Genomic DNA, 72,089 nt, shown 5'->3' with positions numbered 1-72,089 from the left:
TGAGCCGACTGTGTTGTGTGTCAGGGAAAATAAGATTTAAAATGGATGAGCGGTATTGAATTTTCTTCATGGAAGACAGCAGTATTTCAGTATTAACCCACCTATCTCAGAAAGAAATGCTGTGCCACTCATCTTGTTCTTTCCCCAGAGACACATTCTATAAGGGGAAATGCATTTGTTTATATCCTTTCATTGATTATGAAAGAGGGGAATGAAAACAAATTTGCATACCAGGTGATCTGTCAGTTGTTGGTTTGCTGCAGTTATTTCACTTGAGATAGAGAGTGGCATTTGCTGGGGTACCACAGACTGACAGCCCTGGCTACTGGAATTCCAGTCATATCTCTTAACATGCCAGGGTCTAAATGTGGGAAGCAGTGTGTGAGAAAGACCCCAAAAGAGGGGCCGCATCAACAGCATTTTGCTTCTCTCAGGGACATATCTGGCCCGATTACTCTAATATCTAAGCACCTCAAAGTTTGTAATGAAGTTAGCCTGTGATTTAGGGGATTGCTATTGTCCCCATTATACAGATGGGAAAGGAAAGGCCAGAGAGGCTAAGTAATATGCCCAAGAAAGTCTGTAACAGAATAGGGACTTAAATCCAGGTCTCCCAAATCCTAGGCTGGTGCCCTAAGCACTGGGTCATCCCTCCTCTCTGTGTAGTTGTGCCCTCCTCATTCATGCTGGGAACTTAGAATACCAGGGGATTCTTTCCCTTGGTGTAAGTCATGTGTTCTATCACCTCAGTGTCATGATTCTTTATTTCTGAGGTAAATAATTTGTAACAATTAAAGTGGGAGGGCATCAAATTGGGACGGGAGGTCTGCAACTTTGGGAATTAAATGAATGACATCCCCTGAGAAAGGAGGAGGTGGGAGAGACACATCTTCAGGGCAAGTGAAGGGATAGCCGTGCTCCCTCACCCTGCCCCCTGACTGGAGGGACCATGACAAGAGAGAAGGAGCTTCATTTGCTCTCCATGCCACCTCAGTCCTGAGCTTCTGTCCTGAAAGTGGAGACAGCGCTGCCCCTTTTGATGATCGTGTTTGCTCTAGGGACCCATTTGTCCCCTTAGGTGTGCTGGTGGTGGATATAATGTGTGGGTTAGCATCAGTTTTGGTTGGGGGGTAGCTAACAGATCGTAGGGTGGGCTCTCTAGTGAATTTGTTGGTATTAATTCCGGGAAAACGATTGCATACAATGGTGTGTTGGTGTCTGTATCAGAGAGTTGGCCAACAAATACACTTGCTGCAGTTTCCTGGCAGCTGTGGCAGGAAGCTCCCTCCATTCACAGATGGCGCAGGAGATCAGTGCAGTCTGGGTTGGAGATAACAACAAGAACGGTAGCGGCAAACGTCCTCTGTGTGGATCAGGTGAGGAATATGGGGGCGGTGTTTGGAGGCACAATCCCATCTGAGTTCTCCTTTCACTGGTTGGCTCTGAGAGCGCTCAGGGTGATGGACTGTCAGCACAAGGCGGGCGGTGCACTGGTGTCGGAAGATGAAGGATCATTATTCGTATTACAGGAGCATCTAGAGGTCTCAGCTGAGATCACAGCCCCATTGGGCTAATCCCTGTCCATACACAGTGCGTGGCCCTCCCCCAAAGAGCTTATGCTCTACACGGAGAAAGGGGGCAAGAGGGAAAGAGAAGAGCCTGCTGGGGCTACCCCCTCTCTGCAGCATGCTCGCAGTCCCAAAATTGTGCGGGGGAGACGTCCCCTTTGACGCCATCTGGTCTCATGTAGTCTTACCCATCCCTCCACTCAGGGCCGCTTGGGTAAGGGAAACACGCCAAGTAGGAGTCGCACAGGCATGGGAGCCGATAGGAGCAGCTGGCATCAGAAGTCACAAATTCCCCTAAAAAAAGTGCCTTTATACTGCTTCTGCCAGACCTAAATTTTGATTTCGTGCCTCTGTTTCTCCATCTGTCAATCTGGGAAATAATATTTACTTTCTTTTCTGGCACCACGTGGCTGTTGACATCTTTGTTCCCGTATATTGTGGTGGAAACACGGTGGTCATGACTGCTGGGCTAGGTGCTGGGATCGTCAATTTGGCCTCTGACGGTCTAGAAAATTGCTGGGTGCAGGGCTGTCGTAGCCGTGTAGATCCCGGATATTAAAGAGACAAAGTGGGTGAGGTCATATTGTGTAGTGGACCAACTTCTGTTGGTGAGTGAGAGAGACAAGCTTTCAAGCTGCACAGACCTGAAGGAGAGCTCTGTGTGGCTCGAAAGCTGGTCTCTCTCACCCACAGAATTTGGTCCAATAAAAGATATGACCTCCCCCACCTTGTCCGTCTAGAATGTTATCAGCCATGTGCCTGCTGTGAATGACTCTGAGGGCAGGGCGTGCTCCATGCAGCTCTGCAAGAGACACAATTAACAAATATTGTGGAGATCCCCTGGCTGGAAAGGAAGGGCTGGATGTGCCCCACTCTACAAGGGCTCAGGGTGGTGGCTCTTACAGCTCCCAGAGTGAAGTCCTGGGACTGGAGTAGTACCTTACACACAGAAATCAATAGGACTATGCCTATAGTGCGTTAAAGAGGAAAGATGGGCTAGTCATTAAGGACTAGGTCAGCACATGGAAAACTCAAGTTTAAGTCCTTGTTCGGCCACAGACTTGTGTGATTTTAGATAAGTCACGTGGTCTCTCTGGCCCAGATCCACAAAGGGGTTCAGGCTCCCAACTTGCACTGAAATTAATGGAAATTTGTGGCTCTGGGCCTCTGGGCTTCAGTAGTCAGAGACTATGGCTACACTAGACAACTCACTAGCAGTGCAGCTTCGCTGAAGCAGCTGCTCCTCCTTAAGCTCTCGAGGTAGCCCGTTCTAAGCCGACAGGAGAGAGCTCGCCCATCAGCCCTGGCAAGTGGCGCTAGCTATGTCAGCAGGAGACGCTCTCCCCCTGACCCAGCGCTATCCACAACGGTGCTTAAGTCGGCATGAATTATGTCTCTTGGGGGCATAGCTAATTCACATCCCTGAGCGACATAACTGATGTCGACTTAAGCTGCAGTGTAGCTATAGCAATAGGATTTACCACCATAGAATATCAGGGTTGGAAGGGACCTCAGGAGGTCATCTAGTCCAACCCCCTGCCCAAAGCAGGACCAATCCCCAATTTTTTCCCCAGATCCCTAAATGGCCCCCTCAAGGATTGAACTCACAACCCTGGGTTTAGCAGGCCAATGCTCAAACCACTGAGCTATCCCTCCCCCCTCAGAGTGTTGGGAAGATACATTGTGAGGCGTGAGACAGATGCATATCCTTGCCTCAGAGTCCTTAGGAGCTGGATGTCAGGTTCAATAGTATAACCCATATCTCTGTCATTGTATCATGGACCGGTGCAGAAGTAACCCAAGGGTTAATTGGTTGGCTTATATCATGGTAACGAAAAAATAAAATAAGCTGATATAAGAAGTCATTTATTGAAAGGTCTAATCATATCAGGTGCAAGACACATTTTAAGTGGTCACAGATAATGTAAGAAACATTAAAATAAGGGCTATGCAGCAGCTCTGTACTAAGCCTTGTGTTGACATTATCTCTGATCCGGGAGTTAAATGCAATAATAAACTACTCGTTTTACTTTTTAAGGATGCAATCACTAGACAGCGGAACAGCAAAAGAAATGCATTTTTAATGAACTCTTCCCTACAGAGCGAAATACGGCAGAGAGCGGAACCCAACATAACGAACAGTGCTAGCAGGAATCAATGATTCGGTTTAATGAAAAGGCAGTTGTGCAAAAGCTCGTTTGGACGTACTGGGAAAATTGCCGTGTTTTGTTTTCTTTTCATATGAGTTCTACAAAGTAAGGGTAAACAATGCCATGCTTCAAAGCTGGCCATGCAAAGAGTCAAGAAGAAAATACCCCATACATAGTACTGAAAACTTGGCAATGTGCATTAAGGAGCAAGAACACCGTCCTCTGAATTTTCTATTGCAGTTACGGTGCCTGATCCTGCTTCGCTGAGCTTTACCACGCACTTCAAAGGGTACAGGACCTGCCCATTATAATCATTCACTTGACAATAGTATTTATATTATAGCAGCACATAGAAATCTCCTCCAAGATGTTCTTGTCTAGCTGTACATATAAATAATACCTGGCTCTTACCAGTAGATGTCAAAGCACTTTACAAAGGAGGTAGATTCACTATCCCCATTTTAAATAGCAGGAGACCGACCCTACCTCAAAGAGGTGACAGTCTAAATAGATGAGAGGTAGAAGGCAAAGAGAGGGGAGGTGTCTTGTCCAATGTGACAAAGCAGGTCAGCAACAACACCAGCAATAGAACCCAGACTGCTAATCCAGCACATTAGTCATTGGACCAAGAGCCGTCAGTGTGATGGACAAATGGTCTGATCTAATACGGCAAATCTCATACTCCCATTTGTTTGAAAAAGGCATTCTATTTTCTTCCCATCACCCCCAACTTCCCATCTCTTGCTATCATGATCCCCCACAAACAATAGCATTGGATAAATCATGCAAAGAAAAATATGCACCAATATGCATTCGCATTTTTTAGATCATAAGAACATAAGAACGGCCATACTGGGTCAGACCAAAGGTCCATCTAGCCCAGTGTCCTGTCTTCTGACAGTGGCCAATGCCAGGTGCTTCAGAGGGAATGAACAGAACAGGTAATCATCAAGTGATCCATCCCCTGTCATCCACTCCCATCTTCTGGCAAACAGAGGCTAGGGACACTTCAGAGCATGGTTTTACATTGGTGCCCATCCTGGCTAATAGCCACTGATGGACCTATCCTCCATGAACTTATCTAGCTCTATTTTGAACCCTGTTATAGTCTTGGCCTTCACAGCATTCTCTGGCAAAGAGTTCCACAGACTGACTGTGAGTTGTGTGAAGAAATACTTCCTTTTGTTTGTTTTAAACCTGCTGCCTATTAATTTCATTTGGTGACCCCTAGTTCTTATGCTATGAGAAGGACTAAATAACACTTTCTTATTCATTGTCTCCACACCAGTCACGATTTTACAGACCTCTATCATATCCCCCCTTAGTTGTCTCTTTTTTCAAACGGAAAAGTCCCAGTCTTATTAATCTCTCCTCATACGGAAGCTGTTCCATACTCCTAATCATTTTTGTTGCCCTTTTCTGTACCTTTTCCAATTCCAGTATATCTTTTTTGAGATGGGGCGACCACATCTGCACACAGTATTCAAGATGTGGGTGTACCATGGATTTATACAGAGGCAATATGATATTTTCTGTCTTATTTCCTATCCTTTTCCTAATGATTCCCATCCTTCTCTCTGCTTTTTTGACTGCCGCTGCGCAATGAATGGATGGATTTGTTTTTTCTATATTCAGCTCCCTTTCATGTGTGCTTTCTGAAAACATTTGAATGATTGAGTTTTACTGGCAAAGATATTCATCGTAACCAAGTTGTAAATTCATACAAACCAGCATTCACATGAGATGCATTTGTGCACTTAACCAATCAGGAAGCAGAGACAATACAAAGTGACTTTTCTGACCAGTCACCACAAAGCTCCATAGTCTGGATTTAGTTATGATTCCATGGAATCAAATAATAAAAAAGTGAACATTCATCACATACATCTAAATAACAAATCAGATTATGGAACTCTTTGCAAGCAGAGAAAGGCTAAACTCCTTGAATAAATTATTTATTGCAAATTATTCATTCAGCTCTAATAAATAGGTGTCTCTTTCTGGCTGAAAATGTTCTGTAATGTTCCTCAAAAGCCAAAAGGAAATTCAGGAATACGATTGTGAGTTGCACTCCATATGCTTTATGAAAATATGCTTGTGAATGTGAATATGCTGTAACTGGAATATGTTTTATACAAAAGGTCTCTTGTAAGGTCTCATTACAAAGCTTATGATCTACTGAGTGTATGCATGGATTATTTCTATGTCTGGAGTTAGGAGAATCAGATATAAACTTGTACTACTGATGTAAACATATTAAGTGGAAGGCATTAAGGGTGCTTCAGAATCAATGACCTGTCAATGGCTCTGTTTACTTGCAAACATTCCGGGTACATTTTAGAGTAACAGCCGTGTTAGTCTGTATTCGCAAAAAGAAAAGGAGTACTTGTGGCACCTTAGAGACTAACCAATTTATTTGAGCATAAGCTTTCGTGAGCTACAGCTCACTTCATCGGATGCATCTCATGAAAGCTTATGCTCAAATAAATTAGTTAGTCTCTAAGGTGCCACAAGTACTCCTTTTCTTATTCCAGGTACGTGTGGGCCAGCCCAGGAAGAATGGAGACTAGGGGTCTCACAGGACATGTGATCATGTCACCCGATGCTGGAATCCTTCTTAAATCTGGTACTTTTCCATTTAGAAGGAGGGGTGGGGACCCAGAGAGACAAAAGATTCCCACCTTGTGCCAAAGCTATAAAAAGAGGTGGAGCAGGACAAAGAGGAAGGCCAGTCATGAGAAAGCCTCTGCTTACCACCTAAGGTGTCTGCTGGAACTAACAAGGACTGTACCAGGGGAAAGGAGTGGGCCCAGACTAGGAAGGAGTCTAGTCTGTGAAAAAAGCTTATCGGAACATCTCTGAAGGTGAGATATTACCTATAATCAGTTTCTTAACGTTTTAGGCTTAGACTTGCGTGTTTTGTTTTATTTTGCTTGGTGACTTACTTTCTTTTGTCTGTTATTACTTGAAACCACTTAAATTCTACTTTTTATACTTAATAAAATCACTTTGGTTTATTAATTAACCCAGAGTACATGATTAATACCTGGGGGAGCAAACAGCTGTGCATATCTCTCTATCAGTGTTAGAGAGAGCGGACAATTTATGAGTTTACCTTGTATCAGCTTTATGCAGAGTAAAACGGATTTGTTTGGGGTTTGGATCCCATTGGGAGCTGGGTGTCTGGGTGCTGGAGATAGGTAATCTGCTGAGCAGTTTTCCGTTAAAGTCTGAAGCTTTGGGGCATGGTCCAGACCCTGGGTCGCTGTTGCAGCAGGCTAATGTGTCTGGCTCAACAAGGCAGGGTTCTGGAGTTCCAAGCTGGCAGGGAAAACGAGTTCAGAGGTAATTTCAGGGGCTCTCTGTGACCGAACCCATCACAACGATTTACACTGAGGAACAGTAAGGATTATTCACAGGATGCTCAAAACAACCTATGCAACTGACAAAGGACGCATTGTGCTTTTGAACAGCCAGATTCTCAAAAAGGCTTAGCACCCAGTAGCCACTGAGGGCAATGGAAGCTGCCAGGTTCCTGAGCTGTTTTGAAAACCGAGCGTCTTCTCTGAGGTGCCTCAATGGAGCTGAGCACCTTTGAAAATTTGCCCTTGGGGTCTTTGCTTATGCACTATAGATTTCACACTTCACCTGAAGCGCTGCTATCCACTGACTCATAGCATGATGGGATCTTTGCTTGGAGTGTCATTAATGGGTGTGGGGGAAAGGCAACCTGGAGTATAGTCAAATGCAGTGCTCTGTGGACTGTGAAAGAAGAAACCTCCTGCATCCTTTCTGCCTCTCCACCTGCCTTTCCAGGTTCCCCAACCGGAGCCAAGCAGTCCTCATCAGACAGGTCCGAGTGCCTGGTCGGGATGAAATAGCAAGGCCCAGCCGTACACTCTATGCTTTAATAAAGCTGTCAGGGTTGACATGCCAGTATCCACCGCTTCTCCCTTTTCCCTCCCTCTCAAGCAGGATGGAGGGATTATGCAGATGAGCCGCTACATTGTGTCTGGCTGGGAAACACTGTCCTGAATGCTTGGCATATTCTGAATTCGTTTCTATACCCCTGAATGCCCACAGCTATGAACCGTCTTGAAGGGATAAACACCTTAACAAAGCTGTTTAGCAGATCCACTAAATGGCTCTGGCAGGCACAGACGTTTCCCTGGATGGGAGAATGTGTGCTCGCTCTTTTTTCACCCCCTCCGCCTTCAAACCTTTGAAGTTTTATTCATGCTGTGTGCAAAAATAAGATGCTTGATTAGAGCTCATGGTCTCTTAAAGCTACCCTGCTCCTTTCATGCAAGCAACCGATTTCAGGCCTTGGAAAGCCAAATCTCCCATTTGCAATGACATAATGAACCATTGCGCTTGACGCCTCTCGTTTGTCTCAGTGTGAGCGTGTAGGAAAATGGAAAAATAGACGTGCTTTGTCGCCGGGTTCAGCATGGAAGTTCCGTTCTGCAGTGTGGAGGCCTCATCTGGCCCTCCCTGAAAAATCCCTTGAATTTAGCTCTCTCTCTTAGTGCATTGTGCCAGGGCCCATCATTCGAGTGGGGCTGGCTGACACCAGCATAACCCAACACAGGGAGAGGAAAAAATCTCATTCACTGGACGCAACAGGTCAGTTTCTTGTTTGAGATGGTCTGAACATCGGTCCACCAGTAGGAACCTGCAGATTGGGGCCTTTCTCTCAACTGAGTTCTGATCAGGCCAATGGACAAAAAGGCTCACGCCAGGCATGTTAACAGAGGAGGGTGGCACCAGAGAGCCGATGGTATTTCCCCTGTCTGAATAATGAGTGCAGATTGGGCCCTTTAAATAGTAATAGTCCTTAGCACTTACCCAGATCTGTCAATCTCAAAGCAAGTCAAATGTCATTATTCCCATTTTACAGATGGGGAAACTGAGGCACAGAGTGGCAAATGGGGCCAGGTTGTCTTTTGTTGATGGCACTTAGCCTTTGGTGACAGCAGCTGCAGTTAGTTTTCCAGAATCTTTACCTTAAACACTAGAGGACAAATTCTGCTTCCAGCCCTGTTACCTATGGGCCACTCCAGCAGTGTACAGCGACTGACACTGTGCCATAGACAGGTGGGCTAGAACTGCCCTAGTGAAGGCACAGCAAAGTGCTGAGGTAAGCAGCCCTCAGCAGGCCCCCTTGGAAGCCTCAGTGCCAGGGGCTTGCTGGAGGTGGGGCTGAGAACAGGAGAGGATGTGTTAGGCTGGGTTGGGGAGTCTCCCTTACCCTGTGCTGGGTGGAGATTCTGGACTGCTCCCAACAGTGAAGCAGCCCTTAGACAGCCATTGGGAAGCTGCCATAAATCAGAGCAATCCCAAGGCTGCTCTAATTGACACTGGGGGCTGTTTTAGCCCCAAGAATATCCCCCAGAATACTGAGAGCTCAACTTAGGGCTTCCAAAGAGTGACACAAACTGTCCTTTACTCATCTGAGACAGTTACCTTGAGATGATTCCAAGAGTTGTCAGGGGAAAGTCTGCAAATCCATACCAACAGTTCTTCCACCTGTGAGTAGCCTTTCTTCAGGTGAGAAGTCTCTTTGAGTAGGGGCTGGGCTGTGACCAAGAGGTGGTGTGTCAGTCACTCTAGCGCAGTGATGATTTCTGCAACACTTGCTAAGTTTTACTGAACTATTTTTTGGAATTATTAAACAAACGACAAAGTCAGGGCATATCTGTACATATTTTGTGATAAAGTGACAACAGCACAGTACAAATTGTCGTCTAAATACGGGTCACGCAGGAACATGATGGCCCGGATTCTGGAAACGTTTACACATCTGAGGAGCTTTACCCTGCTGAACAGGTCCATTGGACACAACAGGACAGCATTACTCTGGTGCAGAAGTAGATAAGTGTTTATCAGATCTGGGTCTTAAACTACTGCAGGTTGTCTCCATTTAAATAGGCCTAGCCTTGCCATCAACTGAGTAATAAAATGCAGCAGGAAATAAATCAAATCTCTAAATTATCACCAACAAACAGCCATCATCAGGCAGTGCGGTCACGTGCCCCAAGCACTGGCTTGGGATGCGGGAGACTTGGGGCCTAGTCCCAGCTCTGCCAATGACCTACTGGGTTACCTTGGGCAAGTCACTTCATCTCAGTTTCCCCTCCTATCTTTTGTGTGTCTGGGCTACTTAGACTGTAGGTTCTTCAGGACAGATACTTATTCTCACTATGTATTTCCATGGTCCCTAGCACAATGGAGCCCTGATCTCACTTGGGTTTCACTAGAGAATTACGCATCATTATGCGTGGAAGGATTCGATTTGTATCAATAAATGTTGGTGAACGACAGTGTCACTGTACTCACACAAACCGATGAAAAAAATATTTCCATGGATAATCATCAAAATTCACAGATAGGCAAGGGAAGGAAAATATTGCTGGAAAACTTCTTAGAGTTTGATTTAAGGATATTAATTTTGCATATTTTGATGTGTGACGATGACAAAGTGTTTTAACAGCTACAGAGCTTTAATTTTGAAACTCAGCATCTACTGCCATTAAATAATGATTGATCCCCCCACCCATATTGTCTGACTCATTGGAACAAACTGATAAATTAAACAATATTAAATCACCAGGGCCAGATGGCATTCACCCAACAGTTCTGAAGGAACTCAAATATGAAATTGCAGAACTACTAAGTGTGGTAGGTAACCTATCACTTAAATCAGCTTCTGTGCCAGATGACTGGAGAATAGCTAATGCGACACCAATTTTTGAAAAAAGGCTCCAGAGGCGATCCTGGCAATAATGGGCCAGTAAGCCTCACTTCAGTACCAGGCAAATTGGTTGAAATGATAGTAAAGAACAGAATTATCAGACACATAGATGAACACAATTTGTTGGGGAAGAGTCAAAGATGGCTTTTCTAAAGGGGACTCATGCCTCACCAATCTATTAGAATTCTTTGAGGGGGTCAACAAACATGTGGACAAAGGTTATCCAGTGGATAAAGTGTACTTGGACTTTCAGAAAGTTTTTGAAAAGGTCCCTCATCAAAGGCTCTTAAGCAAAGTAAGCAGTAAATGGAATAAAAGAAAAGGTCCTCTCATGGATCAGTAACTGGTTAAAAGACAGGAAACAAAGGGTAGGAATAAACAGTTTTCAGAATGGAGAGGATTTAATAGTGGTGTCCTCCAGGGATCTGAATTGGGGCCAGTGCTGTTCAACATATGCATAAATGATCTGGAAAAAGGGGTAAACAGTGAAATGGGAAAACTTGCAGAGGATATAAGACTACTCAAGACAGTTAAGTCCAAAGCAAAGTTACAAAGGGATCTCACAAAATTGGGTGACAGGGCAACAAAATGGCTGATAAAATTCAATGTTGATAAATACAAAGTAATGCATATTGGAAAACATAATCCCAACTATACATGCAAAATGATGGGGTCTAATTTAGCTGTTACCACTCAAGAAAGATCTTGGCGTCATCATGGATAGTTGAACATGCAGCAGCAGTAAAAACAAACAAACAGAATATTAAGAACCATTAGGAAAGGGATAGATAATAAGGCAGAAAATATCATAGTGCCACTATACAAACCCATGGTATGACCACCCCTTGAATACTGTATGCATTTCTGGTCACTCCTTCTAAAAATATATATATTAAGCTTGAAAAAGGTACAGAGAAGGGTACCAAAAATGATTAAGAGTATAGAATGGCTTCCACATGAGGAAAGATTAAAAGAACTGGGACTTTTCAGCTTGGAAAAGAGACGACTAAGGGGTGATACAATAGAGGGCTATAAAATCATGAATGGTGTGGAGAACGTGAATAAGGAAATGTTATTTTCTCCTTCACATAACACAAGAACCGTGGGTCTCCTAATGAAATCAATAGGCAGCAAATTTAAAAACAAACAAAAGGAAGTATTTCTTCACACAACCCACAGTCAACTTGTGGAGTTCATTGCCATGAGATGTTATGAAGGCCAAAACTATAACTGGGTTCAAAAAAGAATTAAGTAAATTCCTGGAGGACAGGTCCATCAAGAGCTATTAGCTAAGATGGACAGGGATGCAACCCCATGCTCTGGGTTTCCCTAGCCTCTGACTGCCAGAAGCTGAGAGTAGACCAGTGGTTCTCGACTAGGGGTACACTTACCCCTGGGGGTACACAGAGAGTACATCAACTCATCTAGATATTTGCCTAGTTTTACAACACGCTACATAAAAAGCACTAGTGAAGCCAGTACAATCTAAAATTTCATATCGAATGACTTGTTTACGCTGCTCTACATACTATACACTGAAATGTAAGTACAATATTTATATTCCAATTGATTTATTGTATAATTATATGGTGGAAATGAGAAAGTCAGCAATTTTTCAGTAATTGTGTGCTGTGACACTTCTGTATTTTTATGTCTGATTTTGTAAGCAAGCAGTTTTTAAATGAGATAAAACGGGGTACACGAGACAAATCAGACTTGTGAAAGGGGTACAGCGCTCTGGAAAGTTTGAGAGCCACTGGAGTAGATGGCAGGGGATGAATCATGAGATAATTGCCTGTACTGTTCATTCCCTTTGAAGCACATGGTGTTGGCCACTGTCAGAAGACAGGATGCTGGCCTGGATGGACCATTGGTCTGACCCAGTATGGCTGTTCTTCTTAAGATCTTCCCCCATAAATTCTCACAACTGAAAAAATGTAAAATAAAAATAGAAAAACAGATGCTTAAAATCCATAATTTTGCACAACTGTGAAAATTTAAACAAGTAAAAAATTTAAAATGCTTAAAATTAAACATGGATATTATCGGTCGAAATTAAACTCCCCGAATTCTGCTGATCCTACACATAAATAATAATAAAGTATAAATATATGTGATAACTATTATATCTGCTTAGCTTAGTTTCCTTTTTTCTGTACTACTTTAAGATCAGAAAAAGAATATGTTCTGCCCTGGTGTCCAAATTAAGCTGGTTCCTTGTAATTTAATTTCAACCCCCTTGTATGGAACAGTTATAGAGAAAGAAATGGCACTGATTTACCTACAGTAATTGTTACTGTGAAACTGTACAATCAATTCTATATTCTCCACCTTCTTTATAAGTCAAGTTTTGCCACTGCCAATGGCAAACTATAGTTTGCAGGGATGTATATGTTTCTTACGCAGCCCCAGGCTTTGTCTGTACCATATTTAGTACAATGTGGGGTTTTGAGAAGCTGAGGTTTGGTGCATTGTAATTTCACTGCAGCTAATAAGGGACTGCCAAGGAAACACATCTTCTACTGATCTTTGTAAAGCAAGCAGGGACCTATTGTACCTGAACTGTTAACTAAGTAGCCATGATATCAGAAAAGCTAGGGCAAGATCATGCTGGACTAGACATGCCAGATTGAATTTGTATCAATGTGCCTTGATTTCTCTTCTGCATTAGGAATATTCATGTTGATTACAAAGAATACAGATTATATGGATCACTTAAAAAAAAAGTTTTTGCAGCTCTGATTGCAGGTCTGGCATCTGTATTCTCTCTCTTTTGAATGTATTTGCAGAAAGAAGAATATGAAGTCATAATACATCTAACCACAGACAGCTTTAAATAGCACACTAAATGCACTACCTTGTCCTCTATCTATTGTTAGTGTTTTGCGGATGAATAGGTAGATATGACAAGACAAATATAAAAAGAATTTGAAACCGTATCAGAGCCACAGCATCTAATCAAGACAGATTATACCACCAGCTTGGGAGAGGTTAAAGGCTGTGCATAGGCAGGTGGTCTGAATACCAACACTCAAAAGGAAGGGGTATAGCGTAAGGTCTTACAGCTGTTTTTAGAGAAAGTGTTTCATCGTATGACTCAGCCTACCAAAAATACAGAAAAGTGCCTTCTCCCAGGCTTAGCTTTCCTTTTTTAGGAAGGCCCCTGTCTTGATTAGGGTCTATAGCCCTGGGTTTAAACAGGCACACAGCTGTGACTGATGGCACGGCTTTGTCATGCTAGGCATGAAGGCAAAAGGCCAATCTCTGCAATACATCTGCAGCAACAATGACTATTCGCAGTACACTGCCTTGACTCCAATTAGAAAATCGCCTGGGATCTGTTTTTACTTAGCTTTGCTTGATGACTCGTTAGCTTACTTAATTTAGTTTATTACACAAACAAAAGCGCAAGCATGGGGAGGTGCAGAGGTTTCTGAGTCAGTAGCCTGTTTCTTGTAAGGGTGCCTTAGAAGTGCCAAAGACGCGGTGCTGTGGTCAGTGGTGTTTCCAAATAAATCTCTCCTTGTTTCTTGGTGTGCTTGGTTTTATTCTTGATTTACTCCAGGGAGCATAGCGAGGAAAGGAAAGGGGGGAGAGAGAGAAGGCCACTGGCTCAGTTTCTGATGGGCTGCTCCTGGGTTAGTAAATGGAGATCATCAGCTCATGCACAAGTGGGCAGAGAGGTGATCCCAGTTCTTAATGGTCAATAAATAAAGCATGACTCACACCTGATCTATCTAGGCGTCGCGTTGGATAGAACTCTCACATAGCGTGACCATCTCACAGAGACAGCAACTAAGGTCAAACAGGGCAGCAACCGGCTCGGAGAACCGGCTGGAAGGACATGGGGCGCCAATGCCCAATTGTTACACCACGTCAGCCTTGGCACTCTGTCATTCAGCAGTGGAGTATTGCGTTCCAGTGTGGATTCACTTCTCTCCACATAGATGATCTACATACGACTTAATTGCACCATGAGTATTATTTCAGGCACACTTAAGTCTACTCCTCTACCATGGTTACCGGTTCTCTGCAATATTGCTCCACGCAGTGGTTACAGAGAGGAAAATGTAGCATAGCTCATGAAAAATTACACGATATGCCCCATCTACCATTAATTAAAGACCTGTTTAATCTACCACATGGTCACCTGCCCTCACGTTGCCCATTGTGGATAAGTTTACCATGTGAGGGATTTACAGTAGAGGATGCTTCATGGTCTGCAGGGAAAGTGACAAATAATGATCTTGTCTCAGAGCCCACTCAGCATCAACCTGTGTCTGATTTATGACGAAGGCAGCGGGACCTTCTGACCCAGTTTCGTACCGGACATGGAATTTGTGCTGCAGCGGAATTTCAGTGGCGTTTCAGAGACAATGTCAATCTGGGCAGCCACAAACTATGGCTCATATTGCTGAGGACTGCAAAATGACTCAACTTCCTGGAGGCCTGAGTCTTGAACATCATTGAGGAGAACGCTGTGGCTGGGCTTGTCCGGATTGCATACGCCAAATAAATAATAATAATAATAATAATACCCAACAACCATCCTTCACGCCATTGGTTAAAAGCTGATGTAAAGAGCTGTGCAGACAAAGCTATTTCCCCATCACAAGTGTTATTGATCCTACAGACCCCAGGAACTATGCCATATGTTCTTGAGCACCATCTACGAGCACCTTACCTATTAACATATGCACAGACATAGAGCAGTCTTGCAGCACTTCCCTCCCCTCCACAACACTCCTCATGCACCTCACATCCGGGCCTTCACTGACATACTCATGCATGTGTCTGAGGGGAATCCTTGGGCTGCATGGCGAGGCCCTGTGGGCACGAGAAGTGGGGGAGGAGGAGTCAGGCTGCAGGATGCCACACAGCTACTTCTTGTGTGCTTTGAAATATTTTCAGTCACAATGACTTTTGAAATGAAGAGAACGATGACATTGAAGTCTTCTTGAGAGAGCACAGTGTGTATTTCTGCCTGTGACACCAATCCTCTCAGAACAAAATGGCCACCATCTTTGCACACAAGCAGAGGTCTCAGTCCCACCTCGCCTCCCAGAACACAACCCACCGGAAGGGGGTGTTCTAGGCCAATGGCAGCTCAGACCCCAGCTGCCTCCACCGGCACTGTGAAAAGACAGTTGGCTGGTCACAGCTTTTTGACTCCTGTTCAGCTCGACTGCCTTGACTTCCTGTGTCCGCAGTCTACATATCTGGAGCCATAAAGCTTCATCCGGACATTCAGGGGTGGAATTAGGCGTGGCCTTATCTCTGCTGAATCCGTTCAATTTTGGAAGCCAGGAGCCCCCTACAAGATCTGACAAGGAGTTAGTGACGAGGGTGGGCATCAGTAGGGGAGGACAGAAAAGTTCACAAAAGGGAAAAGTGCCTCTGAACCGCTCATTCCCCTTCAGTCCTTTCATAAGATGTTTAGACTGAAGTTTTATATAAACTCTGCCCCAATGGGAATCCCATCCAAAGCTCTGGGGGACCTTCACCTACATTAGAGAGATATAAAGGGGGTGAGGTGGGGGAGGAGAATGACCAAAGTAGCAGCACTGCTACCATCCATGCTACCAATCATCATCTGAGCCCCAGTCATGTGATCAATACTGCTTAAAACCCCCACCACACGTTCGAACCAGGAAAACTGACTTAACTGTTTTTAGCCACACATCTGAGTCCAATATGTACAGAATCTTAGAGGTGTAGGGCTGGAAGAGACCTCGAGAGGCCATCTAGTCCAGCCCCCCTTGCTAAGGCAGGACCAAGTCAACCTAGACCATCCCTGACAGGTGTTTGTCCAACCTGTTCCTAAAAGCCTCCAATGAAAAGGATCCTCTAGGGCTACCCAGGATCCAAGAAGGGAGAGGCCAACCCCAAAGAGAAAAAAGATGTGCCCTTTAAGTAAGGCTCCAAACCAACACCCAGCCAGCAGAGTGACTAGGGTCCTTAATGTTCTAGGAGGCAAGCAGATTTTCTCCCTTAGGCGTCAGATCAGGGGAGGACCCACTTTACTGAGTTCATAAGGCCCTTAACTTAAAGCCCTGAGTCAGAACAACCCTTCTTCCCGTTAGAAAAAACAGACTCTCTAAGGCCCAGGTTAGGCTAGCAACCTGGGGCCTGCAACCTGTAGCAGCCAACATGGGTTCTGGTCCCCCTTGCTCAGTCAGCTTTCTTTTCCCATTTCTATAGCCCAGCCCAACGGTGTGGCACGGCTCCCAGGCTGTTACGGTCATAAGCTCCAAACTACCCCTTAAAAGGACACTTCAGGCTAGGATGGAGTCCAGTTTCATCTGGACTAGGGCATAGTCTATGTTCAACTCTCCTAACTGCTTGGCTGTCTTTTTATTGTTACTCTTTTTTAGTCTCCATGCAGGTTAATAATATGCCAAATGACGAGGGTTTAATTGGAAGGTCATTCAGAAACATTACATATGCTAAACACTTACTACAAGATTGCATCTGACTAAGCAGAATTCAGGACTTGTTACCTGCCTAGCACTTTAACATGTAATTTAGCTCTAAGTGCATAGAAAATTATTCCTTCAGGCAGATTAGTCCTTAAACAAGCATTTATTTCAGCAGGATTCACAGCCTACTTCTAAACCTGAAGATATTAGTGTTTGACTGAGGGATATATTCTTTACTATAATCCCACAAGGTGGTCTTTATTTCAGTGTGCTTCACTGTATGTGGGACTGGAAAGCAGGTTTTACAGCTTAGCAGTATTCAACTCTGACAGTATTGGCAAAAATCCATTATTTCACATTTAGGGAACATTGCTTAAAAGTCAGAAACCCTCTCCCAGCTTTCTCCTGAGGCTGGATTTACCCATCTCCAAATAGTTGATTGAAGCTGGGTTGATATTTTTCACATCGTCTTTCAGTTATTTCTGCCATTGCAGCATGCGGGAGTTGAATCCGGAAGCAGAGATGCCTATCAAAAGGAGTTGCAATTGGCATCTGTGAGCTAAACATGCTGTTTGCTTTGCGCTCCCATGTCCCTCCTCTTGATTTCCATAAAATCCCTATGGGCACTTCTGCGTGTGATAGCTTGTTCAACAAACACTCAGTGGATTCAGATTATCATTATCCAAGCAAGAGTCCAAATAGCACTGGTTGAAGGAAGCTATGCCCCCTCTGCGGTGCATTTACTGTGTCTAGAAGCAATGATGGGTAACCAGTTCTTTAGCTATATCGTATTCTTGATGGTCTACATTCCTTTTTCCAGAAAAGGGCAGGTCCTTTCCAACGTGTGTTACATTGTTAAAGCTTTGGAAGCGTTTCAAAATGAAAAACAAGTGAGTGGGCACAGACAGAAGCAGCAGCAGATAAAAATGAAAAGATCTAGAGATAGGTATCTATTTTAAGCATAGGAGAAATTTCATCTTATTTGTTGCTTGCAGGGGTGATAAAGGACACATTTACATTTATTATAAGCATCTACTCCATTTCAACCCCTTTAGCTCCCAACTTCATTCTGCAATGACATTTGCCTCATAAAATAATTACTACAGGATGCTGCATTAGTGTCCCCACAGCACTACAGGCCAAATTCTGTTAATTTACACTGGGATATATTTGGCATCACTAGTGGACTTTCCTTAACTGTCTAGTGCTGTAAATGAGATTGGAATCTGGCCTGATACATTACAGAGCATCATGGCAACTTTCTGGGTTATTTCTGTACCCAGGACTTGGTAGTGTGTGTTTTTCAAGAAGGGTGGATGATGCCCTGATCCTCCAAGGTAGATATGTGTGTAGCTCCCAATGAAATCAATAGGAATTAGGTACCTGTAAAGGGCTCCACTCACTGCAGGTGAACCTCCTTGTGGCTAGGTTTGGAAATTAGTTTTCCCCCCCATCTGGCGCCCCCTGTCATCGGAGGCTCACACTGCAGTCCCTCTCTCTTTTAACGACTCACAGTGTTCCCTCTTTGTGACTCAGCCCTCTGGCCAAGTTACTATACAGTCCCCCCTTGTGGGGTATCAAAGTCCCACCAGACAAGCTGTCCGGAGGCTGTCTTACATGGTCTGTTCCACCTCTGGGTCCTGTGCCACTTCCCAGGGGCTGGTAGGGGAAACTGGTCCCACCCAGAACTCATGGTTCCAGCCCAGGGCCCCTATGACTAGCAAACCACATCTGCTCAGTCTCAATCCCTGTTTCCCTCATCTCCTTCCTGCCCCACCTCTCTATCTCCTGGTCCATCTCTGGGTTCATCACCAGAGCTTCCTCTGCTCCCCACGGCTACTTCACCCCTCTCGGCCACTTGCCAGACTCCCTAGTCCAGGGCAGGATCCCTGGACTTACTTTCCTCCTAGGCTTCCCCCTTGTCCCTGACCTACTCCCTTTTCCTCTGGAGAGTGACTCCAGGCCCCTTCCCTGCAGCCTCCTTCTGCTCTCACTTCCTATCTTTATAATCCTATTCCAGCCCCTCCACCAGCTGGGCTTCATCTGCAGCTAGGTTTTATCAATCCCTGGCTTCCTTCCAGCTATGGCATAGGAGGTTAATTGGCTCCTTCTGGCCCATATTAACCCCCTCTGAACTTGTGTGGAGTGAACACCCCATCACAGTGTCTAAACATCATTGTGGATCCTATTTCTCCATTGCCCTGCACCTTGTATAGTAGTGGGTATAACCATATCTCCAAATCAGAAAGGAGAGTTTTCCACCTACTTTGCTCTCAGTTTGCACAGGTGAAAATGACTACACAAGGTGCAAAACAATGGAGAATTAGGCACCTAATATTTGAGGGGGAGGGATAGCTCAGTGGTTTGAGCATTGGCCTGCTAAACCCAGGGTTGTGAGTTCAATCCTTGAGGAGGCCATTTAGGGATCTGGGGCAAAAATTGGGGATTGGTCCTGCTTTGAGCAGGGGGTTGGACTAGATGACCTCCTGAGGTCCCTTCCAACCCTGATATTCTATGATTCTATGAATGAGGGGCCCTAAGGGCATGTCTACACTTACTTCCGGAGCGACCTATCCAACGGGGGTTGATTTATCGCATCTAGTGAAGACGTGATAAATCGACTGCCAAGCGCTTTCCCATCGACTTCAGTACTCCACTGGAGTGAGAAGCGCAGGAAAAGTCGACGGGGGGAGTGTCAGCAGTCGACCTACCGCAGTGAAGACACTGCGGTAAGTAGATCTAAGTACCTTGACGTCAGCTACGTTATTCACGTAGCTGAAGTTCCATAACTTCGGTCGATCCTCCCTCCCCCCGCCCCGCAGTGTAGACCAGGCCTAAGTTGCAAACCAAATATTTGACCTTGCATCAATAAAGAACCTTATTTGCACAATAAATGGATAATTAGCATATTTTGTCAAAATTTCATAAATTTTCAAAAATGTTTTGTAACAAAAAAGTCCCTCTTGATTTTAGGGCCTAAACAGGAGCTGAGCTCTGTTAAGGTTGTCCATAGAATATTTCAAAATTAATCAAAACAAAGATTTTTGTTTTGAGGTGACATTTCTAAATGAAAAATCAATTTGACTCAAAATACGGGTTTGATTTTTGGAAAACCAAAACATTTTGATTTCTCCTGGAATTTTCCCCTTTCTCTACCTTTCTTTTACTCCAACCCCCTTTTTACCCTCCTGGAAATAGTTGGAAAATAGGGAGAATGGGGCATCTGCACCCCCATTTTTAAGTCAAAATGAACATTTAAGTTCACCTTGAATTTTCCTGTTGGAAAATTGAAAGCTTTCATTGAAACTGATATTTTCACATGGAAAATTTCAACAAAACTACATTTTCCAACAAGACATTTTTTTCTTTGAAATATTTCAATGACTTCTGAAGCATAGCCCCAACTATGGGTGCTAACCACTAGGAACCACTGGCTCTACATTACAGGGAATAGTTCTCTAACCAGTAAATTCTTTCAGTGCTTTAGATTTGCAAATTTGGGTGGTGAAATGTAGATGACATCACTTGAATTTTGGCCTTTGAGTACTAAAGAAACCATCTGAAATGTGGACTCTTGTTTTGTCCAGCAGCTCTTTTACCAATTTTACCAGTAAACTGGCAAGCTCTGAGTGATCAGAAAGGGAACTTCACATGGTTTAAATGCACTTCTATCTTTTCTCTACAAAACATTGTGACCTAAGACTGACTCAGAAGATTGGACAATGAATAAAACCAAATTGAGCCTCCCCACCCCCAAACAAAACAAGCAAGAATTGGTACGGCAAAATCTTGGCCCCCATTGAAGTCAATAACAAAAGTTCCCATTGCCTCCATTGACCACAAAAGCAGAAAGTAAGTAGTTAGATTGGGATTTTCAAAGGGGCATCCGTCTCGCACTGAATTTCAGTTCCTTTGAAAATCCCAGCCACAATGGTTGTAACTCACAACTTCCATCCCTGCTCCGGTATTGATCTTAGCAGAATTCCAAATCCACTTTTTCTTTAAGTATTCTACCCACCAACGGCTAGTCTGGATCCAGTTAGTATGGGTAACTACTGCAGTTAAAACAATGCCATGTGGGTGAATGAGGGTCCAAACTGGGCTTGTATTATCCACGCTGAAGCCCATGCTGTGCTGTCTTCATTGTTATTGTTACCTGCACTAGCTGGTTTCAAGCTAGTGTAGGTATGCTAGTTTAGGTATGCTCCCCCTTGACCATCTTTTTGCTGTATAGACATACCCTATAATACTGGTTCTAGTTTGCATTTTGCTGGGTCGGAGGAGAAAATATTGACATATGTTTGCTAATATTTGCCAGTGTTTGCTCATACAGCTGTTTTTTTTATTCCCCCTTCCTCTTGGTAGCCATTTTAGATTATTGCTGCCAGGTTTCTCTGATCCCATTGGGTTGATGACTGAAATTAACAATCTGCCCATCAGCCCTGAGTTTCATACAAAATGTGCATGGAGCACAGAGGCTAATGCAGCGTTGTTTCAGTTGTGGCTGTAAAAATCAGATCTAGATTAAATTTAGCGCTGGACATTTGCTACCTGTAAAATGCCAGCTACAAACACCTACCTGTACTTTCTACAGTCTCCCTGCCGTGAGATTATGCATGAATTCTAATGCGCCACAGGTTGAAAAGTGCAGATATTTTGTTTTTGCCTCACCATTTTAGAAGATAGCAAATAACGTCTCCTTGCCAGTATTTCTTTTCCCATTTGGCAAACATTGCTTATTTCCACCCCACTGTATTTTCATCTGAACCAAAATTAAGATGGCATTGCAACTGTTTGTTTTTGATTACTTTCTTGTTTCTGTATTAGCAGAGTCCATATCAGCAGAGCCCTGGGAACATGGCTAAACTTAAATAGCTATCTGATGGCTCATTGGCGTGACAGCCGCGTAAAAATTGTGTTACACACGGGCAATTTTTGAAATAATTTTTTTGATGAGTGGACGATGTAACTGGGGATGGGCCAACCTTTCTGGTGAAAGTCCAAGACAGATACATCTTAGGTCATAGCACTGAACCCAGAAGTCTGAGAAGTTGGTTTTGGCAGACCAACTAATATTCCAACATTCCATTACAATGGGACTGTCGCCTTGCACTGCACGCAAAGACCCCACCAGCTTAGCTACTGTTTCTACTTTCAATTTCTTTTTCCCAAGCAAACTCATCACATCAAAATGTTGCAACACAACTCTGGGGACTGAATCTAGTCCCTTTGGATCCAAAACCATGAGTCTTCTACAGCTTGAGCGTGAAGATCAGCTCCAAAACGTTCATAGATGGATGGGCTATCCACTAGAGAGGGACAAAGTGTGTCAGCATGGGTTACGGTGTCATGCCGGTGAGATGCAATGTGAAAACATCACAATGGCAATCCCATGTCATGAGGAAGCAGTGTCACAGCTTAGTTATGATGTACAAGCTCTAAATAGTTTTGGGATATTTCCTCAGCTCCACAAGCAGGATGTAGCACCTCCCAGTCACACTTTATAGCACTGGTACATTTATAAGTAGTTTATAAAAAGGTTAATAAATGATTAATAAATGTTTTAATAAATGGTTAGTCACTTATTATAGACAGTTCAAGAGTCCAACAGGCCAAAAGGTTACTTATAACCAGAACTGGTGGGAAAAAACACAATTTTTTTCTTGTGCAAAATTGCAGGGGTGGGGGGAAATGACTTCAAAAATTTTCAGCTGAGATATTTTCACCCAAATTTTCCTATTTCCATGGAAATTTTCATGTAGAAACTAAATGAAAGTTTTCATTTCATCTTCAAATGTCAAAATAAAATGTTATTCCTTGGATTTGAAATGTTATTGCAGTTTTCAGTTTACAATTATTGGAACTTCAGGGTTCTTTTTAGGTTTTTGCTCCCCCCCCCTCTCTACAATCTGGAGAAAAGGAGGGAGGTAAAAAAGGGTGTAACAGTTAGGAAAATCCCACTTTCAGACCTTTCCTTACTTTTTTCCAACTTTGTCAATGGGGAAAAGAAAGGGGGAAGTAAAAATGGGGAGAAAGGGGAACTCCCCTTTTAAAAATCACAAAAATAAAAAAATGGAAACTTTTTCAGCTTCCAAAAAGTCAATTATTGTAAGCCAACATTTTAAAAAATTGCTTGATTTTAGAAATTTCTCATTTCAAATCTTCTGGTTGGTAAATGGAAACATTTAATTGAAATCAACATTTTTCTGAAGGGAAATTTTGATTTAAGTGAAAAAATATTTTATGACAGGGCAAATCTTTGGCTGGAAAATGTAAACACCTCATTGTTAACACTTCCAGGACATATGACTCAGGGGCATAATGTGCATAACAACACCTATCAATCATTGATTTACCCCTTACTAACTGTTTATAAAAACAAAGGTACCTTTAATATAAACTGTGACCTTGGAGTTAATACCTGAATATCTTTGGATTTGCCCTCACCTTGATTTTAACATCCCATCCCTAGTATCAATATTTAGAATCAGAATTCAGCCCTGCCCTACCTGTTAGATCTATTATTTTATCAAGAGTTTGACTGGGGCTTTCACTCCACCTACGAAGCCAGCCTCAATTGCCCTCTTTACCGCTTCCTCCCTGAGCCCCTTTGCCCTTTCTGCAGCCCTCAGGGTTCTGTCCTAGTTCTCAGGTGGTTTAACGTGGAGATGAGCCTTTTGGCCTGTATCTGTCTCTCTCCCTCTCCACCCTGAAGGGATGCTGTTACTGACATATGCATCACAGCTGCCTCATTCTCACACTGGGTAGAGCTAATCCGTATTGGGGTGAGGGGAAAACTTCATTTCTTTGTGTCACCATCAAAGAGCTTCCCACCCACACACCCAGTAGACGAGGCTCAGAGGCAGTTTCGCCCTTTGGGAAAGCCCAGGGCCTGCTCCCTCCACACAAACGCAGGGGCGCAGTCACCACTCGCTTACCCCATACCCCCTGCTCTGGCTGGGAGTGAAGAGGGGGCAGCAGCTCTCAGGGTGAAGTAGCCTGCACCCCACCACCATACACAGAGCGGGAATATGGCCTCAGAAGCCACAATCCCTGTTAGAGCTCCCCCTGGGACAGGGGTCCTCCGCACCATCCTTAAGGTGGGATAGTGACTGAATGCCACAATCTGGCCCTTCCTAAGGGGGCATGTTTGGAAGTAGCGCATTGTCTGCAGAAGCTTTTAAGGGACTTGCCTGCATCCTTCTTGCCTTGACTGAGACCCAGATGCACAAAAGGAGTTAGGCGCCTAAATCCCCAGCTTCAGGACCACTGTGATGCACAACCCTCCGCAGTAGGTGCCTAAGCTTGGCTTCACAGTGAAATCCTTGCTGAGCTTAAACACAAAAAAGAAGCTTACAAGAAGTGGAAGATTGGACAAATGACCAGGGAAGAGTATAAAAATATTGCTCGGGCATGCAGGAGTGAAATCAGGAAGGCCAAATCACACCTGGAGTTGCAGCTAGCAAAAGATGTTAAGAGTAACAAGAAGGGTTTCTTCAGGTGTGTTAGCAACAAGAAGAAAGTCAAGGAAAGTGTGGGCCCCTTACTGAATGAGGGAGGCAACCTAGTGACAGAGGATGTGGAAAAAGCTAATGTACTCAACTATTTTTTTTGCCTCTGTCTTCACGAAGAAGGTCAGCTCCCAGACTACTGCACTGGGCAGCACAGCATGGGGAGGAGGTGACCAGCCCTCTGTGGAGAAAGAAGTGCTTCTGGACTATTTAGAAAAGTTGGATGAGCACAAGTCCATGGGGCCGGATGCGCTGCATCCGAGAGTGCTAAAGAAGTTGGCGGATGTGATTGCAGAGCCATTGGCCATTATCTTTGAAAACTCATGGCGATCAGCGGAGGTTCTGGATGACTGGAAAAAGGCTAATGTAGTGCCCATCTTTAAAAAAGGGAAGAAGGAGGATCCTGGGAACTACAGGCCAGTCAGCCTCATCTCAGTCCCTGGAAAAATCATGGAGCAGGTCCTCGAGGAATCCATTCTGAAGCACTTAGAGGAGAGGAAAGTGATCAGGAACAGTCAGCATCGGTTCACCAAGGGCAAGTCATGCCTGACTAATCTAATTGCCTTCTATGACGAGATAATTGGCTCTGTGGATGAGGGGAAAGCAGTGGACGTGTTGTTCCTTGACTTTAGCAAAGCTTTTGACACGGTCTCCCACAGTATTCTTGCCAGCAAGTTAAAGAAGTATGGGCTGGATGAATGGACTATAAGGTGGATAGAAAGTTGGCTAGATTGTCGGGCTCAATGGGTAGTGATCAGTGGCTCCATGTCTAGTTGGCAGCCGGTATCAAGTGGAGTGCCCCAAGGGTCGGTCCTGGGGCCGGTTTTGTTCAATATCTTCATAAATGATCTGGAGGCTGGTGTGGATTGCACCTTCAGCAAGTTTGCAGATGACACTAAACTGGGAGGAGAGGTAGATACGCTGGAGGGTAGGGATAGGATACAGAGGGCCCTAGACAAATTAGAGGATTGGGCCAAAAGAAATCTGATGAGGTTCAACAAGGAACAGTCAGCATGGGTTCACCAAGGGCAAGTCATGCCTGACTAATCTAATTGCCTTCTATGATGAGATAACTGACACCTGACCAAAGGAACCAACGGGGACAAAAGATACTTTCAAATTTGGGGTCGGGGGGAGGCTTTGTTTTGGGTTCTTTGTTTCTGTGTTCATTTGCTCTTGGGACTAAGAGGGACCGGACATCAATCCATGTCCTCCAAACCCTTCTGAACCAGTCTCTCGTATTACAGAAATTGTAAGTACAACCAGGCAAGGCGTATTAGTTTATCTTTGTTTTCTCAACTTGTGAATTTTCCCTTTGCTGGAGGGAGGTTTATCCCTGTTTTGTTGTAACTTTGAAACTAAGGCTAGAGGGGGTTCCTCTGTGTTTTGGGCATCTTTTGTTACCCTGTAAAGTTATCTTCCAACCTGATTTTACAGAGGGGATTTTTACCTTTTCTTTTTTTTTAATTAAAATTCTTCTTTTAAGAACTGATTGATTTTTTTTTTAGCGTCCAAAGATCCAGGGGTTTGGGCCCGTGTTCACTTTCTAACCAATTGGTTAGGATATTATTCTCAAGCCTCCCCAGGAAAGGGGGTGTAAGGGCTTGGGGATATTTTGGGGGAACAGGAACTCCAAGCGGTCCTTTCCCTGATTCTTTGTCTAAATCACTTGGTGGTGGCAGCGTACTGTTCAAGGACAAGGTGGAATTTGTGCCTTGGGAAAGTTTTTAACTTAAGCTGGTAAAAATAAGCTTAGGGGGTCTTGCAAGCAGGTCCCCACATCTGTACCCCAGAGTTCAGAGCGGGGAAGGAACCCTGACAGGCCCCTCAGGCAGGTTCACACAAAGCAGTGTGAGTGTGAGGGGTAAGGAACAGGCTGGCCTCCCACATGACATTCAGCCCAGTAATTAGGGTGCTCTCCTGGGATATGGGAGACCCTGGGTTCAAGTCCCCCCTCTGCCTGAGGAGTGGGCTATAAGTCAGGAGGCAGAGCTGCCTCCCCCAGCTTCTTACTCACACAGCATCGGCACATAACGCCAAAGAGGGCTCACGACTGAGAATTTCTAGCTGCGCGAGGTGCCTCCCCCAGCCTGGACTTACGCACCTAGCTGTGTCAGAGGAGTGGGGCTTAGTACACCCATCTCTGGTTGGCTAGCTAAGGCAGGAAGCTGCCTAGTGCACTGGTGTTTGGGAATCACAGTCTAAGGCAGCATTTCTGCATGCGGCCGCCATGGGCTTTTCTTGAGGCCACAGCTCCTGTGCAGCGATAGGAGTGGGGCAAAGAAATGGTCCCTCCCTGAGAGCCACCAGCAATGGTTGGACCCTGCCCCCCTCTGGAGAGACAAATGCTGGAGGAGCAGGCAGCTAGTGAGTTCCCCACCTTCCTGGGGATGTAGAGGGTCAGGCTCCAGTCCTTGGGTGGTGGGCAGCAGGCTCTGGCCACAGCACTCCAACCCCTGGCTGCGGGGTTCACCCCCCATCACCCCTGGCTCCCACTGCCTCCGCCAGCCCATCATGCATCCCTCCCCCCATCCCCCACTTTCCCCTACCGACCTCCCCCTCCAAGGCTTAATTTGTCCCCAGGCTTACCAGGACTGATTAAGTCTGCTGCTGTGAAAAGTGATAGTTGTGTGTTTGTTAATATCACTTTTCACAGCAGCAGACTTACTAGCTCACAAGTCTTTTTTACAAAAGCAACCAAAAACAGCAAAAGAAGCAACCACAACAAAAGACAAGACCTTGCAGAGCACCTTATTTGTGTTTCTGTTCTGTTTAGCTCCAGTAAAGAATAGAGACAACTGTACCTTATTTTTATTATCGAGTCTGCAAAAAGATTCAATAAATTACAATGATTTGCACGTGTATGGGCATATTTATTGTTTTTTTCCTAAAGTTAATTAAGTACTAATTAAGTAAGAGTTGGTGGCCGCACTTCGAGGCCACCAAAAAATATGTTGTGAGAACCCCTGCCTGGTCTAAGGCGCCTGGTTCTCCCCAGTCATTGTCCAGGAATCATAGAATATCAGGGTTGGAAGGGACCTCAGGAGGTCATCTAGTCCAACCCCCTGCAGGACCACTCCCCAATTTTTGGCCCAGATCCCTAAATGGCCCCCTCAAAGATTGAACTCACAACCGTGGGTTTAGCGGGCTAATGCTCAAACCACTGAGCTATCCCTCCCTCCTAAGCCTAAGAGCTGAACTCTGACTTTGTGAATCGCAGTGAGGTGCCTACAAGTTGGGTGCTGTGATGCCCAGTATTGCCATGCCTGACTCAGGCCACCCAGGCATCAGTGCCCAGTTTTAGGCACTCTGTCAAGGCCAGCCTAAGCCCCTCCTGCCCCATTGACACCTCCTACTTGGCTTTGTCCGGCTGTTTGTGTAATACTTTTAACTGAATTGGATTTAGAACTGTTATTCAGAGCCCCAACCACCTCACTGAGGTGGGGATGAAGGCAGGATAGGGCGCACCTTATAGATATTAGCGATACAGATTCTTGACCATCAGATCCAATCAAAATCAAGGCACCGATGTTCTGGGCACTGTCCAGCCACATAAGAGAGAGGCCCTGCCCTGTAGCGTTTGCTATGGAAATAGACCAGACTGCTAAAGGAAGTAGTATTATGCCCACTTTACCAATAGGGAACTGAGGCACAGAGCTTTGCCTGCCGTCACACAAGGAGTCTGTAACAGAGCTAAGAATAGAACCCACCACTCTCAGTTTTAATGCCCTGCTCACATGGTCCTATCGGAGTTGGCTGCTTTTAATTCTTCACTGTGCAAATTAGTCACCAATCAGCCAGCACAGAGGAAGAGGGATTGCAATTTCCTTGCAGGTTCCAAGCTATTCTCCTTAAAGATTTGCAAGCAACAGACACCTGTGATTTATCTATTCAGAAACTGCTTATCCAAGTGCTTGGTTAGAAGAAGTGTGTGTTCTCATGAATTCCAGGACTCTCTTATTCAAGTTTCCACTAGGGAGGGAAAGCAATGAAAAATCCTGGAAAACAGTCAATACATCACTCGAGACAACAATAAACCTGCACTGTAATCTATCTCTTGATCTCTCTGCTTTACACACAGGCAGGGAGTAGGATGTCCAGACGTCCCAGATTGACTGTGACAGTAATGGACTTGTAAAGTCTGCAAGGAAACATAAAAACCCCATTACCATTGTAACCCGGCCCAGTGCCCACCAGGTTGTTCAGCTCTAAGTGTGTATTGACCTCAGCATCCTTTGGTTGGAGAATCACTATGTATTTGCCCGCGGCCAAAATTCCCAAGCTGTTATCTCAATCCTACGTCCATCACCTTTAAGATTAAAGGTCCCTTTACCCTTTCTCTCAAGAGTGCCTTCACTCCACCAGTGTTCCCAGCCTTTCAAATCTGCCAGTTAACTACTTCTTCAAACACTTCTTCTTCTTCTGCCCCATATACATTAAAAAAAAAACTCCCGCAACATGGATAAAGCCACCACCTTATCCTCTTTCATATCCTTCAGGGAGACTCACCTCTGCTGTGAAGTTTACCAAATCCTGCAACCTGACCAGAATTAGGCAGGCATTGATCTGTGACTACTACCTACTACGCAAAACTTGCAGTGTTCACCATTGCGTCATGCCCCTTACTTTTCCATGACATGCCTTTGTTTCATCCACTTGTTATGTCTAGTCATGAACCAAGATTGTAAGTTCTTTGCAGGGAGGAGGGGAGGGAAAGAACAGTCTTTGGGCCAGTTTGTCCAAAAGTGCTCAGCACCCTTAACAAGGGGCCAGTTTTCCAAAGAGTTCAGTTCTTATTTAGTCACTTGCATGAAGTGGCTTGATTTTCAAAGTCCCTAGCAGATGCTACAGTTTTCAGTGGGAGCTGGAATTTTTTTTCGTTATCTGTGCCTAAACAGGAGCTGTTGGGTGCTGACCCCTTTTGAAAACCTGGATCTTAAAGTGTTTCCTCCAGTTTTCCCAATGAACAATCTAAAAATGTCTGTAAAATTGTTTTCCCATAGAAAACTTTGATTTTGCAGAAACTGCTTTTTCCAGTCGAAAGTTCCCAACCAGCTCCGCTGGTTTGTGTTAAATAGTATGACCTCATTGGCTGTATCTGGCCATCAGAAACTCACTTGTAAGATCATCCATGTATTGTGTCCCTTTATTCCTCTTGGGAGATAATGATTTGTTAAGAAAGGAATAAAAATATCCCCTTATTTCCAGGCTGTCATACAGAACACAGGGTTGAACTCCTCCAAGATTTATATAGCCAAAAGAGTTCATATAGGGCCTGATCCAAAGCCCAGTGAAGGACATTTTTGTCCCTCCTCCCATACCAAGCAATTCATTAGTATGTTCAAAACCCACCTCATCATTTGGCTGCTTCCAAAGCACAGGGGCAAGGCAGCTAATGCAGCCAGCAATGGGCGGGGTGGGGAGGTGTCGCACAGTCACAGAGTTTAAGGCTAGAAGCGACCGCCCGATCACCCAGTCTGACCCCCTGCATATCACAGGCTACCCATACACTAACAACCAACAACTGCAATGAGACCAAAGTGAAAGAGACCCGCAGGAGACTCGGTTATTATGTGCCACAGGCAGTGAATAAAAGGGACCAAGGTGCACCGGTCCTTGAGGCCCTCATGATGACCGGGAAATGATTAAATGAGATAATCCTGAGGAGTGATCTGCACCCACCCACTGCAGAGAAGGTGAACTCTTCCCCCCGGTCACTGCCAATCTGACCTCCCTCTCTCCATGCTCTGAAAGGACTGTGCTGGGATAGTAAGTGTGGGAAGTCCTGCAGGTGAGCACAGTCCGTCCGTGCCCCCCATGCCCTCACTAGCACTGTCCTTGCCCCATGCAGCTGTAACATGTGGGAAGTCCTCAGCCCTCAGCGTAAGCCTAACCCTGTTCCCATGGAAATTGGTGGGAGTTTTACCGCTGACTCCAACAGCAGCAGAGTTAGGCCCACCCTGAGCACTTTGGAAAATCCTACCCAGTACTTCCAGGCATGTAAACCATGCACCTCCGACCCCCACCCCAGCGCTGATCAGGCTGTAAAAGCCTGGAATTGGCCACAGAGCAATCACTGCAGCAAGCGTGGCCACAGTCGAATTAGTCTCGCTAATCCACATGAAAGTCCTTTTATTAAAACAAAATCAAATCTTGTAATTTTGTTTTGCTCAGCCCCCCCGACTGGCTTCGTTTTAAAGGGGCATGAGTATTCGATCTTAGAATGTTTAGTATTACAAAACAGCCTGGATGAAGGCAACATTCTGGTAGCGGGAGTGGGTCCCAAACCTACATAACGCTCTCCCAGTACAGATAGGACAGATTCCCCAGCTGGTGTAAATCAGCACTGTGTCCTTTAAGTCAATGGGCCAGATCCCTCGCTGCAGTAAATTGCCGCAGTTATTCCATTTTACATCAGCTGTGGCCTGGAAGTTGGAACAACAGAAACAGATTCCCTTTGATTTTTCCAAACAGGCAAATCGCCGAAGGGGATAAAGACCCATATTCCTACTTTGGCCATTAAAATAACATCTAGAGGGTGAGGAGCTGATCCTTCCATCAAATGCTTATTGCTCCTCTGCTACAAATGGGGTTTACCCCACTCAAATAACTGATTCTAAGGCAGATGTTGCAAGAAACCTAGCAAGCTAGCCAGCTATGTATATACTTACATGGTTCCCATCCGTGGGGAATCTGAGCACCTCATTATCCCCAAAATAGCTGTGTTAAGTGATGAAGCTGTGTTGCTCTTGGGAACTACCATTCCATGGCACATCTGCTGTCCACCCTCTTTTATTATAACGTATAAAGATGAAGGATCAGGTTTGCAGAAGAGCTCAGCACCCAGAAGTTCCCCAGTGTTCCTAGCTTGACCTGCCCTCCCCACAGGGGAATGAAAGGGCATGAGATTCTCTACTGTCATGCTAGGGCTGGTCAAAACACATCCACCAACCTTCGTTTTTGACAGGTATTTGGGGTTTCCATTAAACAGAACTGTTCACAGAAAATGTCTGATTTCCTTGGGGGAGTGGAAGGGAAATCAATTTTTTGTTTGAAAACTGAAAATTGAAAATCTTCAGCCAAAACTGGAAGCTCATCAGTTTTGGACCAAACAATGTGTGTGTAGGGCCAGGGGAACATGGGGGAAACCCGGGGGGACGGACGGCAGTTTTTGGCTGAAAATTTACTGGTTTTGGTTGCTGAAAAAAAAAATTGTTTTTTGGTGTGGGGGATTTTAAAAAAAGGGTCAAAGTTTCCCGCTTGGGGGGGGGTGGGGAAGAACTGACCAGTGCTAGGTAACACGGGGGGGAGGGATAGCTCAGTGGTTTGAGCATTGGCCTGCTAAACCCAGGATTGTGAGTTCAATCCTTGAGGAGGCCATTTAGGGATCTGGGGCAAAAATTGGGGATTGGTCCTGCTTTGAGCAGGGGGTTGGACTAGAGGACCTCCTGAGGTCCCTTCCAACCCCGATATTCTAGGATTCTGTGAACACCCTTGCATAGGCTCTTCTAAATTTCTGCCAGGCAGCTACTCCCACAGAGAGAGGTAGGTGGGCAGGGAATGGATGGAGCTTTGATTCCCACCCCCGCCGATGCTGTGGCTCCGAGGGGGAAGCTGCTGCTGCTCGGTGAGGGGACTGTTGGACTAGGCCTCCTGCTCTGTTCCTGGGGCAGTAAAGCTACACAGCACCCTTTGTGCAGCACTAGAAGAAAGGTGACATGCAAGCTTGTGGGGATGGGCAGGGGGAACTGGAGCACCCCCCCGTCTGACTCTCCTCAGCACACGTGCCTATGCATCCCTCTGGCCTTTCCCCAGCCCTCCAAGTGTTTCTTGCAACTCAGCTCCAGGCTGACTCTGCAATTAGCAGTGTTAGTGCAATAATGTGTCACCAAAACACATCATGCAGTGAGCACAGTAATCATAAAGATATTATATTTCGCCTTGCCTTACAAGTGCTATTAAATCTTCACAAGATACATTTCTCTGACTCAGGGTAACCACAAAATACACTATTTAAATTGCAAATTGCACCCTTTTACAGCATTTGAAAGCCTGAACCTTGCACACACTACATTATTTCCATCTAATTGCCAAAGAGATTAAAGTATTTAAAAATAAATTTTCTCGAGAACCTTTCCCATTAGGATTAGCTGGAAATGAACTATCACCAAACGAATAGATCTCCTCTATCATTAAAATGTGAGATCAATACAATGAAGATTAATATCTTACCAGTGTTGAATTATCTTTTTCATGTCTCCCCATTAGAAGCTATTCCAAACAGAGAATATGGATGTTTCCTTCTCACTATACAGAGGACTCCAGAATCGCTAAATGCATTAGGTGAAATCAGAAGGTGATTGTATTTTCCCCTGTCTCTGAATGAAAGGGCTTGTGCAATAAACGGAGGTGAATCATGAGAACGGCTTGGTATGCAGTCAGATAAGGTTGTAGGATTAAAAAAAGGGAGGGAAAATTTCAGTTTTCCCTTGTTTTTTGGCATTCACATTTTTCATCATTTCGAAGAAATGTTGACCAGTTCTGTAATGTCTTGAAAAAACAGAGGAAAAAAATCATGCCAGTTTTGTAAAAACAAATTCACGTTTTCACCCCCAAATTTTGACATTTCTAAAAATATCAAGATATAAAAAAATCCCAAACGGTTCGAGCTGGGAGTTGTCAACTTGTGTACATCCCCTGCCATGAATGAGGCACGAGAGAGAGAGGAGATTGTTGGGCTGCTAAGTGGTGGCCAAAAAGACTACAGCAGATGGAACCAGTTATCAGAGTTCTCTGGCTGGAGCCACCTGTCTGTCTCAAACCGGTTTCATGCTATTGACTTCTACAGAGCTACTCACTCTTGATTCAGAGAGACTGGGCGAGCATCCAGCTCATCACTCCAGGTGGGTCTCAAACTCAGGACTTGTGGTATGTAAAACATACCTAAAGGTCAGTCCCCTCTGGCCCGTCCAAAGGAACCATACTAAGTCTGATACATTGCAGGTCTTACAGGTGAAGAAAGGGTGTTGATCCCATGAATTGCTGGGTATCAAAGAAACTAAGCAGGGAGGTTAACATGAAATTTTCTAAGGCCAAGCTTGCTGAAGAAAAACTTGACCATAGTTAGGCTGCTGGTGTGGAGATACCTCTGCCTATCATGCTGACCAATATTGTCTCATTGTTTGATTGTATTCCCTCATTCCTTTCGTTGTCTCTTGCTTTATACTTAGATTGTGAGCCCTTGGGGCTGGGACCATCTTTTTGTTCTGTGTTTGTACAGCACCTAACACAATGGGGTCCTGGCCCATAGCTAGGGCTCCTAGCTACAATAATACAATACAAATAATAAATCATGGGCATCTAGTCCAAGAAAACACTCAGTAGGGTCCAAGGCAAGTTCATAAAGTGTGCTCTGAAGAGGAGAGATGTCTCAGGACTTTGGATGCCTTGTCCTTCAAACGGGAAGCAGGAACCCAGGACGAATGCTGCTTTGCCACATGCAACTAGAACATTTATAAGGTCCTTTCTGCTTATTTAGGGAGGCCCTGTGACCCTGGCTGAGTATCTGCACAGCAGACTAGAGGGGTGCAAAGCACCCTATTGCTCCCTGGAATGGGTGACTGCCCAGAAGGTGGGTGGGGAGTGGCCAGAGATTTGACTCTGCCCCCCACCCCCACCCCACAACATGCTGGCTACTGAGGCTGGGAACAAAGGAAGGCAATCTGTGCCTATTATAGTCCTGTACCTTGCATAATGACAGGTTTCAGAGTAGCAGCCGTGTTAGTCTGTATTCGCAAAAAGAAAAGGAGGACTTATGGCACCTTAGAGACTAACAAATTTATTTGAGCATAAGCTTTCGTGAGCTACAGCTCACTTCATCGGATGCACCTTAGAGACTAACAAATGTATTTGAGCATAAGCTTTCGTGAGCTACAGCTCACTTCATCGGATGCATACACTGCAACTGAATGCATCCGATGAAGTGAGCTGTAGCTCACGAAAGCTTATGTTCAAATAAATTTGTTAGTCTCTAAGGTGCCACAAGTACTCCTTTTCTTATTATAGTCCTGGTGCACTACGCTTACCCCGGGAGCAAGAGTGGAACAGGGTGTGGTTCCCTGAGTCACAATCTGGTCCCTGCTCTGCTCCTGGGGCAGCTCTGCTATGGACTGCCCCTTAACTCAGGGCTTTTGGCAAAACCACAGTTGAGCCCTTCATGGGCATCCAGTAATATAAGTGCACAGACAGGAAACTGGCTCAGACCTTCTCCCTTGATCCCCCTCCACCTGCCCTCCAGCAAACAAAAAACCTTGATCATTTTCTTATTCTGCAGTCATTCATTACTGGACAGCAGCATAGAAAAAGTCAGGGCATCACTGAATAAAACAGCTCGTTGCTTTTCTATTGGGCAAGTGGGGGTTGGTTCCAAAAGTCGGGCCCTGGGTGCCTGCCTGTTCTTTAGAGAAGGCTTATTATAAAAGCGAGTCACCCGTAAAGAAAATCCACTGTCCAAACACCAGCTGCGCACTTCCTAACCAAAACTGAATCCATGAATCCATGAATTGAACACCTCTCACCTACCTTTTTCCCTTCTCTGACGAAGTCACAACTAATAAGCTTCTTGCTGCGATCCCAACGCCTGGTGAAAGATCAAAGGCAAATCCCTTCAAGAGGATGCAGCTTGGTATAAAGGACCTTCTAATAATGAATTGACACTGAAAATGTAAAGCTTTCGTTCCCTGCAGGGTGACCACTGGAAGGAAGCAGTCATGTGTTCTCTAAATGTTAAAGCCATTCCCTTTTGTTCAGAGACATGGTCTCACCAGAGCGGCGAGGCAACTGGAAAATGAGGTTTCCTCATAGTCCAAATATAACAAACAATGAGGGTGTCCCATTAGCTCGAAAACTCAGCCAGCAGCACAAGATAAGTGATGTTGGAGCACTGGGAAAGTCAGTGGTGTTCAAACAGTCCCCAGAATGCTTAGCGGTCATTATTCCCGAAGTAGGTAGCTGCAACAGCTCCTTTCTATCGCTAATATAATCATGATGCCTCGCATTTATAGAGCTCCTTTCATGTAGAAGGACTGCAGAGCCAGGTGCTTTTCCAGAATGCAACAGAGCCGGCTAAGCCAGGAGATAGCTGGAGAGGTGAGAGAAAGAAATCAAGGGGAAATACAGACAGGTGAATGATTATTGTTATAACAATAAGGAGAAAATCTGGGGAGGCCACATTCTCCTTTTCTTCATGTGCCAGTCTCTCCCCTTCAATGCGGAGGTGAATGTGCGTGGCCGGTCAGAATATCTCCCAACTCAACCGAAATGTGACTCTACCCTAGTCAGGCTGGAGGGAAAAAAATCATTCTGAGCACTTGTTCACACGCATGTTTGCACCAATGTTTGCTGCACTGAGGTAGCCAGGCTGAGGCGAGCCCCGGGGTAGATTCACTGCACTGGTGTAAGATCAGGTTGGTACTGGTGCTGGTTACCGTGGCAAGTCAAGTCACATTTTGCAGCAGTGCAATGTGCCCACATCGGGGCATAGCTCAGATCAGCATAGTTACACCAGTGCACATTTCCCTAGTTTAGAGAGTTCCGGTTGGGTTTTCTGGCAATCAGACCTGGTTGCCTCAATTGTCTGCTATCTCATCCTACCACGTCATTGAAAATGAACTGTTACGGCCGCTGTGATTGTGCGACTGGCATCCGGGACAAAGAGCAGCTGTAACTTGTGCCATCGGTGTAAGATCCCTCAGTGACTTTATGCCATTGGAGGATAAGGGTACCACAACCTGCCGAATCACTTGAACCACCTTGCTTTCCCCATGGAGGTCAGCTAAGCGCTAACGAGCCCTGCCGCTGCTTAATTGTGATCACAGCCCAAGACAGCATAGCTACCAAAATTAGAGTGGCTTAGAATGAATGAGACTTACAAGTCAGGGACTTCCCACTGCAAATGTGTGTTTTTCAACCCGCTCTGCCCTTCTAGCAAGTGACTAGAATCCCTTTTATTTTTAGTATAGGCAATCACAGCACCATGTTGCTCACACGGTTTAAAAAATCCCTCCCCTTAGGTGAGCAAGGCTCTTGTTTCTTTGCATCCCAGCTCCGTATTGCCTGACTGATATGCTCTGTATTGAAGCACAGGGCTGTGAAATTCAGCATGTTTTCTTTGCTTCAGGTTTGCCTTGGGGGGTTGTTTTATTTGTATGATGGAAGGGTTGACCCACCCCTCCACTCGTCCATGAGGTCTGTCCAAATATTGCTTCTCCTTGTGGCTTTCTGAAACCTTGTGGTTTCCTCTTTCAGCGCCTTGCACATAGCAGGGATTGTTCTGTGGTTGTAAAGCACCTAATTTGCAGAAGGAGGCTGTTGTGATTAGTGGTGTGAACTTTGAGCTGGGGCTCAGCAGACTTTGGTTGTAAGCCCAGCTGTGCCACTCGTTTGCTGGGTGACCTGGCATCAATAACTGCTGCAAGCTGGATTCATCCATGTGCCAGGAGAGGGACCGAGGAAAGGTGGCATGTTCCTCTCCTATTTTGGGGGTTGGTTTGATCCACTGCAGCCCTGAGGGCTCCCTTGTTCCTTAGGGGCCTTGAGGAAACCAAGGTGCAGCAATGCCCTGGCTGTGTCTCCTCCTGGCTCAACACAGTCTGTCAGTGGCATGAGTCCTGTCCTGGAGGGTGCAAAGTGGCTGCGGCACAGATGAATTCGCTGAAATCTCTGCAGTTATCTATAAAAGTAGGATAACGGCGCTTTCTTGGGTTTGTAAGGTACATTGAGGTCTATGGATGAAATTGCTACATGCACGTAAAGTCTCACTGATAATACTCTGCTTCAGCAAGGCATCTCAGCTGTTGCTCTGCACCATTCTAAGCGCCACTTTTAGGCTTTGAAGTCCGAAGTAAGAAAGCAGATTGAGGCTATGTCTACACTGCAGTTTATGTGGCATAATTTACGTTGCTCAGGGGTGGGATTAAACCACACCCCAAAGCGACATAAAATGACGCCAGCACAAGTGCTCGTGTCCACGTTGTGGTGGCGGGAGAGCTGCTCCTGCCGATATAGCTTCTGCCACTCACAGAGGTGGTTTTTTATGCCAACGGGAGAGCGCTCTCTCCAGTCGGCGTAGAGCGTCTTCACCACACACACTGCCCCGGCACAGCTGTGCCGCTGCACGTACAGACATGACCTTAGCTGATTTCCTTTGGTGAGCAGGCTGAGCCCATGTGACTCTCACCCTCTCTGAACGAAGCCCTGTCAAATTACTTTCACCCACTACAGGTCATCATCACTAATGAAGCCTCTTATTCCACTAACTGCTCTGTCCACAGGTCACATTTAGCATACATGCCATCATCCCTTGAGTAATGTTACCTACCTATGCCAAATGCATCATGGGGTGGATAGCTCAGTGGTTTGAGCATTGGCCTGCTAAACCCAGGGTTGTGAGTTCAATCCCTGAGGGGGCCATTTAGGAATCTGGGGCAAAAAAAAAAAAAGTGGGGATGGTCCTGCTCTGAGCAGGGGGTTGGACTAGATGACCTCCTGAGGTCCCTTCCAACCCTGGTCTTCTATGATTCTAAAGGGCTCAAAAATGGCTTATTTTCCCCATGAAAAAAATATTGGATGAAAAGCATTTTCTTTTGAACTTTTTATCTTTCACGGCAAAATTTCAAAACAAAATGAATTTTTTCATTATAATTTGTTAGAATTGAAGGGTTTGTTCAGATTTTTTTAAACCCTAACATTTGCCGGGGGTGGGGGGTGGGGGGGGGTTCAAAACCAAACAAGTGGAAAATTGAGTTTGAAACCCAACAAATTTTATTTTGCTTCAAAAATTTCCCGTTGAACAACAACAACAAAAATCAAAACAATTAATTGAAACTGCCTTTTTTTCTTGGACAAAAAATTCATTTTTGCCAAAACCATTTTTCAGTGGGAAAATGTTTCACTTGAAAATTTGTGACCAATTCTAATGCCATGTAAAATACATAGCCCAGAAGGGACCATTGTAATAATCTAGTCTGGTGTCCTGCTTAACACAGGCCGGAGAACTTCCCTGAATTAATTCCTGGGTATGAGCTAGCAAGCTCTCCCTTCCGCGTTCCCACGGCAGGTATTTGGGAATGCTAGGGTTCTGTGACACTGCTTCACTCGTGTAGTGTGTGGATAGTTGGAGAGGAAGAGAGAGTGAGATAGTGGTTATTTAATCATGCTGAGTAGTTGATGTTAAACTGACACATTTCTATGATATAAATATTTTAAATTAAAGTACCATTACTTAATAGTAATGCACATGCCTGAGCACATTCAATTATGTGCTAAACAGCCTTTCCCTCTTCTTCCATACTGGTGCTTAGAGGATTACTGGAGCTATGTATCAAACAGTCATTCATATTTTTGTGCCGGGCTCCAATAACAGGTTATGCTTACAGAACACAAGAGGTGGTAATAGTTTTATTCAGCCAGGTCTGAATACTCTCTTAATAGCTGTGCAATAGGCTTAGCTAGGCTGACAAAGTGGCCCCTTTTCATGTCTGTTCAATTAGAGATAATCGTTGAAGGCATTAATCACACACATTTTCAACAAAACTTTCCTCGGCTAAAGACACCCTGCAAATGATGTGGTCCAATGCACATCCGCCTATTGGCGTTGCTCTGCCTCGGGGGTGCCTGATCTGAAAGACAGGATACAATCAGACCTGAGACAATGAGTGGATTTTCATATTTAATGGGGTGGGTTTTCAGGTTGGCACAGCAAACTCAATGGCACTGACCTTTGTCTGACCTTGCATTTTCCCCTCACCCCTGCAACTGGTGGCGGGGTGGGGGTGGGGGGGTGGTTGAGGGCTTCCTCCCAGGAATCTTGGAAGCATGCCTGACAGTAAAAATAAGAACACAATGGGGCTTTTCTCAGCTGCCCTATTCATTACAAAGTAGATTAGATGGTTATAACTGATGTGGAATCGTCCCTCGCTATTGATTCATCCCTGGCTCTTGGGACTGTATTTTTTTGTACTGTTGAATGAATTTGAACCTGGAGTTTATTTAAGCCAGTCAGCAAAGTTTGGGTGATTAGCACTTGTAAACACATGGGCAACCAAAAGCCAAGGAACAGTTCCACCTTCAAGCTCCAAAAGGGAGGCAATGAGACCTAGACTGTCATTTTCAAATGAGCCTAAGGGAGTTAGGATCCTCAATTTCATTGAATTCCAATGGGATTTGATTTCCTATTTCCCTTAGACTTCTTTGAGAATCCTACCCTAGTGGTTAGATGAGGGGACTGCGAGCCAGGGCAGAAGCCAGAGTTTTGTGTTCGATGCTCACCTTGGGCAGTACACTCAAGCCAAAATTTTCAGAAAAAATTCCCCTCATTGTGACTGCCTCTCCTTTTGGGTGCTCAGCTTTGGGACAGCTTTCAGAAGCACGGAGCAAAATCAGCCAGAGGTGTCTCATGTTGGGCATCCAAGAATACAGGGAGCGGACAGATTAAAAATTCAAGCCATAGCCTTTCAACCACTCCGTTTACCCCACTGATAAAGCGAAGAGTATTATAATACAGGGGAGAAATTATAATGTACTTTGATGTGCTGAATAAGACCCTGATCCAAAGCCAGTGTAAGCAATCCTATTGACTTCAACCTGTTTTGGATCAGGCCCTAACTGCAAGGCATTACAAGTCTTCAGCAGATGACCATCACTATCCTGAAAGCCATGATTGTTACAGTGTCACACTAGCTATTGGTACTTCTGTGAGTGGTCAAAAAATACACGGGTAACCCTTCCACAACCCACATTTCCACTGTATTCACAGGGAGAACGGGGTGAGATACAGCTGGTTGACAGCGGATGAACAAATCAGATGTCTAGGACCTGATCCAAAGCCCTATGCAGTCAATGGAAAGACTCCCATTGGCTTCAATGGGCTTTGGCTCAGGTCCTCAAGTGACAATTTCCATTGGCGGCTCAAAGCACTTGATAACTAATTCCCCTTGCTGGTTGCTATAGAAAGGATCCTTGGAAGGGTATTCGCGTAACTGCAGAGGAGATAATCATTGTCGCTAGGTTAATGGTGGATGCCACCACTCAGTTTGCTGTGGATCTTCAGAAATCTTCTAAGCGTCCAAGCATCCTTTTAAAGGATAGGAAAAGCCACTGGAATTTATATATTGCACTTATCATTTACTCAGGACAAAGCTGTTTTGTCTAGTATTGTACAACAGTTGACACTAGGCAACAACCAGAAAACATCCTGAAGATAAGACGGGAGTAGGAGAAAGAAATGGGCAACTTCCACTGAAATCCTTGGGGACTTCCTGAAAGTTTCTCTGTAGTCAGATGAAATCTGACAGAATAACGCCGAACGTGACCTTAAATTGGGAAAGCATTTGTTACAGGCTGTCACCCATCGCATAAGAAATCATAAACACTGTGTGCCAAACAGGAACAGTCACAGCGCTTATGACTGCATAGCAAGGTTGCAGTTGTATCCCCTATTACCTCCTGTCATTAGGACAGACCCTCATGAATTACAGAGTCTTTTTTCCTTCCTTACCCCTACAGTAGTAACATGGTTTGCTAAGTACATTGTCATAGCAAAAAATGTTTGCTCTTCTCTTGGTTTTTAAACAGTTATTACAGCAGGCAACAGTTAAGGCTACAAAACCTCAGTGTTGTCAGCTCTCATGAATTTACAGCTGCTAGTCATGATATTTGGAGTTTTCTTAAAGTCCCAGCTCCTGGATTCCAGTGATTAGGGGAGAATCTCAGCTTCCTTACAAAATAAAATAACCTTAGGTTTGCAGGCCTTTTGACTGCAAAGAAAAGATTGAAAACATGACCCAAGTGTAACCTAGATGCTAAAAAAAAAAATCCAGAAGGTAAATTAAAACCGGATAATATATTATTTTTCAAAAATTTCATGATATCAGGGTTTTCGATTCATGATATTTCAAACAGCTATAATCTTACAGGTGTTACTATTGTTTTCAGGTGTTCACAGAATTGGGAAACATTCCCCTATTTTACTGCAGTTTTACATGGTGAAAAATTTTTGGACAGTAAGCTCTTTGGGCTAGAGACTATCTTTTTGTGCTGTGTGGGGTCCAGGTCCATGAATGGAGCTTGTAGACTTTATGGTAGTAATTTTTTTTTATCAAGGGGTGATGAAAACACTTCTCCCATTAGTAAAGAGCTTCTTGCAACTTTTGCTGAATAGTGATACACAGAAAATGGCTGAGGTCTGAAGATTGCCAGGTGGCTGGAAGACAGCCCTTACTCACGACTGATGCGTGGACAGGTTCTGGCTGAAAATGGTTTTGTTTAGATAAAGTTACAAACAGAGGCGAGTCTCTTTGCTCTCCAACCTGGGGAAGGGGCTGTGTGTTGCTGCATTGTAGCAACCTGCATGGAACTAGCATGGAGAGAGAAGCACAGGTTGCAAGAGGGAAACTTTTGGGGGAGGCAACGATCATCAGCCTGTGCGCACGTGGTTGGAATGCCAGCCGCAGTTGCAGTGTCTCTGTAAAGAGTTCTCATAGGCCACATCTACACTGCACATCACTTGCAGTGATGTGTCGGGCATGTGTAGCTGCACACCTCAGTGAAAAGCAGGCTGCATCCACACCGTGGTGTGTAGCTGCGTGTCAGTGAATGCCTCCCCCTGCCAGAGCCTTTCGCTGTTGCTAGGAAAGACTCTGGCGGGGGCAGAGGGGAGGGGAGCTTCCGGAGCCTTACCCTGCTGCCTCAACCTTTCCCTGCGGTGGGGAAACACTCCAGCGCAGGTGTAAATAGCAGTGTAGCTGGGGAAAGCACCATGTAAGGGATACACCCAGATACATACCCCAGGGTTCAGGCCTGTCTTTACTCTACTCTACACTGCTATTTATACGCGTGCTGGGAAGGGAGGCGGGTATGTACTCTGTGCGCTGCTGAAAGACACGTGCCATGTGGACTCACCTTTCCTAAAGAGCCAGTTTCATTTTTGAAACCTGGAGACCTCATGCTACTACCCAGCCTGTGGCATAGGAAGCATGCATTGCCTATGGAGCAGGGACTCCCACACCAGCCCCCGTTTCCCCCCTTTACTCCAGGAGGGGAAGGAGAAGAGATCTGCACCAGCAAAATGGCTGGAGCATTCTACCTTCCTTTGCTGTACCAGCTCAGCTGTGCCGGCGAGTGCGTTGCAGGAGGTGGAGGGGCACCCACTCTCCACCTGCATGGGAGGGGAAGCGGCAAGCTAGGGGTGTCTACACTCCCACCCCAGGCAGGTTCTTGTGACAGCAGCAGTCCATGCAGAGGACTGAGTCCTCCAGCTCATCCTAAAGGAGTGACAATAGAACCTTTATCCAGCCCCACACCATCATGTATTTGGCACGTTACATATTAACTATTTGAAAAGCTTTATGGACAGGCCCAAGGCCCAGATTTAAAACTTTTTTAAAGCCAGGGACCACATGCAAGAGTATCTGTCTAGGAGATTTTGACACATCTCTTCCATTAAACTCATAGAGACACTAAGGCCAGAAGGGAGCAGCATGGACATCTAGTCTGACCTCCTGCACATCGCAGGCCACAGAAGAATCTCACCCACCCACTCCTGTAATAGACTCCTAACCTCTGGCTGAGTTATTGAGGTCCTCAAATCATGATATAAAGACTTCAAGTTACAGAGAATCCACTAAAAGAAAAGGAGTACTTGTGGCACCTTAGAGACTAACAAATTTGAGCATAAGCTTTCGTGAGCTACAGCTCACTACAGACTAACACGGCTGCTACTCTGAAACCAGAGAATCCACTGTTTACTCTAGTTTAAGCTAGCAAGTGGCCTTTTTCACCAAACAAACTTGATCCAAGAAAACATATTACCTTAACCATCTTTTCTCTCTAAACTGAAACACGGACTTATTCAGAATTTTGTCTTTCGACATGAACAATTTGGTGAAACTAACACAAATTCATTAAACGTTTTGGTGTCACTGAATCTGCATTTTTTGTTGAAAAATTCTACCCAGCTCTATTGTGAAGTAGTTCGTAACAGCCACTGTTGGAGATGGGATATTGGGTTAGGTGGACCACACGTTCTTTTGACAGAGTGGGTTTATAGGGTACTTTAAAAGCTTTTGGGATTTGTAAAAGCAGATCAACTTTTGATTCAAGTATTCCTGACAATGAAGATAATTTGTTAGGGAGATTAATCCTTTCTCAGCTTTCTAACAACTTCAAATCAGATGGCTGGATGGGTTTTCAGTTGTCTGCTTGCTTCTTCCTAAAAGGGTTATCCTTTATCAAGACTCCAGTAAGACTTGTTGAGCTTTCGTGCTGCAAAGAAAAATCAGATATTTTTTCTTCTATGTTTTAATAGGCTCTTCTACAGAAGCCTTCTTAGTACTAAATGTCCGTCTCACTTTCAGTGATTCAAAACACAACACGAAACTCTATAGTGAAAGGCTATTAGAGGGACTTAGATATAACAGAACAGAGAATTTATCTACGGACTCTTCTACATTCATTGCTGTTATGGCCCAAGGAGAATTCAAGAGGCTGGATGAACTGAATAGCAAAGGGGGGTAGGAAGAAGAGAAACAGAATTTTTGTCCAGTGCGTCAAATGAAAGATTTCATTTCAATGTGGAGCACTTTTTAAAATATTTTGCATTATTTTAAAATAAAATTGAAGGACATTTCCAGATAAAAATGTTGTTTTCAACAAACATTGAAATGTTTAATCTTGAAACTGTCAAAATGAAGTGCTTTGACTTTTCCAGATGTCCCCCCTTCCCCCACAACATGAACAAATTTGGCAAAAGACAGGAATTCACAAAATGTTTCAGGATTGCCAAATCTGTGTTTTTCCCCAAAAAAGATTTGGACCAAAATTGTCTACACATCTCTACTCAGCACCCAGGTAGTTGAGAACAGTGCAGAAATCTCCTGCCATCCTCCCCATTGAGTACAATGATTAAGGACTTTTGAAAAAAAATCTAGCCTTTTATATGAAAATAGTTAATCATGTTGGCTATAAATAAGCTTAAAACTTGCAGGATAAAAATAGAATAAAATGTACACACTGTTCTCCCCAGCTACCAATTGCCCAATGTACCCTGTGCTCTGTGCACCTACACGTTAGTCCAATTGCTATTCTGGGGAGGACGACTCTTCGGTGGTTTGTATTTTACATTGACAAGCACATCAACAATCAAAATAAATTGATCAGAGTACGTAATGCAAAAAATGATCCGGCCATGGTTTTCCAGAAGTGACTAGTGATTTGGGGTGTCCAACTTGACAACTTGGATGGGTCCGATTTGCAGAGGCTGGATGCTCAGTCCTTTCTGAAAATCAAGCCCTTTTTAAAAGTGTCGCAAGTTGCACACCCCGAAATTAAGGTTTCTAAATTCATGCCACTTTTGAAAATCTTGGCAATTTTTGCGGAATGAAATTCAGCTGGCAGCTGGAAAAGTAGCCCCTAACCTTGTGTCAGTCAATGCTGTTGCCATGAGTTGTGAGTACACCTGTGACTGACTTTTGGAATAAACTCGGAAGCTAGTTCCATCCCTTTCTCCCCTGCAAAAGGAACTTTCCTTAATCATCATGTAGAAGCAGTGATTTCCCTCTGCAGTACATTTGCAGAAAATACACTTGTTTAATTAAGCTTTCTGGCTGTGAGCCCTCTGTTCATTCATTTTAATAGACAGATATACAAGTACAGTGTCTGCCGGTATTACGTTACATGTCAGCAGGTTGTTGACTTCTTAACCAGACTATCAGTTGCAGTGGGTTTAGCAAGGGGCTAGTCAGGCCAAGTTAAAGGTGGCAAATCCAGTCTGTCTTTAGATCATGTGACGACAGCCTCATGTTTTTATTGAGCTGGGGAATAAAGCCACAGTAGTTTTCCCCTGAAGGGATGCCCTCATGCATAGGACTGGAGGAGACTTCAGATTACATCTGTAGAAAGAAAATCCTAGCTCTCCACTCCAGTAACCCTTAACACCAACAAGCCATCTCACTTATCCCGGCCTTAATATTCACTGCATCGAGCTGTGAGAAATAGATAAACAGCAGTAGCTGAACGCTCCTCCCAAAGAATGCAAGTGAAAAAATCAATATTGCCACCTACACCATCATTAGGTTTCAGAGTTAACAGTTTCATTGGAACTGTTCTTTTCAAGTTGTCTATAGGCTCAGTTATTATATTACTGTATCACCTACTGTACTAGGAGTCCTACAAACCCAGCAAGAAATCATCCCTACCACAAAGAGTTCACAATAGCACACAAGACAAAAGCATGAAGTGACTTGCCCAAAGTCACACACAGCAGATCAATAGCAGAGCAAGGAGTAGAAGCCAGTGTTACATTCACTGGACCACATGGCCTCTCAGGAAGACACTCCTGCTTTGGTACCATACCAAGACCAGACTGCCTCTACAACTTATTTTAATTCTATTTTATTCTTAAATATTAATGAAGTTCTCTCTTCCCCTTTTCACTAAAGTACAAAAAGAAGATTTGTTTTTCTCTCTTTTTAACTTCAAGAACTGTTTGGGGGGAAAAAGTTGCCTAGTTGTGATCCCATTATTTAGGTCTCTGAATCAGGCTATAACCCAGCTCTCACTTAGACTGTAAGGTCTATGGGGCAGAGACCATCTTTGTTTTGCATTTGTACAGCACCTAGCACAATGGGATCCTGGTCCATGACTGGGGAGTCTAGATGCTATAGCAACATAAATAACAACCATGGGCTTCTAAGGCAAGAAACACTCAGCAGGGTCAAAGACGAGTGAATAAAGCATACGCTGAAGAGTAGTTTTGAATCAGTCTGAGTCCTTCATGCAGTGACTGTACGCTTCTGTTGTCAATCATTTAAGCATGTCCCACTCAGCCATCATCCCCCGCAGTCGTGTCTCAATAGTCCAAGAATATAAACAAAAAGCTTCAATTACCCTAGTCAGTGCTAATGTCATAGAGGAATTAACACCAATGGCCAAGTTTTTCTGTTTGTTTGTTTTAAGTCTAGGCCTCTTATCTCACTGGTCTTTGATCTGATCTAAGAGCCAGGCGGGCACTCATCACATTTACTATTCAATACTGGAAAATTGCCACTCTCTCATTCATTTAATGGTGACAATTAGCAATCACACAGTAGCCATACAGGAGGAAAAAGAAACATAATTGCTCCATAATGCCGCAGAGAGAGACAAAGAGGATAATTAGCATGATAACATGGGTTCTGAGTATCTGAGAGAACCTGATTGGTCACTAAGCATCCCAAGCCATGCCATTGTCAGACAGCAATCCACACGATAGTCCTTTGTGTATGAAATGCCAAAGAAACGTATTATTATTTGTATCACACAGAGACCTCAACCAGGATATTGCATTCACTGTGTTAGAATCATGCAGAACAGGAGCCAGCCCCTGTCCGCCAAGAGGTCACACTCTAAAGAAACATAGGAAGCATTATCCCTCCTGTTTTGCAAATGGGAAACTGAGGGACAGAATGAGTAAGCAACTTGCCTAAGTCATAGAGAAAGCCTCTAGCAGGGATGAGGAATGAATCCAGATCTCTGGGTACTTTAAATCTGCCCTAAGAGAAAGAGAGAAAAGGTGGGGGAAGTCATATCTTTTATTGAACCAACTCCTGCTGGTGACAGAGGCAAGCTCTTCTTCAGGTCTGGGAAAGTTACTCTCAGCCTCACAGCAAATGCAAGGATGAACAGATAGTTTAGCATAAGTAGTTAGCACATGTTGTAAGGGACCATTAAAGGCAGAGTGGCCCGTTAACATCTCTGCAGTCACAGGACAAAAGGAGGTGGTTAGTGGGTTACAGTTTGTTGTAATAAGCCAAAAATCCAGTGTTTCTGTTCAGTCCATGATTGCTGGTGTCTCACCCACCTAGTCTCTCTAATATCCTGGGGCCATGACTAAACTACAGAGTTAAGTGGACGATCATAAAACGCTGTAATTACATTGCTTGTAAATGTTTGCACAGCACTCCTTATGTCTGTGGAGCACGTCCACAGTTGGTGCTCTTGCACCGACAGAGAGCAGTGCACCGTGGGTAGTTATCCCATTGTGCATATCGCCATCTTCTCCCGCTAGGAGCTTTGGGAATGGATCGCAGTGCATCATGGGGGCGGAATCAGCTCCACCATTGCATCGACTAAGTATCCTTCACCCACTGTAGGTGTAATTCTAGCAAGGAAAAGGAGCAACCAGGTGTTTCTGGCAAGATCAGGCAGCCTGTCCTGTTTGTTGCTCATAGTTCCATTAGGCTGTAGGGGTGGTGGGTTTTTATTTGTTTGTTTTTTACTGTTACTATTTCTTCTGTAATTTTTATTAGGGAAAGCTTGAAAACATGACCTAACCGTAGCCTAAAAGCTCAAAACAGATGGTGAATTTCTCTTCCCCCCCACCCCACCCCCAAAAATCTCAATTTATAAGCCACTCTCAATTTTGAGGGTCCTGAGTAATGATTTTTCAAACAGTTTGCATTATAACAATCTTCCGATTCTAACTACTGCTTTCAGATGTTCACAACTTTGGAAAACATTCCTGTTTACTCAAAAAGAACAGGAGTACTTGTGGCACCTTAGAGACTAACAAATTTATTTGAGCATAAGCTTTCGCGAGCTACATAAATCCGATGAAGTGAGCTGTAGCTCACGAAAGCTTATGCTCAAATAAATTTGTTAGTCTCTAAGGTGCCACAAGTACTCCTTTTCTTTTTGCGGATACAGACTAACACGGCTGCTACTCTGATTCCTGTTTACTGAATTTTTCCATGCTTCGCCTTTCTTCCAAGGTTAAGTGTTTTTGGACAGTTTGAGCAAGATCCCCTTAGACTGCAAGTTCTTTGCTTCTGCTTTGTGTTTGTACAACACCTAGCACTCTGGGCTCCTGGCTGCTACCACAGTACACACTCTAAAACCTTCAAAAACAAACAAACAAACAACAAAACCTTGTGTAACTATTAATCAACCACCTCCACCAAAATAACCTTGCAGGGATTGCTATACTGGATCAGGTCCATCTAGCCCAGATCCTATCTCTGACAGTATCCAATACCACATGCTTTATAGGAAGGTGCAAAATATTGGCTGGGATGATTTAGTCGGGGATCGGTCCTGCTTTGAGCAGGGGGTTGGACTAGATGACCTCCTGAGGTCCCTTCCAATCCTGATATTCTATGATTCTCTGATTTAATGAGAGGTAAATGGGATGACCTGGGGCAAGGGTCTATACTCTGGATATGATGGAAGCCACTTCAAGCCTGAATGTGCAGCAGAACCCCTAGTTTCAGCACGTATGACTTGGGGAAACTATAGGTCAATTAGCGTGATATCTATCATGGGCAAAAAAAGAGAAAAAGTCACAGAAAGCGGATATGGGATGCAATTGGTAAAGAATTAATAGATGGTTGTGTAATTAATGGCAAAAACAGTTTTATAAAAAGTAGATCTTGCCAAACAAACTTATGGCGATTGATGAAATCACAAGTTTGGTTAATAAAGGTTACTATGTTGACATAATATAATTAGACTTCTGAAGGACATTTGACTTAGTCCTCCATAATGTTCTGCTAAAAAACCTGAGCACTATACAAAAATCAATGTAGCCCATATTAAATGGATTAGAAACTGATTAGCTAATAGATAGCAAAAAGGAATGAAGAAGGAGGAATCATCATCCAGTGGGGTTGCTTATAGTGGGGACCTGCAGGGATCTGTTCTTGACCCAGTGGAATTCAGTCTTTCTAGCATTAGGAAAATTTACACCAGTACAAAAATTGGTGAACTGATAAATAATGATGGGTACAGCCAACTATACAGACCAACCTGGATCACTTGGTAAGGTGGGCTTGTTCTAACATGTGTTTCAATACAACCAAATGCAAAGTCATATATCCAGGAACCAAGACCAATAAAGCATGAACCTCTAAAATGGGGGCTGTATCCTGGAATGGAGTGATCCTGCAAAGGACTTAAGTGGTTGTGGTGGATAGCCAAGTAAACATGAACTTCCAATGCAAAGTTAAGAGGATGAACGCTACTACCCTTGGATTTATCAGATGGGAAAAACAAGTAGGAGTAAGGAGGGTATATTAGTGAGACTGAATTATTCTGGAATACTGCGTCCAGTTCAGGTGTCCACACTTCTAGAAGGATGCTGAAAAATTGGAAAGGGTTTGGAAGAGAGCTACAAAAACAAGCCACAGTCTGGAAAACTTGCTTTATAGTGAGAGACTAAAGAAGCTCAATCAATTTAGATGATCAAAGGGACTAGATGACCTCCTGAGGTCCCTTCCAACCCTGATATTCTATGATAAGATGAAGAGGTGACTTGACCATAGTTTACAAGTAACTACACGGGGAAAAGACTTCTGATAGTAGATGGCTCTTTAATCCAGCAGAAATAGACACAACAAGATCCAATGGTTTGAAGTGGAAGCTAGACAAATTCAGTCTAGAAATAAAGGTATAATTTTTTTAACAGTATGGGTAATTAACCATAGAAACAGCTTACTTTGGGATGTGGTAATTCACGGTCATTCAAAATGTTTAAATTAAGACTTGATGTCTTTCTAAAAGATATATTATAACTCAAACAGAAGTTATAGATTAATGTAGAAAGTATTGGCTGAGGTTCTTTGCCCTATTTTATGGAAGAGATCAGACTAGAGGATCATAATAGTCTCTTCTGACCTTAAAAACCCATGAATCTTTGGAATCCTGCAGTCGACAGTTATGGAATAAAATATCCCAAAGGAAGTTTCTGTCTAGCCCCCATTAGTTAGATCTTCAGGGCATGACCCAACTTCTAGTTCCCTTCCAAAACTCCTGACTTTTTAATGACAGGTTTCAGAGTAGCAGCCGTGTTAGTCTGTATTCACAAAAAGAAAAGGAGTACTTGTGGCACCTTAGAGACTAACAAATTTATTTGAGCATAAGCTTTCGTGAACTACAGCTCACTTCATCGGATGCATTCAGTGTGAATGCATTCGATGAAGTGAGCTGTAGCTCACAAAAGCTTATGCTCAGATAAATTTGTTAGTCTCTAAGGTGCCACAAGTACTCCTTTTCTTTTTGAGTTTTTAATCTTTACTGTTATAAAAGAGTAGTTGTAAATGGGGAAATCAACCCTCCCCCAATGGGGGGCTCTCTAATGGGTGCCTACAGGGATCTGTTGTAGGCTAAAGCAATGCAATATCTTTATCAATCATCTGGAAGAAAATATAAAATCATTGCTGGTAAAATTGGCACAAACAAAAAATTAGTGGAGTGGTAAATAACAATGGCGTCAGGTCAGCTATACAGACTAACCTGATTACTCGGTAAGGTGGGCTCATTTGAATAACACGTTTTAATGCACCAACAAGCAAGGTCATATTTCTAGGAACAACGACTTGATAAAGAATGTACTTATAAGATGAGGACTGTATCCTGGAATGCAGTGACCACGCAGAGGCCTGATAGAGGTAATGATAGATAATTAACTGAACATGAGCTCCCAATGCAATGCTGTAGATCCAAGCACCATGTTCGTCCTCTTCAAACTACAAGCAGGGAAATATCAAGTCAGAGTAGGGAGGTAGTCTTACTTTTGCATACATCAACGGAGAGACTATTGCTGGAATACCGTGTTCAGTTCTGGTGTCCACGCTTCAAAAGGGATGTTTAAAAATTGGAAGGGGATTAAAAAAGACCCACAAGAATGAGATAAGATCTGGAGAATATGACTTCTAGTGAAAAGATTAAAGCAGCTTAATCATTTTAGTTCCATACAAGACAAGGTTTAAAGGTGACTTGATCTCTTTCCCATATAGTTACTTGTGGACTGAGATTTCTGATAGTAGATTGCTCTTTAATCTAGGCAAAAAAGGTCATAATGTGATCCAATTTCCAGGTTGGAAATTGAAGCTAGACAAATTCAGACTAGAAATAAGGTGCACATTTTTAACAATGCGGGCACTTAACCAGTACAACAACTTACTTCAGGGTGTATTGTCCATCAGGCTTGATGCCTTTCTAAAAAGATATGTTACAGCTCAAAAGGAAGTTATTGGTTCATACAGAAATTACGAGGTGAGGTTCTTGGGCCCCTGTGATGCAGGAAGTCAGACTAGATCATAATGGTCTCTTCTGGCTTCAGAATCTGTGAATCTATGAAAAAAGAAAAGGAGTACTTGTGGCACCTTAGAGACTAAGGATGAAGTGAGCTGTAGCTCACGAAAGCTCATGCTCAAATAAATTGGTTAGTCTCTAAGGTGCCACAAGTACTCCTTTTCTTTTTGCGAATACAGACTAACACGGCTGTTACTCTGAAACCTGTGAATCTATGAAATCCTGCAGTAGGCAGTTATAGGATAACCTGTGCTTTCTCATATGCTGCCTATTTCTTGCCCTAAATTATATCTTGTGGCAATGAGTATCACAAACTAATTATGCATTATATGAAAGATGGTTTTCAAGTTCACTCCTCTCTCCTTTTTTCAAACACTTGTTTCTCCATTAGCTTTTTTCCAGTCAAATGACACCTCACCAGTGGTCCCCAGTGTTACAAAAGCAATCACTGGGTTATTGCAGGTTTGTTTCATGGTCAGTAATCTGGTTCTGTCATTACAGGCCTTTCATGTTTGCATTTTATGACCTGAATTCTTTCCTTGTAAAATATTAAGTAGTAATGTCAACACTATTATAAAAAAATCAGTTACTTCAGGCTTATTCTTACAGTAAATTGTTATACAGGATATTCCACAATTTTGTAGGCCTGACATACCTTTATGCATTAGTAGGACCTGATCCTCAGCTGGTGGAAATCACTGTACCTCCATCAAAAATCAATAAATAGTGCCATTTAAGTCATTAGAGCTATACCGATTTATACCAGCTCAGGAATAGTCTTAGGAGTCAAATCCTCCTCACTTGACTCATCCAGAACCTTATCAAAAGCCCACTGAAGTCATCGGACAGTGCCATGAGATATGGAATTACCACCATTTCTGAACAAAAGAACTTTGTTAAAGAAAATTGCAGAGAAAACAAACAGGTTTCCACAGAGTTTGAGTTCCAGCTGTTCCCCTCCCCCCACTAACTGGCAGGCACAGATCGTCTCTGACCCAAAGAATCGTTTTATTTATACAAAGTGGAACAGCTTCCACCGAAGAGATTGAGAGAGACCCAGCCTATGTAACGAATGACCTGATAGTTCAGGTATTCCCCTAGGAGGTAGGGGATAGCTTAAAGTCTCCTGCTCCAAAAGAGAGCAGGGATTAGTAAACAGGTCTCCCTATCTATTGGGTTATACTGGGGTGAGAGGGGCTCTCTTTTCTGGGAGAAGGTGCCTAAATCAGGTCAGCCTTTAACTGCAAGAGAGGGTTCATGGGTCATAATCCCCTAGCAGAAGCGGTTGGCTTCCACTCAGCCTGGAGTTAGGTGCCTAACTAACTACGGAGGGTGGGTTTTGGCATAGGCACCGACTTCCCCTCTTTCCCGTGGGTGCTCGACTCCCACTCTGCCACCGGCCCCGCCCCCACTCCACCCCTTCCATGAGGCCCAAACCCTGCCCTGCCTCCATTCCCACCCCTTCCCCAAAGGCCCCACCTCCAACTCTGCCCCCTCCCTGCCCTTATTCCAACTCCTTCCCCAAATCCCCACCCTGGCCCTGCCTCTTCCCTGCCTCCTCCCCTGAGCGTGCCATGTTCCCGCTCCTCCCCGCCCCCCCGGAGCGTGCTAACACCAAACAGCTTGGCTGCCAGGGGGTGCAGAGCTAATGCAGAGCTAGTGCACCCACTAATTTTTCCCCATGGGTGCTCCAGCCCCGGAGCACCCACAGAGTCAGCACCTATGGGCTTAGGCTCTTCTCCTTTACATTTCTAACTGCCTAGTTCAGGAGGCTCCCAATTCAGCTTGCTGGCTTCAGTGAATACCCTTTCTGAAGTGTCCAATTCTCCCCATACAATGCACAGCAAGCTGGACTCTCATCTGGGGGCTCTGAATTCCCCTGCATGGTAGGGCACCAAAGAATTAAGTGTGAATTTAACCCTTAAGAGCTCAATTCTTCAGTTTCACTGTCTATAAAATGGGTATGAGAATATTGTTATGCTAAATAATGCTAATGGCTGCCATCAGGCAAGTCTGGGATCCCAAGCCAATCACAGACCTTGTGAAAGCTCATGGGTGCCGGGCACTCCCTTTCAGACTCAACAGAAGGAACAATGCCTTTTTGTAATCAAGACAGCTGTAGAGGAGGACTCTGCAAGGTGCTAAGCTGCATGGCATCTAAACTGTGTGGATTCCAGAGTTTCCCTTCTTGCAAACACAGGACTGCAACTTGTGTGTGTTGGAGGAGAAATGCAAAAGGAGTTGTGTGCGTGTCACCCTGAGGGTAAGCAGAGAGCCAGCTTTTGGGCACAGAGCTCACTGTAGCAACAGACTTGGGGATTTCAGAGCAAGGAACCAGACTGCTGTCTGTTTTTACTAGAACTGGTTGAAACTTTTACAACTGAACAGTATTACACCAGAAAGTGCAGTTTCATTGAAATTAAAATAGTTCCTGGGAACATGTCAATTACAACTACATTTTCAATGAAAAAATTTCTAAATAATTCATTGACTTTTTTTTTTTACATTGAAGCATTTCATTTTGACTTTCATTTGTTTAATTTCATTTGAATTTAGATTAGAATCTTCATTTATATACAGATACACTGAATATTAAATTACAGTGTTTTGATGTTAACTAAATGAAATAGTTTTACCATCAAAGCAAAAATGTTTTGAAGTTTCCAAATGAAATTTTTACAGAATTTCCATTATACTTTTCATTATTTTAACTTTGTAATCACTACTCCAGATGGACATTTATTACCAAATGTCAATTTTCCATGGAACTGAAATTCCATTTTCCAACCAGCTCTGGTTTTTACTGTATTTTGGCAACAGGGCCTTTTTTTATTTACAAAATGTGCACAAAGATTACCCCAAGAATCTTCTTGAATCATATAATTGATTTCCTATCTTAGTGGAAACAGCCATGCAATGTCTCAAATACTGTCAAACTGCTCATTTCAAAATGGGCAAAAATGCTTACTCACTTTACAATGCAGACTCAAACTCAATTCATTACTCCTTTTAAAGTGCTTTGAAAGCCTTGTCTGGATGATGGTACATAAGTGGATGTACAAAACCCCAGAGCAATAGATTTGGCTGTATTTCCTGTGAGAGGTGGTAGGGAATGGATTTTTTTCCCTGAAAAAAAAAAAATCTAGTTTTTGCAAAAAGTGTTCAGGTTTCATCAAATACCAACACATTTTGGTCATTTCATCAAAAATATGGTAGGTTTTTTTTTTTAAAAAAAAATTGGACTCTTGTGAAACTATTTATTTAATCAAAAACTATTTTCCATTGAACAATTGTTTTGACATAAAATTTCCAGTCACCCTTATGTGTTATGCATTTGTGTCACTGCGTCTGTTACCAACTCTGGTCCAGTACTTTCATTCATGCTTCACCCGGACCATACGCAATGCTACACCACAATGTGTGTGCACTGGCTTTTTCTGAGGCTGACTACATCTGACCCTGTCTGTCTTTCCAACAAGCTTGAATGGATTCCAGAGTCCAGCCCCTTTTCTTCTTTTCAGAAAGTCTTGCAGTATTTACCCTAGTAACAGTCCTTAAACCTAGGTCATCTTAGACAAAGCAATGCTTATGAGAAACTCAGCTGAGTATCATAGGCCTAGATTGGGCTTACAAGTATTAGACTGTCTACCCTCTATCAAGGAAAGACCTTTATGTGATCTCTCCTTGGATGTTCATAGATCCACTTGGCCAGGGTCCTGTACTGGAGTCGGTCCCTGTCTTACGTTGCTCTGTGACAGTCTCTTTCAAGCCATCTCGCTCGCTCTCATTGGCTAGTTTTCAGAAAAAGAACCTTTTGGCAGAGTGGTGTTACCCATCAAATCCATTTGGTTAGTGACTTCTATTTAGCCCATGAATCGCTTCCTGTTTGTACCTCCTTTCTTAGTGGAAGCTCAGATTTATGTAAACTAGAGGCCCAAAAGTTAGGATCCTTGGGTGGAATTTTCAAAAGTCCCACCGACTTTCATTTAGACTCTTCAAGACCTGATTTTCAAAACTGCCGAGCGCCCAATCTTACACTGTAGCAAGTGGGAACTGTTGGGTGCTCAGCATATTTGAGAATCAGGTGAGTTACATCTCAAGTTGCAGTAGGGAGAGGTCTAGGTTGGATATTAGGAAACACGATTTCACTGGGAGGGTGATGAAGCACTGGAATGCGTTACCTAGGGAGGTGGTGGAATCTCCATCCTTAGAGGTTTTTAAGGCCCGGCTTGACAAAGCCCTGGCTGGGATGATTTAGTTGGGAATTGGTCTTGTTTGAGGAGGGGGTTGGACTAGATGACCTCCTGAGGTCCCTTCCAACCCTGATATTCTATGATTCTCTGACTCTGAAACATGGACTTGGATGCCAAATTTGTAGGCCTTTATTTCAACGCCTCAGCTGGAATCTTTAGCTACAAGTTTAACAACTTTCCTTTAGCACTATTGGGACTGTCTGCTTAACATCTCAGATGGGATTTTCACCCGTGCACATAGTGTTAGCTGCATACTCCAATCTTCTCCAGTCCAAGTTTATATCAACGCTATGTGGAAATAGCGAAGCACCACACAAAATTGCTCCTCACTCATCTTAATAGGATTTGCTAAAATGGACAGTAACTCAGACTATTACTACATATAGACACAGTACTATGCAAATTAGTAGGACATAGCAACATTTTAATTACATTTTAAAAAATGCCAAGAACTGCAACAGTTAAGTGGTTAGATCCTCAGCAAGGACATGGAGGGGGACTGCAGTTGGGGTCACACTCATATTAACTTTGTAGTGAAGACGAGCCCTTAGCAGGTGTTAGATCAAACTAGCTAATGTGATCCATCATCACACCTAGCCTCCACAAACCCTAAATGGAATGTCAGGTTTTAGACTAGGCTAACGCCTCTCTCATTTAGATGAAAGGTCCCATTCATTCCACAGAGAGTTTCAGCAGCATTTGATACCCATCCTACTGGCAGACCGGCACCACCACATATCCACCAGAAAGCAGCTTGACCTCCTTCCACTCTTCTCCCTCCACTGACCCACTCAAACTGGTTTGGCCAGATCTTGTAATCAGAATAAATAATTATCAGCTTTACAGCTTTTCTTACTTGGAACATGAATTTTTGATCACTTAAGTGGAACTCGCCATAATGAGTGAACATATGCCTGCCTGTGGGGGGGCGGGGGGGATAATTATCGGAATCATTTCTCCCAACAAGATTGTCTTTAGTAAAATAAAATTAAATAAATAAATAAAAAAATAATACACCAGCTCTGGTCTTGTAAGGATTCATAGATATTAAGGTCGGAAGGGACCATTATGATCATCTAGTCTGACCTTCTGCACAATGCAGGCCACTCACCCACCCACTCCTATGATAAACCTCTCACCTATGTCTGAGCTATTGAAGTCCTCAATTCGTGGTTTAAAGACTTCAAGGTGCAGAGAATCCTCCAGCAAGCGACCTGTGCCCCATTCCACAGAGGAAGGGAGCCATCTTAGCCAGCCACACAGGGTCAGGTGTTGCATGTCCTTTTGCCTACAGAGTTGAGTGCAAGGAGTTACTGAGTTTACTACAGGTAACACACTTTCCCGTTTGCCTGATTCATTGATTGATTAAATGAATCAATCTGTAGAAAGGCATAGGATGTATTGGTACTGTGTGGTCTGCAATGGTTTTTGATGGAATCCATTGTACTAAACCTTATGCCCCTAAGAGACTTTTATAGTGGTCATGAAAGGAAGATTCAGCTGTCAAGTTCCAGCTTCCTTCCCTCACTATCTGTGGTAAGGTCAGGGGCTTGATTCTGAAGTTTTGCCTTACGTGGATTCTTTGCTGCTTTAAACCAATGACAACAATCCCTTTCTCTACCCTCTGAGTAATTAGAACGGCTTCTACTGCTCTGGCATTGTTGCATATGGTTCCAAGCAGCCACTTAGCTTCCACTGCACAACCGATTTATACAAACACGTCATTGTCTGTCCTTTGTCAGCCATCCCAAATTGGGCGTCAGGCCGTTGTTTAAACGTTGCCGCCCTTTTGTCTGTGCTAGCAAACGCCACGCTGATGAATTTGCTTCTGCTCAGCCCTTTATTAATTCTTGCATGCTAGAAAAGTTCTCACAGTTTTACACCTTCCCGTTCATTCATTATTGCTTGAAGTGACACATCCCAAGTGTTCTTTTACACAGGAGAAGCAGTTTTAGTCTGACAAGGTCTTCTTTTTATCAAGCACCAATGGTTTTCTCTCTCTCTCTCTTTTTTTTTTTTAAAAAGCATTCTAATTTCAACCATTATCATGGCCTGTGGTTAGACGACATTATATTGCTAATGGATCCACAGTGGAATATGACACAAGGTTGTGTCGTCTACTGGGACTTAGAGACATATAATACACATGTTTATTTCAACTCTAAAAGGCTATACTAATGGTTTCAGCACTTTTGTGTTAAGTAATTGACTTTGCCCCCCTTAGGTAGGGAATAGGTGTGTAACGCAATCCATGTTTTCCTGGGATAATGGGTTCTCTTTTCCTCCATCAGAGCTAGGATGAAATTCCAGATTAGATGCCTGTGTTAGAAAAAAAAGAGGTTAGATTTGCCTTTAGGTCTGTGTTTGTTTTATTCTTCCAGGAATTTCCAAAAAGAGTTTTTCCTATTTTCCCCCACACAATACTGTTCTCCCTTTGTAGGATTGTGTCGGAGGATAAAGCCACAATGGGAATGCTTGGATTCCTGCAGAGATTGAATCGCCTCTTTATTAAAGCTACTGTAATGTATGAAAGCTCATTGCATTGGTGTGATAGCTATTTCAGATAGTAATGCTGCCCATGGTTCATTCTACAATAGCTCAGTGGGAAACACTTCCCATGAATAATTAGGTTACATGCTACTTCTTGCAATGTACTGGGTTAAACCAGCACAGTATAAAAATACAATGCCGTTTCAGACCCAGGGTCTTCCTCGAGGACGGGCAGGCATACCAACGTCAGCATGCCCACAGGTTTCCGCGTTCAGCAGACACCTGAGGATACCATCACAGAGATCTTACAAGATGTGACCAAAATCATCTCCTCCCTACTGGTACCATGGCAGAAAATCAACACCTTGAACACCTTCCTGATCCCCCCCTCCCCCCCCGTATCTCATTTGTCCTGAGGTGATCTGCATTGGCAAAGGTACCTCTTTACAAGGCAGACAGCACCATCAGGCAGCTAGGGAAGAAGTGGATGTTTCTTCCCAAGAGAGCTAGCAATGAACTGGTGTACATCTCGCACAGGCAGGGCAGCACCAATGTCCCTCAAATAGGTGATCTGTGCGACATTGCCATGATCACTCACACCTTCCGACGTGCCCGGACACCATGGTGAGGGACATCCCAGAAAGTGCTATGTCATCAAGAAGAAAATCGCCAGGACCCCCTCCAAACCAAGATGTCACCACCTACCTGAGTGGCTTGCTGGAAAGCGAATTTGGAAGAGATGGGGGAGACTTCACTTCGCTCTGGGCTCTTGCCCGCAATGCTATGCGATGACTGGAGAAGTGTATCGGCTGCCGCTAGATGTGGTGCAAGGAACGCCAGGAGCTGGGAGTCCTGGTGCCATAGGTGAAGAAATGCAGAGTCCTCACAATCCTCACTCCAAGAGCTAGAACCATGCTGGAGAAGACCCTGAAAGAAGCCATCCGCTGCCAATACAGGGAAAACCTGAGACAGAAGCAAGGTATTCGAGGTGATGTGCAAGTGGCAAGCCAGCAACCAATTTCTCCCTAGGGGCAGCTTCACCCGATTTCCGACTGGAGGTTCATCCATGGGGCCCGGCTCAACTGCGTTCTGCTGAACGGAGTTATCTGCCGTGGAAATTGGGACAAGCGATGCAGGAAGTGCGGCTATGCCAACAAGACCCTACCCCATGTCCTATGTAGCTGTAAGTCCCATTCCAGAGCCTGGCAGCTGTGACACAATGCCATCCAAGATCGACTGGTCAGAGCCATCCCACCATCCGTGGGGAATGTTGCCGTGAACTCTGCCATCACCGGAACAGATACCCAGCTGCAATCAGACATCAATCATCATAATCAATGAGGAACAGAAGAAGATCATGGTGGACATCACAGTTCCCTTTGAAAAGAGGACCCCGGCCTTTCACGATGCCCGATCTCAAAAGCTGGAGAAATAGGCCCCTCTGGCCAACACCTGGAGAGCTAGGGGCTACGAGGTTCAAACTCACGTGCTGATCGTCGGAGCCCTGGGTGCATGGGACCCCAGTAACGAGTGAGTGTTTCAGGAATGCGGAATCAGTCAACCCTATGCTCAGCTGATGCGACAACTCATGGTGCCGGACGTCATCAGGTAGTCGAGGGACATCGACCTAGAACACATCACTGGACATTGGCAATACGAGGAGGGATGAGCTGGAGTGCCGCTGAGAAATGCAGTGGGGAAAATAAGTGAAATTCTTCCCTGATGGATTGTATTTTCTAAAAATGGACAGCCTACTCTAAATTCTCAATTACTGAGGGACAATCTTCACTCGTTGATATATGCGCTGTCCACAACCAACTCTCTGTATAACTTTTCATGAGTGATGTACTCGAATACTTGGATGCTAATATCTAAAACTGTATTGTTAAATTTATTCACCTACATTTGGGTTATTGCTGTCTATCTGTATCTTATGACTTTTAAAACAAACTCTGTATTTGTGGATAATCTAAGCACTATACCCAGATGTACAGACGCTATATCCTTAACCTGTGTATTATATACTTAAACATTAGCTTTAATTAATTTTTTTTATTTGTTCTTATATAAAAAAATAATGAACAATCCCAAACAAGAAGTGGGTAGCTGATGACACCTATCCATTGTTCCAGGGTAGGGAGTGTGAAAATCCTGAGACTAGATGCATTTTAACCCAGGTTAATAAGGAATCTAAAAATCAAATGCCTTTTTTAATTAGCCTTATGCCATAAGTGTAACCTTTGACTTGTGACACTTACTCAACATCCCAGCAGGCTCTGTTGATTGAAATGCAGAGCTGGCCAGAAAACATTTGCAAGAAAATCCAACCCCACCCCCTGGAACTAGACCTGACTGGAAAGCAAAGCTTCCCCCTTGCAAAAAATATTCTACTTTCGGGGCGTTGGGGGGGAGAAGAGGGAGAATTCATTCCACGCGAAGATGAACAGCAAAGAGATGAGTGGGACGGAAGAATTCCCTTGTGGGAGACCCAAAACAGATTTTTCTGGCTTGCTCTTGACTGCCCAACTCCCCAGGCAGCTCCTTGTCTAAGCTGCCTCCCTCTGTGTAGAGTTGGAGGCCTGGGGTGTCAGGCAGCCTCAGGAGGCATCTGCTTGAGATTCAGGGAACTGGTTTCCTGAGCAGCTGCCTTCCTGTGCTGCCCAAATCCCTGGTGATCTGGCTGCCCAGGGAGCTGGGGGAGCCCAGGCTGACAGGCACAGGGCTTTGGGAAAGCATGGGACTTGGTGTGTTGGGGGTCCCCCTGCATGTAGTAACCAAGGCTGCTGGAGGCGTGACTGGGGTCAGAGTTGCTGGACCAGGGCTGCCGTTATACCCAGATGTGACCTGCATGCTTGTGGTGGACTGTGAATGTCCCTGGCAGGGAGTTACAGTGGCAAAGCATTTGAGATTACAGTCAGACAGTGACAACCCTTTACTGGTCTGAATTGCACCCTAGAATTAATACCCAGCGTGACCTGTAGAAGAGCTCTGTGTAGCTAGAAAGCTTGTCTCCTTCACCAACAGAAGTTGCTCCAAAGATATTGCCTCGCCCACCTTGTCTCTCTAATATCCTAGGATCACCCCGGCTACAACATTGGCTGGTGAATTTTTGGCACACTGAAAGTCATGAGGAGTTTTGCTATTGACCCCAAGGGGGCCTGGGATTTCACCGGATGTGTTATTGGGCAACGTGTACGTGATGCTTGCCCGGCACACTGGGGATGGAACCGAGAACCTTCAGAGCTACAATCACGAGCTGCTACGACTGGAGCTAGAGAACCAGGCCGACATAGATGGGGGCTGTAACAGCTCATATCTTTGTGGCATGGCTCCGAGGGGGACCTGTAACACATACTCACCTTGGGGTGGGGTGGGGGGGTGCGCATTGGGGAAAAAAATTAAAAGTTGTCGAGCTACACAATGTTGCTGCGTTCCACAGAGCTCCTCATGAGCCTGACACAACATAGCAAGTTGTAACCCTACACTGAGCACCATCTAGCAGATTTTGACCAAAGCTGCAGTATACACAGGCACTTATGTGCACTAACTGTTCGTGACGGATACAACCCCTAAAGTTGGAGGGGAAAATAAACCGACCTCCAGATCGGACGCATGCTACATAAAAATCCTGAATAATACCGAGATCAAACTGTTAACCAGTCTAAGATAAAGGAACACTTGCTGGATGAACGGAGCGTGGCATTGAAAGAAGCTGGAAGGAATGTACTCTCGCTCGCTCTCTGTGTCCCATAGAACAGTCTATTGCTAAGTACTGGAATTTGCAGTTTTTCCTAGCTGCACCTTGGTAGCATGTATGCCGAGTAGGCAGCTGGCATATGAAAGTCACCAAGTGACTATTACATACCACAGAAGGAGTGGGAGCGTAATCCTATACTACTATTAATTAGATTTCAACCAAGGTAACGCTTACCAGGGATTTGTAAGATTTGTCAGCTTGTAACTGGTAACATTTCAGCGCTGTCTAGGGATCAGAGGTAGAGTCAGCTCAGTTTTCACCCCTAAGGTCACCTTTAGCTAAACATAAATTAACGTGGGGGGAGAGCCCAAGTACAAAATGTAATATTTAAATCAAAACATCTGATCAAGTACGTGTCTATTCTGTTTTCGCTAGCTCAGATGTAGTGAGAGGGTTCTAATTTACATAGCTTTTTATTTTTAATGGGTATGAGGTGTCCAATTTAAACATCTCACATTTGATGTTTCCTATTTAGTACCACGATGCTGCCACCTGGACTGGAAGCTTCCAGCTGGCCAATCTTTATGAAGAATGTCAGTATTAAATCTTACCACTGTCTGCTATTGGCGATGGGCATGATCCAGCAGAGGGCTGAGGGCCTGCTGAAAGGTGCTCAGCGCCCGTAATACGCTTTGGAGACAATGGGCCACATCAGCAGCATGGCACCATTAGCTCCAATTTATACCAGCTGAGGATCTGCCCCATGGCATTGAGCACCTGCACAGGATCAGACCCAGATAATTTATCATAAAACATAACAATCCACAGCCTCAGAACAAATGCTGCCTCAAATCCACATAAGCCATCTGCAATCGACACCAGCAGTGAAAGCAGAATGTAAATGATTCTATGCTTTTAACAGAATAAGAAGCTTCTACAAAAGCAGGTCTATTTATTAGCTACAGATGTAGCTAAGCTTTTTCAAGCTTTAAAGGCCCTGAAACAGTGATATAAAATAAAAATAGCACCAGTCGGGATTAAAGATGGTGTTGGCAAAAGGAAAGCAACAACCTGGCTAAATAAGGGACCTGAGAGTTCCATACATTATGTTTTGTTCCTTACATGAAAATTATTATATATCCTTTGAAAGCATGGCAGTTACACTACAAAGCTATTAGCTATTCATAAATACTGCCTACTCTAAAAGTGGTCTTACAAGCCAGACATATCAAACTTCCAGGCGAAAATTTCATTCAATAGCTAAAAAATATCCTGTCAAAGCAGTGAGGTGCCTTCTGTGAACCATGTTCTCATCCCCTTTTCGTAAAAGCAACAAGTGTTAGAAAGCCATTTAAACTTAGATGAAAACTGATGAGAGAGGAGAGAGTAATGCCAAGTAGCATGGAACTATTGTGCCGGCAGTTGGAATGGCATATGGAAAAACGCAGCCCACATTCATAACCAGGATGGAGAAAAATCTGTCCAGAGTTATTTTTGTTGCACATTCATGCCTTAATAAATTGCCTTAATTGGGTAAAAGAATGAGGAGTCAACCAAGAATGAATGTATTGGGTGGCGAATAGGGCATGGAAAGAATAGAAAATCATGTTTCTAAACCATCTCCTGGTGGAAATACATTACCTCCCCCCAGCTCCTATTCATGCCTGGCAGGACAGAGGAACAAAATACGATGGAGCAGAAGTGGAAGTGTGACTGTCTATTAAAATGTCTTCGGATATACGTTTTCCACGAAATGAGTGTCAGCATCAGAAAGCCACATCTTTCGTAGCTACCGTATGCTGCATTCTGTGTACCCTAGGCTGCGTTTTAGCAATGGAAACAGGCGGGAACTAGTATTTAAAAATACAAATGTCAGGCAGATTCCAGATTACCTCTTCACTCCAATTTTCATCAAATATTCTAGCCATTTGCTCAAGGAGTGAATACTCTCAGACCTCACCCCACTGTCCCAAAGTTTCAGATGCACTGTCCTATATACTGTGTTCTGGCAGACAATTCATTGGCGGCCCTGGGGGTCCCTTCCAATTTATGTCTTATGTCCTTAAAGATCATGCTTCAAGGCATCAGTCACCTGCAGAGGTCCGGAAGGGATTTTCCCCATCCCCCAGTGTACTTTTTTTTTGTGAAAAGAAAAGGAGTACTTGTGGCACCTTAGAGACTAACCAGTTTATTTGAGCATGAGCTTTCGTGAGCTACAGCTCACTTCATCGGATGCATAGCATATCGTGGAAACTGCAGAAGACGTGGTCTCTCTTCTCTGAAGCATCAGGGATGGTCACAGTTGGAGACGGGGTACCGAATAGGGAGGGCCAGTGCTCTGAGGTGGCATGGATCATTCTCTCTCTCTATGTCTCAGATGTTTGCCTGGCTGGTTCTTACTCACCTGTTCAGGGTCTAACTGATCACCACGTGGTGCCAAAGAAAATTTCCCCCCAGTCAGATTGGCAATGACCTTGGGGTTTTTTTTTTTTGCCTTCCTTTGCAGCATGGAGTGTGGGTGATTTGGCAGGATTATCTGGTTATATCTTCGATAACTCCCTGCCATTGCAGGGGGGCTTGGGCACTGGGGCACCTCAGTCCCTCCTATTCTCTGTCTGTGGGACAAAACAGTTTAGTCTCCTGAGGGTTGCATCATTTTGGTCTGATTTCAGTTGTTGGGTTTAGCGTGTGGTGCTGGGTGGGGTTGGTGGCCTGGAATATACAGGAGATCAGGCTAGATGATTTGGTGGTCCTTTCTAGCCTTAAACTCCAACTCTAACACATGAAAATGTGCAACAAATTGTAGAGGGCTTTTAACACCCATGTCAGCTGTCTGGAGCGGTTCATGACCACGTCCATGGCAGACATCCCAAACAGATTGTTTGTCCTATCATTAGATTTCACCAACCCAGTAACAAGTGTGAACTCCTAAAGTTCTTTAACAGTCTTACCATGGAATCGCAGACAGTCCCCCTTGGGCAGTCCGGTCTATCTTGCCACCCAGGCAAGATGGACTATGTGAGAAATCACTTCATCGGATGAAGCTGTAGCTCACGAAAGCTTATGCTCAAATAAATTGGTTAGTCTCTAAGGTGCCACAAGTACTCCTTTTCTTTTTGCGAATACAGACTAACACGGCTGTTACTCTGAAACCTGTCATGTGAGAAATGGTAACTATATACCCAAAAATCACAATAATATTCCCCCCACCGTTCCTCAGATGTTCTTGTCAACTTCTGGAAATGGCCCACCTTGATTATCACTACAAAAGGTTCTCCCCCCCCCCCCCCCGCTCTCCTGCTGGTAATAGCTCACCTTAAGTGATCACTCTCCTTACAGTGTGTATGGTAACACCCATTGTTTCATGTTCTCTACGTATATAAATCTCCCCACTGTATTTTCCACTGAATGCATCCAATGAAGTGAGCTGTAGCTCACGAAAACTTATGCTCAAATAAATTGGTTAGTTTCTAAGGTGCCACTAGTACTCCTTTTCTTTTTGCGAATATAGACTAACACGGCTTTTACTCTGAAATAATATTCAAGTTATTCCCTGTCCCAAAGGACCAGTCACTAGCCCCAGATAAATTGTACTCAGATCTCAAACCAAAAAGACAATGCCTGTAGCCAATCCTTTAACAAACTAAGGATTTATTAACTAAGAGATGAAATGAGAGTTATTTCCAAGGTTAAAAGGGGAAAACACAAACCCAAATGAGTTACAGTCTTAGATTTAATATGGCAATATGAGCTTCTATAATAAGCTGCTCTATACGTCCTCTAGGGCTGACCCATGCCAAGCAGCATGGAGATCTCTGGCTTATGTTTCGGAATCTTTGCCCCTCAGAGTCCAGACATAAGTAACCTAGTTTCTCCCTCTCAGGGATTTTTTTTATGCCCGTCACCCCAGAATCTAAGCTGATGGCATGGGTTCATGAGCTGGTTTCCCCTTCTTCAAGGGAGGTTTCAGAGTAGCAGCCGTGTTAGTCTGTATTCTCAAAAAGAACAAGGAGTACTAGTGGCACCTTAGAGACTAACCAATTTATCTGAGCATAAGCTTTCGTGAGCTACAGCTCACTTCATCGGATGCATTCTTTTCTTTTTTCTTCAAGGGAGTTAGGAATGCAATCAACACGGTCTCTGTCCTTTGATGCTACACAATGGGCTCATTTGCCTTTCATTGACCATCCTGGGTGCAGGAGGAGCACTTCACCTTAATTAACGCTTCTTTTCCTGTTTGGTGAGTTACACAATTACAGGGGTTTGCAATGCAAACACTCAATGTAACTTTATACCAAGGGATACAGATATTACAAAGTAGGATTAAAGCATGCAGCTTCCTACAAACATTCCATGAAATCTAAATACTAAACACATGCTTACAACACTAATATCCACTTTACCTATACTAACCCTTAGGTAAGCCAGACTAGTTTCCAACCGTGCATTTGTCAGCGTTCAATGAGGCCCGGGACGTTGTCATGAGCTGGCACCTGGTCTGGCCGTATCAGAGCCCATTTGGACTTTTCTTATGGAGAGAGAAGAGATGCCAGCTGGAAAAAAGTCAAATCAAAATGCTTTGCATATATAGAATAAAAATCAAGACCTAGAGTTTTTGAAAGTGGCGATTTTGGATGCCTGCATCTTTAGGTATCAAATTTGAGATGCTTAGAGACTGGATTTTCAGAAGGCAGGTGCTGAGCGCTTTCTGAAAATCAGACCCTTTTAAGGTACCTCAGGTTGGACACCCCCTCCCCCCACAAAAAAAAAATCATTCATCAGTTTTGAAAATGCAGGCTCCTATGCAAGGCTCTTTGCCCATCTTTAACTTATATCTTCCAGAATTACCCAATCATTAATCTGGAAGAAAAGTATTGCCCTTGTTCTGTTCCTATTAGAGGTCATTCTCGGGAATTTTTCTCTCATTATTATTAGTAGTAGAGAGAGACGCCCTCCAAGAACACACTGTGTGTGTCTTTCAGCACTTGTTGATGAGTTAGGACCAGGTCAGGATGCGGCTATTTCCATTTAGAAATGTACAAACACTGAACTAACACGCTGGCTCCATGGCGCCATTTTCACCTAAACTTCGCTCTCTAATTATCATTCTCATTTAAAAAACAATAAAAAGTGCTTTCCCCTGACAAATGAAAAATGGTTTGTTGATGCCCTTTTGAAGATCGGTTCAAATTAAATTCACTGTATAATTCAAAATAATAACCCAGCTAAATGTACACATGTAATTTACTTAACCCTCAACAGAGGCTCAGGGAGCTTGCACTGGCCTGTGATAACAAGAGGACGCAAAGTAGATTACAGATTAAATGGGGCTTTTATTCACCATAATGATACAGGGCTGCTCAGGGCCATCCTTAGGCATATGCAACATATGCAGCTGCGTAGGGCACCTGAAAATTTGGGGCACCACTAGGTCTTAGTGTCCACCCTTCTGGCTTTCCTATCCCTGTTCTGACCCTTCCTACATGCTCCCACAGCTGGCTGCTGCAGCCTGGTGAGTCTTCCTCGGGAGGGGATTTAGGAGTTAGAAATGAAAAAGCCTTCCAGCCTGCCAGACCTATTAGCAGAACACTGAAACTGTCAAAGAGCCATTCAAGGGGTAATGAAGCCATTTAACAGGCATTTGCCAAACCCCAGGTATATACTGTCAGTTTCTGAATTTACTGACAAAAACAGTTGTGCATTACTTTTCTTATAATACTATAATATTTACTCAGAACATGTCAGTCTACAGGACCTTAGTTTAAAATTTGCTTTAAAAATATTTCATTAGTGTGTTGGTAAAGATTATAAAAATCACATCTCTAAAAAATCCTTGCATAGATTTTTAGAAGCACAATCATCTTTAGCCTTAAATGCTTGGATCTTCAGACATAGTTTTTTAAATAAATCCTTCAAAAGACCACCCTTATCTAAAATACGCATTTTAATTGCTATAGTAAAAAAACCTTGCTTCCAAAGTCTTCCTGTCCTTTCTGTCCACCCCTTTCTCCCTTCACCCCCTCTCCTCCCACCCCCATTGAAGAGAGTCTTAAAGGGACAACACCCCTTTCCTTCCAGATAGCTGGACAAAGAGTTTCCCTTTCTTTACTTCTGACTATCTGATGAACTAGTTTTAAGAGAACCCTCCAGCAAAATCAGTACCTTAGTAAAATATAAAATCCTTTGGAAACATTTTTTAAAGTTGGTGAAATTTCATGAACATATCTATTATTATGGAGATCACACAAAGTAAATTAGTGTTCCCTTTTTCCAAAAGCAATGAACATTGTTATGCACACACGAAACCTCTGTGACTGATTAATTTAAAATAAATGTCTTTGTTTCAGTGAGTTAAATATGTAGTAATCCGGAATGATTACGTTATGAAGGCTTAAGAGTACATTTAAAATATAAAATCAGCTTGGAAATACTGATTAAGAAAATGTAAAACAGAGAAGAGCTGCATCATTCCATAATATTTAATGTTGTATTCAGCAAGACAACCGACTCACCCTTACTACAAAGTTTTTGCAAATAAGTGTCTGACAAACTTCAGGGCATATTAAAAAACCTGTGACTGACATTTTTTATTCCTAAATTTAGTGCTTTTAATTAGGTACCCTCTGCATGTCCGTTCTGTGTGAGGGAGAGGGTACAGGGGTCTCTGCGGGGAACTGTGACTCTCCACCACAGTGAGGCGGGCCGAGCATCTTGTTATCCTTTGCTGCCTCGTCCCTCCCCCCCGACCCTGCCGGGCTGCGAGCTCAGGGCACCAGCTTAATAATACTGCATAGGACCCCATAAATCCTAAGGGATGGCCCTGGGGCTGCTCAGTAGCCAGCAGTTCTCTCCTCACAATCAGCACTCCAAACTCTTCCCCACCTCTTGCTGCTCCTCTTAAGACGTGTGTGTGTGTGTGTGTGTGTGTGTGTGTGAGAGAGAGAGAGAGAAATCCTGGCCACACTGAAGTCAATGGGAGTTTGGTGTTCCCCACTCTGGGATCCCTTCTACGTATATTACTGGAGTATGAAGGAGAGCAGGGTTAAGAGATTCGACCTCTCACTGGGGCCTGAGGTTGCCAGGATAGTGTCTGTGTTGCAAATGCCAATCACTGGCACATTAATGACTAAAGCCAGGTGTCATTCACCAAGTGAGTTGGCTAAGATCAGACTTCCAGTTCTTGTTACTGCTCCTGCTGTTGATGGCAGATCTGGTCTAGTCTCTGACTTTTCTCCATACCAGGACCCAGATTGTTTAATGGTCTGGAAAAGAGGGTGAGCCATGAAATGGCAAATTTGCAGAAGATGTAAAGTTATCAGGGTGGTCAAGACCAGAGAAGACCCTGAGAAACTACAGAGGTAGGTGAATGGGCAACATGCTGGCAGATGAAATTACAAATAAAAAGTAATGTACGTTGGAGGATAATTTGAAATAATTGTATGACTTACTGAGTTCTAATTTACTGTATTAATTCAGAGAGAAGATAGGGCATTACTATGGACAGCTCCATGACTCTGTCCTATGTGTAGCAGCCATCAATAAAACACAATATTTAAAGGTATAAACAATGGAAGTGAGAATAATGGAGACGATAGCAAGGTGTCATACAAGTCTAAGGTACTCTCTCAACTGCAATACTGGTGTTCAGTTCTAGTCAGACCTGTCCAAAAAGATATAGCAGAAATAAGAGGGGTTCAGAGATGGGGAATGAAAGTGATTAAGGGGCATGGAAAAAAACCTCATATGATGAGAAATTAAAAAAAAAGACCAGGACTGTTTACCTTCGAGAGGAGACAAATTGAAGAGGACATCTCAAAAATGGATACAGAAAGAGTAGATCAGGAATTTCTATGTACCCACTCGCCCACTACAAGGCCATGGGGCATTCCATGAAATCGAAAGATGGCAAATTCATAAAAGCTGATGAAATTACATACTTTCATGCAATGGCCCGTGGAACTCATGGTCACAAGCTGATTGAGTCCAAGATATTAGGAAGGTTCTAGAAAGGATTAAATGTTTATACGGTTCACAAAGATATCCAGAGTTTAGTAATTAGTCTCTTACTACTAACGTTTGGGAATGGTTAGCCACCTGCTTATGCCAATCTCTAACAGAGATCGGGAGGAAACTGTGGCAGTAGGTTATCCCATAAATGTCTAAATCAGTTTTTCTTACACCTTCCTCGGATATTTGACAACAGGTACTACAAGCATCATCAAGATGCCACAGATTTCCCCTACCCTAAGAACTACAAATAGTTCCCCTTTGGATAAAGGATTCAGAAGCAATTCAGTGATTTGGGAGCTGAAATCCCATTGACTTTCAATTGGATTTAGGGCCAGTTTTTCAAAGGTATTTAGGCACCAAAAGAGGCAGATAAACAGCTAAGCTGGTTAGGTGTCAGAGTAGCAGCCGTGTTAGTCTGTATTCACAAAAAGAAAAGGAGGACTTGTGGCACCTTAGAGACTAACCAATTTATTTGAGCATAAGCATGCATCCGATGAAGTGAGCTGTAGCTCACGAAAGCTTATGCTCAAATAAATTGGTTAGTCTCTAAGTTGCCTCAAGTACTCCTTTTCCAGTTGCTAATAGCATCTCAGATACTAATATGTAGTAATTGTAGATAAAATGTTGACTTTTTAACAGTGACCTCTATGTTCACCCTTCTTAACAGGAACTTGTAAATGAGATGCAGCAGGATATTGGTCAGTCTCATTTGCTAACTAAATATTGGCAATATCTAAAACTAATGGGGTGGTCATAGCAGACTAATACTAGAAGGTCAGCATACCCCCTGCCGGCAGCAAGGTTTTAGCAATAATAAGCTAACAACTTCTCAGATGACCTGCAGCAAGTCACTTATGGCCAGGTTTCAAAAGAACCCAACACTCATTGTGGCATTTATAGGAAGTAGCTAGATTTTCAGACTTGTTCAGCTCCCAGGTCATCCCCTGGTTCCCAAAGGAGCTGCTGAGTGCTGGGCTCTTCTGAAAAAGCCAACCCTAATTGTGGGTGATAAGCACTTTTGCAAGTCTGGCCTGGAGCCTTGGTGCCTCAGTTTCCCTGTCTCCAAAATGGCAATACCTACTGTACCAGAGAGTATTAGACCGAGTTGTTTTTGGGCTTTGACATCTTTAAAATAAAATGGTAGCCATCGTACATAGTTCATAACACACAAGTCCATAAAATGGGTACAATTCATCCTGAACGTAAACCTGTTGACATCTGGAGGTACAGTAGCAATGAATCTGACCCAACTGTGCTGTGTTTATTAAAGACCACAGCAATCACCTCTTTAATTACTTAACTGAATACACGAGAAACTGAGAAAAATCCTTTCTGAAGCTTGACTGTTCAGAAGCATGCTGAAATTTCAATGTTCAATTAAAAAAATTGAAAAAAAAAGTGAGTTCACACTGCCTGTAGTCTCAATATTTGACACTGAAATCATTTCAGCAGTTTGCAATAGAATTTAAATTCATTGCTTGCCTAGGTTTTGAACATGGTGCTGGGAAAAAAAAATTTCCAAATGGTTAATAAAATGTGTATAGTTATTACTCAACTGGGAGGGTTTCTGATGCTAGCTAAATTTGCAAAACCAACCCTCTGCTAAAAAAGAATGAAAACAGGGAGTCTTTGAGAATTTTCATTAAGGACTATATAAAATGACCTTGAAAGGAACAGAATAATAGTAATACACAGCTCTTATGTAGCACTTTTCATCAGTAGATCTCAAAGGACTTTACTAAGGAGAATCATTGTCCCATTTTATAGATGGGGAAACTGAGGCATAGATAGATGAAGCGACTTGCCCAAGGTCACCCAGCAGGTCAGTGGCAGAGTCAAATAGATCCCCAAATCAGCCTGAGTCCCAGTCCAGAGCTTTATCAATTAGGCCATACCACCTTTCACTCTACATCCCCACTGCCCAGTAGAGGTGGACACATTTATCCTGACTCCTACTGTGTCTCCAGAAGCAATCGCAGCACGAGAATTAGCACCACTATTCTATAGCCTAATGCTAGGTTTCCTGTTTGCAAATCCCAGATAAATATTCCCATGAATGTGAGGACAGAGAGAATTCCCTGGCTTGTTTTCTAGCCATCAACCTGGTCGAACAA

The sequence above is a fragment of the Chelonia mydas genome, chromosome 4 (assembly GCF_015237465.2).
Source record: "Chelonia mydas isolate rCheMyd1 chromosome 4, rCheMyd1.pri.v2, whole genome shotgun sequence".
NCBI lineage: Eukaryota > Metazoa > Chordata > Testudines > Cheloniidae > Chelonia > Chelonia mydas.
This window is presented reverse-complemented; position numbering follows the sequence as displayed.